We start from the raw sequence: 72,089 nt of genomic DNA, 5'->3' as shown, positions 1-72,089 counted from the left end.
TAGAGCCAAGTGACCAGGTGTCGACCCGCTCCCATGTGCATGATTGCGTGAAGGACCGGGTGTGTTGTTGGTTCTCCCTCTGCCAGATCATGTATTGAGCGGTAACTTTCTATGATTTGTCAGTGGAGTAGAAATTGGCCAGGGTGAAGGTCATAGCCTTCCACCAGCTGGTGGAACAGTCGCAGTTGTCCGTCCTCAAATAAGGATTCTATCTCAGTGAGGGAGTGCTCTGTCCATATGCGGAGCATATTGGTTGTGTAATACTCCTCTCATCTGGGTGAGCCCACTAACAGCAGTAAGGGAGAATACAGAGGCACCCCCTCGGATATTCTGTGTATCCTCTGCATGCATTTCCAAGCCACCGATAACTGTATTGGGTGCGTGCGTCACGGTTTAGTGCTGGGCAGCAGCAAGCGGCGTAGTTCTGTTGTGGGTGTGGGGCCTGTTACTGCATGGGTCTCCCCCATGTGCCTGCCGGCCATCCAATAGGATAGCCACTGCAGTTGTGCTGCCAGAAAGTATGACTCGAAGGAGGGTGCGCCCAGTCCTCCCTGAGTGGTAGGCAGTTGTAACTTGGCTAGTTCTATTCTATGTCTGCCCGATCCCCAAATTAGTGAGCTGAGTAATGAGTCTCTAAGTCCTTGAAAAAAGATCGGGCGGGATGACCGGTATGTTTGTAAAGTGATACAAGAGACGTAGGACTATGATCATCTTTGCTAGGGCCACACTTCCTATCGGGGCTAAGGGAAGGGTCTTCCAGAAAACTACTGTTGACCTGATCCCGGCCAGCACTTTACGGTGATTGCCTTCGAACAGGTCAGATGGGGAGTGATACAGGCAAACGCCAAGGTATCAGGGGGCGCTCACGCTCCATGTTATGCTCTGCTCCCCTATCTGAACATCCTAAGGGGGAAGGTCCGGGTGCAGCGGGTAGACTCTGCGAATTCTTCTAGTGTCATCCCTATGGATGTCAGATCTGCGGTGATGTCCCATACATATATTAAAAGATCATCCGTGTACATGGAGACACTATGTGTGGTGCCTGCAATGGGGAAGCCGCAATCCTCCCCCTCCCGGCGTAACCGTATTGCAAGAGACTCTACCGCTAGGGCAAACAGTAGGGGCGAGAGTGGGCAGCCTTGTCTTGTGCCTCTTCCACTTAAAACTCGGTCAATATGTATCGTCCCATGCGTACTCGCGGGGTAAGTTTAGTGTATAAGAGGCGTGCATATGCTAACAGTGTCGGGCCTATCCCTGTTTGTTGCAGGACCGTGAATATGTATGGCCACCTAAGGGTATCAAAGGCCTTCTCGAGATCTAAAATGAGACAGGCTGCTCTGAGGAACGTGGTCCTCGCCTGATCCGGCACATGGAATATTCGGCACAGGTTTTGGGAAGTGTTCCTCCTCAGGATAAATCCGCATTGGTCTGGGTGGACCAGTGGTCACAGGATTTGCATGTAGCGGGCTGCTAATATCTTCCCTTGTATCAGTGTATAGTAATGTGATGGGACGATATGAGGCCAGCTGTTGTGAGTCCCGGTTTGGTTTCGGGAATGTAACTAAGACTGACTCCCTAAGGGATACCGGAAGCTCGCCCTTTTCTAGCGCGTCTGCGAACACCTCCACGAGGCGGGGACCAGCTGGGGGGAGAAGGTTGCGTAATACTCCAGGGGGAGACCATCCTGCCCTGGTGCTTTGTTACAGGCCAGGGCATAGATTGCTTGGGTAATGTCTGTATATTGGATCTCCGTGTCTAGTGCAGTTTTCTCTGCAGCTTCTATTTGTGGCTATTTGTGGCTATGTCAATGGGTCTAGAAAGTTGTTTACTGCTTCCTGCCTGGCCCGTACTGGATTTCTGTATACTCTAGTATAGCACTGTTGGAATGTTTGAAGAATCTCTACCTGGGAGCGCACTAAGGTACCGGTGGGGTCAAGTATTTCCATAATGGGTGTGATTTCAGCATCCCGTCGGGCTAGCTATGCTAGTAGTGTTCCTGTTTGATCCCTCTCCTTGTGTACCCTGGTTGCGTATGCTCTGAAGTTGTATTTGCGTAAGTCCGAGGCAGCGGCTGCATTGGCTGTTTTTGCATCCGCTACCTGAGTTATGGTCGCCCTACTCGCATCCTCTTTTTTGTTGGGGTTGCTAGTGTCTGTTCAGCTTGTGTCATTGCGTGTTCCAGTGTCCTCTTTATCCCTGCTATTTGTTTTATGCATTCTCCCTGGGCTATTACCTTGAAGGCATCCCATTCGATTAATTTGGACGTCGCTGTTCCCGCATTTGTAGAGAAATATTCTCATATGCTGTGTTCCTGGACGTGTTTAAAAACCTGGTCCGTCAGGCAGTCATGTGGTAATCTCCGGTGGGCACTGGGGGGGTGGGGGGGTCTCCAGTGTAGTCTTATATATGGGCGTCGTGGTCAGATAGGACCCGGCCTAGGTAATCTACATACTGAATTTTGGGAATTAACGATGTTGTGCATAGGAATCTATCTAGTCTTACCCGTAGATTGTGTGGGATGGAGTGAAATGAGTATAGTCTGTTCCTGTGGGTGACGGTCTCTCCATGCGTCTGTGAGTGCCCAATGTGCTACAGATGTTTGATAATGTTTCGTTTGCCTGCAAGCAGGTGAGTGTGCAGGCGGAGGGTGGGAGCGATCTAGTGCAAGATTCAAAACGCAGTTATATTCGTCCCCCCAATATCCATGGTATAGATGCAAATTGGTCTAGAACTCCTGTCAGGTGGGCCCAAAAACGGTCTTGTTCAGTATTTGGGGCATATATGCTACCCAACAGTATTGGCTGCCCATCAAGGAGACCCTCTAAGAGTAGGTATCTCCCCTCTTTGTCCACCACTCGTCGGAGTTCTTGAAATGGGGTCCCTGGTCTGATCCAGATCAATGCCCCTTGTGCATAAGCGGAATATGATGTCCCCCGCCATCTAGCCCGTAGCTTGTCTGTCTCCCGTAGTGTGTCTCTTGCAAGAGAACGATCTGTGCGTTTTGACATTTGGTGTAGGAATAAACAGACTAGGTGTATGAAGACCTCTAACGTTCAACGTCAGGAGGCTAATATCTGTAGTTGTTACTCTGGGTGTCATGTCGTGGCTTCTGTGGGGTCTGGTGGAGCTGGTCCCGGCTGGTCCAGAGTGTCCGGTGTTTCCCAGTCGACATAGTGTTCCCCTAGGTAGTGCAGAGCTACCTGTCTGTGTGGTGTTGTGAACCAGTAATGTAGGGGATTGTGGGGAGGGGAGGTTGAACTCAACATGGGGATCACGTCCCAACTTTGGGGACCCACAGCACATGGCGGTACGTCCAAACTAGACATATTATGTTAGCGTTAATTTGTTGTAACCAAGGGGGGGGGATCGTGGCATCTGGCGCCGGTGAAATTTATTCTGGTCCGCCCTATGTGATCAGTGTGTCGTGTATATATGGTGCCAGCTATTCTCACCATCAATGTGTGTTGGAGCCCAACTGTAAAGCTAGGGTGGTCCATCCTGAGTCCACTCGGGGTGGTATTGGGGTGCATGCGCGTTCTCTATCTCTGCCCTGGACTGGATAGGGTGCACATGGTGCATTACAGATCTTACCACAAACCTAACATGCTACTTAAATGATAGTGTCCGCAGTTTGTGGGGTCACCTCTGGTGGGGTAACCGAGCCGTCCCTGGAGGTGGTGGTGTCGTCTACTTCGTATTCAGAGGTGAAGATATGTGGGCCCCTCTCTCCGTCAGAGCTTCCCCCTGCTAGCCCTATTTCGGCCGCCGCTTGCAAGGTTCTCCGACGTTCCTCACTGATTTGTTCAAGGTTTGGGGGGCCCTCCCTGACTTCTCCAAGCAGGTTGTGATCTGTCCTTGGCTCACTCTGTTCGACTGATGAAGTTAACCTTTGGGGCCTCAGTTGTCTTGATGATTGACTCGGGATTTCCCCGTTTGTTCCGCCCAGTCGTAGGCATCCTTGGGAGTCATAAATAAAAGCTGGTACGTCCATCATGCATTATTTTAAGCCATGCCGGGAGGAGTAGGGAGTATTGCATCCCTTTTTTTCTAAGCAACCGTTTGACTTCTAGGAATGTTGCTCGTTGCTGTTGCACCGTGCGGGAATAATCCAGGAACAGCATGACTGTATTGTCTTCAACCTATATGGGTCCTTTTTGTCGGGCGGCTCGGAGCACTGCTTCCCTATCACAGAAGTGCAGGAGTTTTAGTAGGAGTGGTCGAGGTGGATAACCAGGCGGTGGCTTCCAGGCTGGCACCCTGTGTGCCCTTTCCACCGAAAAGTATGGGGTCCGTTCTGTGACCGGGGTGAATGACGTGAGCCATGACTCCACATATTCAATAGGGTTAGGATCTTCCACTCCTTCCAGCAAGATGACCACCCGGATATTGCAGTGCCGGGAGCGGCCTTCTAAATCGTTCGTCTTTTCCTCTAGGGTCTTGACCATGCGTTGGAGATCAGTCAGGTTTCCTGGTGTGATTTTATTTGAGGTTCTATGCTCTTGAGAACCTGGTCTCCTCGCACCACTTTATCTGACAATTTCCGATGGTTGCCTCAAAGCAGATTGAAGTCTGTGGCTAGTGCTCCTAATCTATCCTCCATCATTATGCACGAATGTTCAGTTGCCGCCAAAACTTTGTCCAGTTTTTCGGACATGGATGCTCTTCTGTTCCAGAATGTTTTGTGGCTGGGGAGGATTGTCTTGTGTGGGCAGGTGTCTGCAGGTTCCCGACTGCCCGCTGTCTACCCATTCTGAAGGGGCTACAAAGATGTGCCTGTTGGCGATGCCCTGACTCGCTTGTTCGCTCTGTGGAGTCAATGCGCCTATCTTTGTGGTGCGTTATCCCCCCGGTGGTTGGAGGAATAATGGCTTCCCTCTGCTTTGTGATAGCTCCGCCGCCTCACCCCATGCTCTTTCTCTGTCATGCGACCCTATTCAGCTCACACACCGCTCCTCGGTTCCTGGCACAGAGTACCGTGTCCTTCTCAGCGAGACCCTTGGCCTAGAAGGACGGGAGGAGGGTGGTTGTAGCCCCTGCGTCTCTCTATTAGTCCACTTGTGGGGGCCCCTGTGTTGCAGGGATCACTGGGGCCACATCACGCCCTGTGCACCCCCCCAACCGCCTGATCATCAACAGGGACATGGTGCAATTTCCCCCCTCCCCCCACTCACTGCCTGCTCCCGCCCCCGAGGTCGGGGTTGTCTCATTCTAGTGTGGGTAACGGGTCTTTGCGCCACCGTGGTGGAGCTCTATTCGCTGGACACTGCCATTTTGTTGCAGTCTGCCCGCTAGTCGGTCTCGTCCCCGGGCCGGTTCGGTGGTAAGTGCAGGGGCTCCTCGTTGTTTCCCAGATCGTCCTGTCTCAGCAATCTGGGGTCGCCGGCACCTGGAACTGTCTCCTGCTCGGGCTGTCGGACGGAGCTTTATTCAGACGTGTCCGCCATCACGGCTGCCTAAGCCACACCCCTTAGGCCAGGGCAGAGTTTGTAGAGTTTTACTCAATGGAATTCTGAGGAGAAGGAGAAAAACACTGCCAAATTCCATGGTGTTCCGCAATTGGGCAGAATATTGCTTGGCCACCGAAAATCGATTTCTGAAGAGTTGACGGGTTCATGTAGAAGCAACGGAATTAATTTCAGTTGACATACGTAGAATGTAAACATGAATTAAGTGAAGAAGATGCCACTAGATGGAGCTGCTAGCTCAAGTTCATATTATGCTAATGGATCAGGATTCCTAGCGCAGACACATATAATGCACACGTCTGTTGGCACGGGTGCCGACTTTAGCTTACTGCACACACACTCAAAATGTATGCCATCTGCAATGTCACTAACATGCATGAAAGTTATTGACAAATGTACAAAAACAGTATGGGGAAAACACAATTGCGCATGTATTCTACTTGCAGAGAACCCAAAAATATGACCATTTATAGATCGCCATTCGATTCGACACCCACCGAAGGCAACGTACTTTTATTATTCAAACCCCGCTCTCAGAATGCTGAGGTCGCATTTCAACTGCAAGCCAGATGGAGGTATTTTGTATCGGGCAAAACTGCTAAGGTTACAAAAAAATTAAATATGATATATCTGGCTTTCAGTTGCAATGTGATCTCGCAGTATGGGCACAAAGGGTAAGCTTCAGACAGCATTGGTAGCTGGTTGGTAGCTGCTATTTTCAGTGTCATGGAGCTGAAGACATAAGTACTAGCCTAGTACACAAACCATGATAACTGTGCACAAACAACCGTAACATGCCTGCCCTCAAACAGCAGCGGTAACAATGCAGGCCCCCTGAACCCTGGTGGCACTGGCAACTCACCTCTACCACTTCATTGGTGACCAGTAAGGCACATATTCCGTCCCTTTCTTTAGTTTAGCTCCACTCTGCAGCTTTCAGCTGCCTTTCCTACATGGGTGGTTGTCTCTGTCTCAGGCAGAGTGTGCGGCTAGACCATCAGGACTCCTCCTCTCATGGCACATGATCCATGCCATGCCTTGTTATGTGCTCATTATGTGTAGGTGAATATTATTCCTAGTGTGCCTCTGCTGCCTTTACCAATTTTCCCCAACTGTCAGATGTAGTTGTGCAGCACTTTTAAATCCGACTGGGTCTGTCTAGTAAACTTTTGATTTAGGCTCATCTGGAGAGAGGGGTCATGTGCCTCATAGTCCTGTTGATTTAGGATGTGGGTAAATATTTTATCATGTCAGAGGGTGATTAAATCTGCATGAACAATATATTATTACAATACAAATGGGGTTTGAAGAAAGACCCCTTACAGTTTTCCCAGAACACACTATCAGTAAACTGAACCCTTAATAGTCAAATGGAAGTTGCAGAACAGGATGAGAACTGTGTTAGAACACGAATCAGGCAACACTCCAGCGAGTGACTAGCGCAATACCATGAATGGATGGTGTAAATGTGGGTTCTTATCTGCAAGTACTGGGACGTGCACTATATGAGTGTATTAATAAAGCCAAGAGCACTGAATGCCTGGGCTGGAATGCAGGCATGCAGTCTGCTATTTGCTCAACCCCTGAGGGTGAGCTTTTTGACATTAATGATAAGTATGACCAATTTTGAGACTTTTTTCTCTGCCTTTTGAGTAAAGACCAGTAACAGGCATGGCAAATGCGCAGGTTTTGTGTGGTTATGTCTAAAAGGTACAGACGTGGGCTTTGCGTGGGTTTCGCGAAAGTTGTGTGTTCAGGTCCCAACAAACACCTTGTGTACAGATCAGTAAACAGGCACAGATTGGAACATTCCCGCCAAGCTCAGGCACCCCTGTTGTTTACCTATCAGGTGCTGGGCATGGACTCTGCATAGTAGTGGTTTCTTCTGCTGAGCCATTCACACTGTAGCACAGCATGTCTTCCTGCCATCAGACTACCTTCAGGGCTGCAGCAATACCTTGGCCAATTGCAGCACTGTTCGCAGTAAGCAATTGGTGACCTCTTAATTGAAGAGTAAACGAGCATCCAATGAGAGAAGGGGGATTGTACATGTGTGTTCTAGAAAGGGTTACAGCTTGCACTCCATCGGCGAATGGTAGAATTTTGTTGAACTTCGCACTCCAAGCGGAGCGCGGAGGAGGAAAAACTCCCCCAATTCCACTGGCGAAGCAGAGTTTCTTGTCCATCCCTATCTGAAACCCCGACACAGGTCAGGGCCTTTCGTGGCCTAACTGGGTACTACAGGAGATTTGTGAGGAACTATGAGACTATTGTGGCTCCCCTGACAGAACTTACCTCAAAGAAGCAGCCCAAAAAGATCATTTGGATCCTGGAGTGTCATAAGGCCTTTCACACTCTGAAAGAGTTTATGTGTTCATCACCAGTCCTACTAGTCTCTGAATACATTAAGGAGTATATGGCACAGACAGATTCTTCAGAGCAAGGGATTGGGGCAGTACTGGCACAGGTAAATAAATAGGGCCAAGATCCTCCTGTGGCCTTCATTAGCAGATGGCTGCTCCCCAGAGAGCAAAGACATGCAATTGATAGGGAAGCCATAACTATTCAGAACCAGCTTTCATGTTCAAACTGACCACAGGCCTCTCAGATGGCTCATGCAGATGAGGGGGAGAAAGCAAAACTGTTGAGGTGGTCCATTTTCCTACAGGGAATGGGCTTCACAGTGAAACACAAATCTGGGACTGCCCATGTCAATGCAGATCGACATTCCAGTTTTTTTCACTTAGATGATGAGGACTACCAGGGTGTAGGTTAGTTGCCTATCACCTTTCTTCTGGGTGGGTCATGTAGGAAAGTGATTCTTTTTGCCCTGATCACCCCCATTTTTTGACTGATGCTGGTGGAAACTGACTCTGAAAGTGTCCTGGTCTCTGCCAACCAGGCCCAGAGCCAGTGTTCTGTCCTCTAAAGGTATATGGTAATTGGTATAATTCTAATTTGCCAAGACAGCCAACCTGCCCTAAACATGCCCCTTCTAAATACTGAATTACTGAATCGCATTTTGCATTTTATACATTTGAAAAAGCATTTTTCCGGTTGCAAACAACCCAATTCTGTAAATAAGGCCACTTACGAATGGAAAAATGTTTTGTACAATTGGCCATTGGTTACTATGTTTTAGTTTTCTGGCAGGCATAGAATGCTAAAACCTGTTCCTAAGTAGAAAAAGGTGAATTAATTCATGTATTTATGAATCGGCATCAGTCATTAAATATAACTCCTACTATGGAAAAGGCAAGTAACTAGCAGAGAATGCAATAAAAATAGGAACTCTTTTAGGAAGGTAGTATGAATACCACTGCCGCTTTTTATGCCTGGGCCGTTTTTTTGCTTTCTTTGGTAGGTATGACAATGCAATTAGGTTGGAAAATCACAAAAACAATATTCTTAAAGAAGTTATGTTTTTTTTACTCAGAGAAGAATATTTGTTAAACAAATATGTGTAATGATAATTTTACTATTCTTGCTATGATACCACTGATTTATTCAGTAATAAGAGACTGCGCAGGAGCAACATCTGGAGTCAGCCATGGCACCCATCTAACTGCTGTTCTTCATTCAGTTCTCTCACCACATTACATTCAAGAACTTAATGACATCTTAAACACATAAGACATTATGAATATTCAATGAGGTAATCATTGCAACAAGTTGGCACTGACTACTACATTATCCTCTCCCTCTAATATTTTAAACAAAACTAACATGACTAAGCAATACAAATAGAAAAGGAAACACCAAAACATTTTTCATAAGTGAAATGAGAATACACCCTAAAATGAATAAAAGTAATAAAACTATACACAATGAAAAATGGCAGAAGTTTACTAAACCCCTTCATATAATAACTTACAATCATAATGAAGTCGTACCTAAACAGATTCAATAAACACCAGCACAGACAACTATTGAGCCAAAAAATACATTGAAACAGCATCAGCAATATCTATGCGATAGAAAGAGAAAAATCTCATCAATTATTGTTTTTGTGCAATAAGGTGTCAATCATCCCTGCAACGCAGGCACCCTGGCAACATGATGCAAGGTTGCCTGTGCTGGTGCGTGGCAGCCAACTGTGTGCCTGCACTGGGGAAAGCACATGGATGCATTGTATTGTTGTTAATAGGACGCATCCATGTGCTTTGAAAATGACGCAGCAGAGCGCAACTAAATGGCTTCCAGCACCATGCTGCATCATTTTCTGGAAGATGAGGCCCCTAGTTCCATGTTTCACTTTCACAGCCTTTCACATGAACCAATAAAAATAGGTTTAAATCAATTTGTTTCATCAGTTTGCAACATCATTATCCTACTTTATTATTACAGAAGTCGCTAATGTGATGCACATAGATTTGCTCTTTTCTTGCACATTCTCATTGTTTGATTTATGTGGCCTCAAGCTTTGACAAGTAGTTTCGATGGTCAGTGTGAGCGGATTAAAAACATAGGGGCAGATTTACAACTTCTGGCACATCTCTGCAAATCAGCAGGGATGCGCCAGAACAGATGCGTCATGTAATCCCCCCTTGCGGCACCACGGATGCGTCGCATTTACAATGCGGCGCACCATGGTGCAAAGAGGGGAAGATGCGTAACGCATCTTGTGGCGTACGGGCGGCGCATTGCTGGAGTCGCGTCGCAAGCACGACTCAACTCCTGCAATGCACAGGGGCCACCCATACTTCACGGGGGGGTGCGTCTCTCCTTATGCCTGCTTCAAGCAGGCGTAAGGATTTGATGCAGCAGCATCGTAAAACTGACTCCGTGAAATTTTGTAGATTTCACTGCGTCAGTTTTACGGGGCTTTACTGTGAGGGAACGCCCACCCTGCGACTGCACGCCCACATGAAACCTAACGCAGGTTTCATGTGGCGCAGGGCTTTACAACGTGACGTATCTGCCTAGATGCGTCACGTTGTAAATAAGTCGCAATGTGGCGCATGGTTTACGCCGCCGCTGCGTCACAAAAGTGACGCAACGGCGTCGTAAAAGTGTTGCAAGGGGCTTGTAAATCTGCCCCATAGTTTCCGCGAAGAAGCTGCAGATAATAATCAAGGCCAGAAATCCATGCAATGCCATCAGTTCATAAGTGAAGCAATTATTTTCAACAGAATTTGCTGCAGTGCTGAGGTGAAAGCCCATGAGACCGATTACACTGGGGTGTATACATGTCACTGTAACCTTGTGCATCTTTGTTTGTTTTTCATCAGAGTAACCTCGTCCTTCCTTATATATGCCAGTTTGACATTTTACGAAAGCTAGTTTGCCACGCACCTCAATTTTCTGGGGAATTACTTTAAAAGAAAATGTCTGACCCTTTCATGAGTAGGTCACCTTAGCAGTCCCGCGCCACACTCTTATATCAGCTATGCTTTCCTTCTAATTTCCTTTACTCCATGACACTATAGTTAATTTCATCTTACAGTTGGCCCTAGATTCAGGTCTATACTATTTGTTATCTATTAAAAATGTATATTGTGAAAAGGCAATATAAGTGAACAAAGCGTTTCATAGAATGTTGGTCAGCAATATGGAAATAAAAATACAGGGGGCCTGATGCACCAGAAATAAATTTGTGAGAGCAGATTTACGCAGGTAGAAGTTTCCTACCTTGCACATGACTCTATGAATTAATTATATTCAACCTACATGTGTTTAAGGTAAATCGCGAAAGTGCATGCCAGCTAGCAGGCTCTGATTTACTGGGCGCAACCTTAAGAGAAAGTTATGTTATAGTTAGGACATAGGGGCTGATTACGTTGACTTGGTCCGCCCGCCACCGTAGGGATGATTGGTACCCCCCGCAAGACATGCGGGGGTCTCACCACGGGCGCATACTGGGCTTTTAACATTGCAGGCAGTGCTGCTGGCTGCAGCGCCATCCGCATTGCTTGAAATGCTTACACTTCATTTCCCTGCACGCGGTGCATGCCACTTGGTGCATGGAAATGCAGAGTGTACCATGGGTACCCCCAGTGCAGCGACACCCCCCCTGCAATGGGCCCCCAAACCCAATCCCTGCCAGCCTTTCCATGGCGGACGGGCCTGCTAGGCACTGCTATCATATTGGTGGCCCTGCTCCGCCTGCCAGGCAATCGATGCGATTGAAACTGGCAGAAAAGCGGCGGACGGACTTTGCATCCGCCGCAATACCCACTGCCTTCTTAATATGGCGGTGGGTAAAGCTCAATGTGATGGCGGAATGATCGTCACCGCCGGCCTGGCGGTGGCGATCGTTCCGCCATCGTAATGAGCTCCATAGTTTCCATAGGAAAAGTAACTTTTTGATTTGGCTATAACTTTGGCGTTATTGAACAATCTGCATCATGACATTTTCCTAAAAAAGTGTCAAAGTAGGTTCTGTGTCTCATGGAAAGTTTGGGGGTGATCTGTGCAGTGAGGACAAAGAAATAGGGGCACAAAATAAGGGTGCATTTGTAATGTGAATTCCCACACAAACGCATTGTCGAACCTATAGCCAGAACTGCTGGATAGAATTTTGCCAAATTTGCCAGAACCACAGATGTTGTTACACAGATTTTGCTTTTTGTTATTTCATGGAAACTGTTAAGTGGTTCTTGAGAAATTAAATCTGAACTGTATAGTGACATCTCTGGCCACGGATATTTTGTGATGGTTTTGTGGGGATCAGGGTTAACTAACGAGGTTTTCAAGGGAAATCACGAAAGTGCATGCCAGCTAGCAGGCTCTGATTTACTGGACGCAATATTAAGAGAAAGTTGCAGCGGTTTTGTGGTTCTCGTGGTTACATCACAGCGTGTTTGAGGTAAACCATAAAACGCGCCAGTGTGAATGCTGTGATTGGCGGGATGCAACCTGAACAGAAAGTTGCAGCCACAAGTTTATGTATCAGGGATGGTTCCCGGGGTGCTTTTTTTTAAGGAACATAAGGGGTCAGGGTAGAGGTACTCTGACCCCATGCTTGACAAATAGGGTATTAGTAATACGTTAAGTGTCCAAAATAAAAATAAAAAAATTGTGCATGATATTCACGACAACGACGTGACTACCAGCACGGATTTTCATGTACCATTGCGGGTATTGATGTATTCACAACACCGCAAAAACAGAAGATCAATTTAAAAGATTATTTTTTATATAAACTAGCTTGAAAAATATGATTTAAAATAGTGCACAAATAAACCCCTAGTGTCCAAAATACTGTAAAATGTGTGCATATATGTGTTTTGCGCTTTATAAAAAAAGGCGCGATCATCGCGGCGACCGGCATCTTCGTGATTCTCACGAAAATGGAAAATAGCTTTTTGTGCAAACTCCCCATATAAACATGGCTTTAAACAGTGCAATAATGAACTCCTAGGTGGTCATTAGGATGGCGGAAGGACCGCCTCTGCCTGGCCGGTGGTGGCGGTCCTTCTGCAATTCCCCAGGAAATTCCCACTGCCGAATTAGGATGGCGGTGGGAATCCCAATCTGTCCCCAGCGGACGGAAAGTCCTTCTGCCATGGTTACGCAAAGCGGTCCTTTTCCGCCCGCCTTGCGGAACCAAACACAGGCCAGCAGATCTCCCTTTCCGCCTGTCTTTTCGCGGCAGTCATCCCACTGCAAAAACACAGGCAGAGGCTAGATTCAGGGACCCATTGTGGGCCCCCTTTATGTTGGGGGAAGCACTGGAGAGGATGGGTACCCCCTGCATTTCCCTGCACTGTGTGGCAGGCACTGTGTGGTGTCTGCCACGTTGTGCAGGGAAATGCACAGCATGGCATTTTAGCATTGTGTATGGTGCTGCAGCCAGCAGCACCGTCTGCAATGTTAAGATCCCTGGATGCGCCCGCCATTTTGGCGGGCGCATCCTAATCACAGTGGTGGGACCGCCACATGTGGTGGGCGGTCCCAGACACCGCAACGATGGTGGATGGACTGAGTCCGCCTGCCATCGTGATGAGCCCCCTAGTGTCTAAAGTACTGTAAAATGTGTGCATATATGTGTTTTACATCTCTTAAAAAAGGCAAGTTGTCATCGTGACTCTCTGCGTAATCGTGAACAAGAAAAGTAGGGTTGAAACACAGTTTTTAATAAGTTACGCCAAATTTATGTGTTCAAACATCTGCTTAAATTAGTAATGTGTGCATTGTAATTGTTAGAATGAATTTTTGAAGTTATAATTTCTTTATGTGGTGGTGGTTGTTGAATGTTTGCATTTGTTTTGCGATTTAATGGCACCATCGCAATCATCGCGACATCGCCGTGAAGTTTACATTTTTTTAAAATGAACAACATGTGTGTAAGACAGCTACATATAAGACTGTATGCAAAGTTTCAGGTTGCTTTGAAACACCCTGTTCCCTTTGTCTGTAAAGTGAACTCAATCCACTCTATGTCAAAATGCAGATTGTTGTTTTAGATAAAGCCCATCTTATGGTCTCTGAATAAAGCAGAAACAGTTTTATTAACATGCTTCCTGGCTTTGACCACTTCCATTTCTGTATCGGGCATATACACCAAGACAGTGTGAGAAAAAAGTGACATCAGTTCTGCAAAGGTATCCTTAATTCAGATTTCCAGCCCTACCCCAGTCAATGTGCCTAGGTAATTGCCACCACAGTGCAGTATCATGAGGTGAGGAGCTTGGAAATCCACAATGGTTTTACCCAAAGCCAGCAGCTGATGAAACTTACCGCGTATCAAAGCACTGACAGTTGCAAAGGGAAGGTCGATGGTATGCAAGTTCTCCACGTAAAGGGACCAGTGCTCCAAGCACTGAGTGGTCAATTGCCTTGGTCAGCGGTATGCAAGATTGCCCCAGAAAGGGACCAGCACATCAAAGCACTGAGAGGTCACCTGCACAGGCCACCTTATGTAAGATCGCCCCATGAAGGGACCAGCACACCAAAGCACTGAGACGTCAGCTGTGCAGGGCAGGTCAGCGGTATGGAAGTTTGCCCCATGAAGGGACCAGCACATCAAAGCATTGAGGTCAGTTGTGCAGAGCAGGTAAGTGGTATGGAAGTTTGCCCATGAAGGGACCAGCACATCAAAACACTGAGAGATCGGTTGCACAGGCCAGAAGTATGCAAGATTATCCCATGAAGGGACCAGCGCATCAAAGCACTGGGAAGTCAATTGCGTTGGTCAGCAGCATGCAAGATTGCCCCATGAGGGGACCAGCTCATCAAAGCATTGAGGTCAGTTGTGCAGAGCAGGTAACTGGTATGGAATTTTGCCCAAGAAGGGACCAGCACATCAAAACACTGAGAGATTGGTTGCACAGGCCAGCGGTATGCAAGATTATCCCATGAAGGGACCAGCACATCAAAGCACTGAGAGGTCAATTACTTGGTCAGCGGTATGCAATATAGTCCCATGAAGGGACCAGCGCACCAAAGCACTGGGAAGTCAATTGCATTGGTCAGCAGCATGCAAGATTGTCCCATGAAGGGACATGCACATCAAAGCACTCAGAGGTCAGCGATGCAGGGCAGGTCAGTGGTGTGCCAGTTCACCCCATGAAGGGACCAGCACATTAACCCCTTCGCTGCTAGGCCTTTTCCCCCCTGTGCTAAGCCTTTTTTGGGCTATTTGGGGTAGTGCACGCTTAGGCCCCTGTAACATTTTGACCACATAAGGTATCAATGCCAAATTTGCGTCCTTTTCTTCCAACATCATGGGAATTCTAAAGGTACCCAGGGTTTGGGGATTCCCCTCGAGGGGTCCCCGAAATTAGCCAAAACACAGCAATTGTTTTTGAAAAATGTGAAAAACGGGCTGTAAATGAAAGTATCTGGGTTTTTCTCTACAAATGGTATCAAAAAAGAGTTTGTGGAGTTTAAATCACCATCTTCACAGCTTCTAGGGAATGACAGACTTTTGTCAGAAAACCAACAATTTTTTACACAATTTGGAGATTTTTCTGGGACATTTTTGCTATTTTTTGTGCTTTAAACCTCCTTCCAGTTAATGGTAGAAATAGGTGCAAAAGCAATAATGGATCCTGGAAAACTATACATTTTGGAAAAATAAACACAATTCTGAATTCAGCAAGGGGTCATTTGTGAAGATCCATCAAGACTTCTTTATAGAAACTAACAGTTAAATATAGGAAAAATTGAAAATTAGTTGAAAAAAACAGCCTTTTGTGTCAACGTTTTCAACTGTAACTTCTTCTAATTATGACCGTTACATCTGCTGGACCTTCCTGGTTGTGGGAATATAAAGGACTTGTAGGTTCACCAAGAACCTGACGAACCTAAAAACTGAGCAGCAATGGTTTTTTATTGTGTTCCGGGTATATAGCAATTATTGTGGGAAAATGTATACATGGAAAAATCGGTATGAAAGACACCTATGTATTGCTGAAATGGGAACCAATTATAGAGTTTAGAAACAGTACATATTTGCACATTTTCGAAATTGGGAATACTCATGCTAGCATGAGAATTATCGGTCATTTTTCAAAATGACTTATTTTTTACACAATGTCTTTCATTTGGAAGGCAGAAATGTATCAAAAATCAATAGGTAATAACAGTTGCTTTACAAATTTGAATTACCCTAAGTCTCCCGATAAAAATGGTACCTCACTTGTGTGGGTAGGCATAGTGCCCACGACAGAAACTGGCTCAAAACCCAACGTGAACACACCACATTTTCACAATTAAAATTTACCCTTTTTTTGCGAAGTGTCTAGCTGTACTTTTTGAACACTAGCTCTGCCGGCACCTAGGGAAACCTAGCAAACCTATACATTTCTGAAAACTAGACACCCAGGAGAATTCAGGATGGGTTAATTTGACTGCCTCCCACCAGGTTCTGTTACCCAGAATCCCTTGCAAACCTAAAACATTGACAAAAAAGCATATTTTCCCCACATTTCTGTGGTGGAAAGTTCTGGAATCTGCATGGAGCCACAAATTTCCACCCACCCTGCATTCCCCAAAGTCTTACAAGAAAAAGGGTACCTCACTTGTGTGGGTCAGCCTAGTGCCCGCGACAGGAAACGGTGCAAAACGCAATGTGGTTACACCTCAATGTCGCAGTGAAAAATGACCCTTTTTTGACAAATTGCCTAGCTGTAGATTTTTAACCATAGGTCTGCCAGCACCTAGGCAAACCTAGCAAACCTATACATTTTCGAAAAATAGACACCCAGGGGAATTCAGGATGGGGTGACTTAGCTGCCTCCCACCAGGTTCTGTTACCCAGAATCCCTTGCAAACCTAAAAAATTGTCAAAAAAACACATTTTCCCCACATTTCTGTGGTGGAAAGTTCTGGAATCTGCGTGGATCCACAAATTTTCACCTACCCCGTTTCTCCCAAAGTCTTAAGAGAAAAATGGTACCTCACTTGTGTGGGTCGACCTAGTGCCCGCGACAGGAAACGGTGCAAAACGCAACATGGTCACACCTCAATTTCGCAGTGAAAAATGACCCCTTTTTTGCCAAAGTGCCTAGCTGTAGTTTTTGAACCCTAGCTCTGCCGGCACCTATGGACACCTAGCAAAGCTATACATTTTTTAAAACTAGACACCCAGGGAAATTCAGGATTGGGTGTCTTGACTGACTCCCACCCGGTTCTGTTACCCAGAATCCTATGCAAACCTAACAAATTGTCAAAAAAAACACATTTTCCCCACATTTCTGTGGTGTAAAGTTCTGGAATCTGCGTGGATCCACAAATTTCCACCCACCCCGCATTTCCCAAAGTCTTACGAGAAAAATGGTACCTCACTTGTGTGGGTTGACCAAGTGCCCGCGACAGAAAACGGCGCAAAACGCAATGTGGTCACACCTCAATTTCGCAGTGAAAAATGACCCTTTTTTGGCAAAGTGCCTAACTGTAGTTTGTGAACCCTAGCTCTGCCGGCACATAGGGAAACCTACCAAACTCACACATTCCTGAAAACTAGACACCCGGGGGCTTCAAGGGAGGTATGACTAGAGTGGATCCCCCAACATTTCCTTACCCAGAATCCCCTGCAAACCTCAATTTGAGCTGAAAAAATCACTTTTTTCACACATTTTCTCACACAAATTTCCCACCACCCAGCGTTCCCCCAGATCTCCCTTTAAAAATGGTGCCTCACTTGTGTGGGAGGCACAAGTACCCAAAACGAAGTGAAGCTACATCAAAATTGCCTATCAAAAATTTTTTGGGGCCCTTGCCTGTCGCGGGTACTTAGGCCTCCCACACAAGTGAGGCACCATTTTTATCGGGAGACGTGGGGGAACGCTGGGTGGTGGGAAATTTGTGTGAGCCCGGTGATGCCACAACTTTCCCACACAAAAATGTGTGAAAAAAGTGATTTTCTTCAGCTAAAATTGAGGTTTGCAGGGGATTCTGGGTAAGGAAACATTGGGGGATCCACGTAAGCCATGCATCCCTGGAAGCCCCCAGGTGTCTAGTTTTCAGAAATGTGTGGGTTTGGTAGGTTTCCCTAGATGGCCGCCGAGCCCCGGGCCAAACACTCATGGGACCCCCATGCAAAACCAGGTTGGTTTGTGATAGGTAATTTTGATGTCGCATCAATAGATTTTGGGCCCTTCCCTGCCGCGGGTACTTGGCCCACCCATACAAGCGAGGTACCATTTCTATTGTGATACTTGTAGAAATGCTGGGGGGGGGTTGGAAATTAGTTGGTACTTTTCGCTGTGTGATAATTTGGGCACAATAATGCAAGAAAAATGTCACAGTCACATATTGAGGTTTGCAGGACATTGTGGCTAAGATAACTTTTTTGGGATCCACAAGAGAGACATCACCATGCACTCCCATGGCTGTTTAGTTTACGACAAAAATACAGTAGTTAGGTTATTCTTAAATGAAATGTACAGCTTGGCAGAGAGACAAAACAGACAAAGATTACTGCACTTGCCTGACCACACACAATGGGGCATTATTGGAGGGGCCCCAAGAAGAATGTATAGTCTTTAAAACTCTCGCCACCCTTTTCTCCTGCTAACCAAACATCCCATTACTAAACTTTTTTAACATACATGCTTAACTACACATTTTTCCATAACTACATTTTAAAACCAGATAAAATAAACATTACCATCACTTTTTTAAATGAATATACAAAACATCAGACTACTTCAAAATTGAATACATAAAATACATTTTAAATGTGACAGAACACTTTAACAAAATTATGGTAAAAATATGACATTATACTCAACAATATTTTTGTAAAAGATATAGATTATAATTATATTAAAAACAAGTCTAAAAACAACATACTTACCTTCGATATTATGTCCACAATATTTTTGACATCACTATATTCTGTAACAATATTTATGTAACCCAATATTATTTTTTTGATATTCTGTTCAACCACAAGCCTGCTCTTTATTTAACGGCATTTACCCTGATCATATGCGCACATCCACCTAAAATCAAGTGCCCTGTAGTGACAATCAAGTTGGTTGGGGCACATTGTTTGTTACATTTTTCATGCCCTTCTTTATCCGTTTTTAATTTTTTTTTTTTGTCTTACCTGTTTAATTTATGGGCCTGATTCTCAAAAAAGTATGAAAAGTTCATTCACTCTGCCTGAATTTCCCTACTTTTTGGAAATAACAAGCATTGCCAGGATTACTCCTGGAAAGCGGTGGAAGGAAAAGGTTTCCAGGTGTAATCCTGGGATGCTCATGTGATCTTTCCCGAGGATCCTATTCCCGCTTTATGAAGTTCTCCATATTGCAGAAGTCCCCCAGGGGGCCAGGCGGTATGATTCTCTGGACAAATGCACTTTTTTCCACGGACAAAATATTTTTCTCTGTTGACAAAGCCCTTAGCTTTATACCTCAGCAAATCTGGAAACCTGGGGTGAGCTATTCCCTTCCCACTCTGGTAGGTAATTTAAGCCAGCCTCATGCAGGAATATATTTATGACCCTTTCCAGTGTGGAAATGGGATGGATCGAAGATTGGGAATGCCTACAAACGGGAATTTTTGGAGTGTTCCTAAGCTTTGAATGCAAACTCCACCTTTGAATGTTCATTTCCCACCCTCTACATGGAATTTACAGCTGTGGAGATCTTGGCACTTGTCACAGAGATCTCCAGACCCTTACAAAGGTTTACTGTTGCTATAAATTCCTTTCTGAATTCCCGACAGGCTTGAGATAGGTAGAAGTGGTAACAAGTGTACATTTACCTCTGACTTTACAATTCTTACTATGCCCCATTGCATTTAGACTACAGTAATTTAAAGCGAGTAGTACATTTTCTTTGCACTAATAAGAATAATATTTTCATGTGATGTGCAATGAGAAGGTAAAAATGGTTTCCATATCTGTTCTATGCCCACATGCCTACTAGGAAGCACCCACTGAGTTCTATTAAAAATGTATCATTTAAAATAGTTACTGAAAGCTTTTACCTATCAGCTTTTGGGGTCATGATTTATGTTTTCCAATAATCAGTGCACCAGCCTACCTAGGCCAGATACATTGTATTTAATAATGCTTGTTTTGTATAGTGCTTGAAGTTGAAGATGAGGGTACTGCAATGGAGCACTCTGGACATGACAAAAGGATTGGAAAAAAACATAGCTTGTCTTCATAGGATGTTGAGCTGACGCCGAGACTCAAACCTTGCTCCCTGCGTCTAAAGGCAGAAGCTCTGGCCATTACACCACAACCTCTCCAATCACTCACAATCTTCCTTAATCTGCTTGAAAGAAGAATGTCTTGATTCTCAACTATATTTTCAGTACTAAAACCTTTCCAATCAACACATTCCAGTTTTATTGTTTTTGCAGCATTAATACCAAATAACAGATTACTACCCATGGAACAGTGAATATTCCTCTATTTTTACAAAACTGTAAAAACACTTCTTTTACAAATGTCACTGTCCCGATATAAAATGGTTAACAAGTTGCTTCTGCGACAAGAAGACCAATCTAACTCTCAAGTTAGGAGTATGTCTAAAGTGATATTCACAGACACATCACCTATTTCATTGTCAAAAATACCTGCCCTTGTGCACGGGAACAAAACTTGAAAGAAAGTTATGCAGGATAGGGACTAAGAACTTCCTTTTGGTAGCTGGTATCAATCCTGAAATCAGCAATGTGTTGAAAAAGGTAAACAGTACATGCTACCATTTGCTGTTGGATTGTTACATTGTTTGTGAGGAGTAAGAGGAAAATGCGGAAAAGATCAATGTAATCATTTAATTAACTATCCTACATTTGACTGCTCAATTCGTTTCTGACACTTCAGTTAAGGTAATTGTTTTGGTTGGGAAGAATGAAACTCTTACTTAATGAAAACCAGATTAGAAGTGTAAGCTGAAGGTGGATGTTGGAACGAAAGTCTTCGGCGCGGGGTGGTAAAGATGTGTGTCTCTGTTCTTTAGGCTTTATAAACTATCCTGTGATTTTCCTCCACTTTACTTTATATTCAGACAGGCACATTTCCATTGCCTCAGGTTGTCGTCGTTCTTTTTACATCAGGGCTGTGGTACCATGTCAAAGGGGTGACCAAAGTGTGCCTCCTTTTTGATGCAGGGTGTGAAGACCTGAGGCCTTGTAGTATAGAGCAGGCCAATATCCACGGGAGCGAAGACTGAGCCTTTCCTCTCCCCAGAGACAACTCACCCCTTGCCTATTAAACTAGCAAGAACAGGGAGATATATCTGAGGAGCGAAGAGACAGGAATGAGCCACCTGGAGGTTTCTAGATCGTTCTGTGGGGAATCAGGAGGAGACAAGACATGAACCTGCAGCAAAGGAAGACAAATAATAAGATACAGGTTAGGACACGTGTCTTCTATATCAAGTATGCTTAAACTCTTAAGTTAACAGGTACCCTTGTGTACTTTCTCACACTTACACAGGATATGTATGCCAGTAGTCCTAAATGGGCTCCGTAATCGTCTTGAACGGAATCCAGGAGCTTTAGCATACGTGGTTCATCAGGATAGTAAGTGCCCAGTTCATTAAGTGAAAGAAAAATGTATAAGTGATATCCGGCGTACTCTCAATGAGAAAAACAGGTTTGTGTCTCTGACTCAAATAGTAAGACGCCTTGTACAGTATAAAGTCCAGAATGCACTTACTTGGGATCAGTTTAGGCAAAAAGGCAATAAAGACCAGGACGTCTCTTCTCTCCGTATGTATAGAGCGTCACCGTTCGTTTCCCACAGTGCAGCGTCCAACAACAAAGGATCCAGTTTAGCGCGTCTTAGCGCTTTTTAATAACTTGTTGCTATTTTCATCATAGCGTGCCCCAGTATTGTGGCGATGAAATCCATAAAAATAAATGACATTGTTACCTCAATTCTCCGGTTTCCGTTGGGAGCAGTAGCACTGCGAACGCTTTCTCGCGCTTGTGAAGCAAAGCAAAACGCTGTCTCCGAGTAACGTGTGCTCAGTCTATTGCCGTGAATTCCATACAGCTGATTACATCAACGCTACGGCATGTTCCAGGCAGATGATTTCAGTAACGCTACGGCGCGTTCCAACATCCAGGGGAGAGTTATGCAAGCAAGAATACACAGCGCTTCCTCGCACTATAAACAGGAGTTCAAACAGGCAGCCTTCCCAGCGCTACCTCGCGCTACGGCAAAAAAGGATAGGGTTACCAGGAACAAACAATCAGCGTGTCCTCGCGCTTGAAGAGGAAAGTTCAAAACAAATTCTGCAGTCATTAATCTGCTCCAACAGCAGAGATTCCACACGGCGTCCTCTTCTTAGGAGAAAGTAAGAGAACGTTAACAGGGTAAGGCGTGGCCCAATTACCAGGAAGCAAAGCCAAGCACCTGGGAGCAGTTCCTGCTTGCTTATCTGCTGTTCAAGTCAGCTGATAGAGTCCCAGTGCAATGTGGGAAGGTACACAAGTCACTACCCTCATGGTGTATTGTGGGACATGTAGTTCAAGAGTTACAAGCGTAACCATACACGTAACAAGTCCACCTCCTAACAGTTCTCCCCCCTAACGGCCCTTCCTAGCTCTGGGTTTAGAGGGGTATCTAGCATGGAAACGTCTTATCAAGTGAGGGGCATGTATATTCTCTGCAGGTTCCCATGTTCTATCTTCGGGGTTGTACCCAACCCAATCAATGAGATATTGTAACTTGTCACCCCTTCTACGAGAATCTAGGATGTCTTTCACTTCGTATTCCAATTCTCCTTCTATAGAAATAGGAGGGGGTGGAGGCTCAGGAAAGGAGGGAGGGAGATAGGGTTTAAGCAGAGATGTATGAAAGACGGGATGGATCTGTAAATCAGTTGGGAGGTCTAATTTACAAGTAACAGGGTTGATCACCCATAAAATTGGGAAAGGTCCAATGTATCTAGGTTGCAATTTATGAGGACCAGGCAATCTAAGATTCCGTGTGGATAGCCAAACCTTTTCTCCTTCAATGTACTCAGGTGCAGGGTGTCTTTGTTTGTCAGCTTGTGTTTTCATGGCCTGTTTAGCTTCTAGCAAATGTTTTTTGGCCTGTTCCCAGATAGATTTGATGTGAGTAGAATGATCTGTTACAGCGGGTGTGTCTGTGAGAGGTAGGGAAAGAGGCAAGAACTTAGGATGGAATCCGGTGGTAAAAAAGAAGGGGGAAACCTTAAGACGCAGAGTGCGTGGCATTATTGTACGCAAACTCCGCCAAAGGGAGCGCTCTGAGCCAGTCATTGGAGGTAGTGCTTATTAGACACCGAAGATACTGTTCCAGTGTCTGATTGGTTCTCTCTGTTTGCCCATCTGTTTGTGGGTGGTATGCTGATGAGAGGCGATGATCTATCTGAAGAACCTTACATAATCCCTGCCAAAATTTAGACACAAACTGAGGGCCTCTGTCCGAAAAGATGACAGACGGTAAACCGTGTAACCTGACAACATTGGTGATGAAGACATCAGTGAGACATAAGGCTGTGGGTACTTTCTTAAGAGGAATGAAATGGGCCATTTTTGATAGCATATCCACTATTACTAATATAGTGGTGAACCCTTGCATGGGTGGAAGATCGGTGATGAAGTCCATACTGATGGAGGACCACGGTTTATCGGGGATGGGCAAAGGTTGTAACAAGCCAGCTGGAGCACAATGGGATGATTTTTGTCTTGCACAGGTAGGACAGGCCTTAACAAATTCCTCAATATCATGAGCCATGTCTTTCCACCAGAACCATCTCTTACATGTTAATAGAGTTTTTTCTCCCCCAGGATGACCTGCCATAGGCAATGCATGACACCACCTCATAATCCGATCACGAGTGTCTCTTGTAGGAATGAATAGACGGTTCTGATGATAAAACATACCTTTTACAATTGAGTTGTCTGGATCGGTTAACCAGTTTTCTTTATCAATGGTAGCGAAGGCGCCAGTTACCTGTGAAGCAAAAGAACCGGCCTTGTCGGTAACTGCCATAATTTTGTTTGCTGGGATGATGGGCATGGGGGTATCTTCTGTGTGTTTATGTTCTATCCCTAAGCGGGACAGAGCGTCTGCTTTGCCTTGTTGTGAACCTGGGCGAAAGGTAATAAAGAAATCGTATTCAGAAAAAAAGGAGACCCATCTCATCTGGCGTGGTGTAAGTGCTCGAGCCGACCTAAAGAATTGAAGGTTCCAATGGTCAGTATAGATGGTGATGGTATGAGGTGACCCTAAAAGATAATGACGCCATTTTTGGAAGGCCATTTTAATGGCCAGGAGTTCACGTTCCCCAACAGCATAATTTTGTTCTGCCTGTGAAAGGGTCTTTGAAAAATAGGCTACGGGATGAAGAACTCCCGAGTGAGGGTCACGTTGAGAAAGAACCCCCCAACTGTGAACTGAGAGGCGTCCGCCTCTACATAATAGGGTTGAGTTTCGTCTGCATGCTGTATGATGGGAGCTGAAGTGAAGCTGGTCTTCAATAATCGAAATTCTTTCTCAGCGGCCTCAGTCCACTCAAACACTACTCCCTTTTTTAACAACCGAGTTATCGGGGTGACAATTTCAGAGAAATGATAAATAAATCTCCGATAGAAAGTAGCAAAGCCCAAAAAGGACTGTACTTCCTTTACAGTCTTTGGGCTGTTCCAATTCGTTATAGCTGTGACTTTCTTTGGGTCCATATGTATGCCCTCTGGTGAGATAACAAACCCTAGGAATTCTACTCTTTCAACATGAAAAAAGCATTTATCCAATTTTGCAAACAGGTTGTTGTCCTGTAGGCGTTGCAAGATTAACTTCACATGCTTTACATGTTCTTGAGTATTCTGAGAATAAATCAAAATATCATCAATGTAGGCGATAACAAAAACATCTAAATACTCCCTTAAAATATCGTTAACAAAAAATTGAAATGCCGCAGGGGCATTGCATAGCCCGAAGGGCATCACGCAATATTCAAACAGCCCGAATTTGGTACAATAGGCCATCTTCCACTCATCTCCTTCTCTGACTTGGATCAAATGATAAGCCCCTCTTAGGTCTAAATTGGTAAAGATCTTAGCTTTTCTCACCTGATCCAAGAGTGAGGAGATGAGAGGAAGAGGGTATTTATTTTTGATGGTCACCTTGTTCAGAGCTCTATAGTCTTGGCAAGCTCTGAGACCCCCTTCAAGTTTGGGAATAAAAAAAATAGGAGAGGAGACAGGGGAAGTAGAATGACGGATGAACCCTTTTTGTAACATGTCCTGTAAGTATTCTGAAAGATATTTCGTTTCTGGTTCTGTAAGGGCATACACCCGACTGACAGGGAGTTGTGCCCCTGGTATCAAATCAATTCTACAATCACACGATCGATGAGGAGGTAAGGCTATCGCTTGTTCCTCATCGAATACTCCTGCAAACTCCATATAGTCAGGGGGTAGAATCGAGACTTCAGGCTGAGACATGGCACAACATAACGGGGCATTCCAATGGGCAATGTCTCTGTAACAATGTTGTAGACAATACGAGGAACGGAGCGTGACCTTCCTCGCAGTCCAGTCAATGAGCGGATTATGTACTTGTAGCCAAGGGACTCCCAATATTGCGCCAAAATTAGGGGCCTCAATTAAATCAAAGAAGAGGTCTTCTGTATGACCGTTATCACAAGTCATCATGGGACTAGGAGTCTGATCAGTGATCAACCCAGAGGATAGTTCTGTTCCATCCACGGCTCTTACCGTTTCAGGTTGATCCTTAGGAACGAAGTCTATGCCCAAAGATTTGGCCAAAGAGATGTCAAGGAAGTTACCGGTGGCTCCTGAATCAATCAAAATGGGCAAGGTTTTTCTCAGCTGCGAAGGTAATAACATTACCACTGAAATAGTGAAATGTTTGGGGACGAGTGCCACTGTATTGGCTAAAAATCGAGAGATCTGAACAGGTGCAGGACTTGAACAAGCGATCTCTAGACCGTTCAAGTCTGGTAGTTTTCCGCCTGTGCCACAGCTCCGGATCGAGAGGCCATTGTTTTAATTGGAATCTTTGATTTAACCACACAGTCTCGTGCAAAATGACCTCCTTTGCCACAATACAAGCAAAGATTTAATTTTCTACGCCTTTCTCGTTCTTCTGTAGAAAGTGGGCCCCTAATGCCCCCTATCTGCATGGGTTCCAATATATCTTTGGTTTCCTTCTTCTCACTTTTAGAGAGAAACAGACGGGTATATTCGCCCTTAGTCTTTTCTCCCTTTCTCTCCGCTAATCTATGGTCAAGCTTCACCACCAGATCTATGAAAGAAGAACAGTCCTCAGGGGGATCTACAATTTGTGATAAGATATCCTTTAACTCATCTTTGAGACCCCTGTAGAAAAAGGGGGTTCTTTTTTCCTCAGGTCATTGTGTTTCTGTCACTAGCCTGTTGAAGGTGGTGATATAGGTCAAAAGATCTGTAGACCCTTGTTTGAGATTTAACAACTCATTATCACTAGCTTGCATGTAAGAATGGCGATCAAAAAGACTTCTCATTCGTTCTTTAAATCTAGAGAGGTCGTATAATATGGGGTCATCGTTCTCTACAAGATGTACTGCCCACAACGCAGCGTTGCCACTAAGGTAGGAAATAATAAAGGCAATCTTTGCCGCATCGTCTGGAAAAGAAGCTGTTCTACACAAAAATTGTAAATGGCACTGGTTCATGAATACACCATATTTGCTACTATCCCCACTGAATCTTTCTGGCATGGCTAATGGAGTTTGGGGAGGGGCTACTACTGTTACATTGACTGGTGCAGAAGAGGAAGCCCCACTTGTGGATACAGAGGCCGAAGTAGGAACCTGGAAATGAGCGGGCTGGATGTAACTCCTCTTTTGTTTTAGTATAGTGTCAGGGTTGACTGTGTCTAACTGTCTATGAGTCTTCAACACCCCTAGCTCTGTAACTAGGCGCTGATTTTCTCCTCTTATTATACTGAGCTCTACTTGCAGATTAGCAACTAGGTCCACTAACTCGCTCATCGATGTTTGAGGGTTGGCATGAGACATAGCCTCATCCATCTTCGCTCAGGGGATAATATAAACGTGGGCTTGGCTTTACTGTGAAGACCTGAGGCCTTGTAGTATAGAGCAGGCCAATATCCCTGGGAGCGAAGAATGAGCCTTTCCTCTCCCCAGAGACAACTCACCCCTTGCCTATTAAACTAGCAAGAACAGGGAGATATATCTGAGGAGCGAAGAGACAGGAATGAGCCACCTGGAGGTTTCTAGATCGTTCTGTGGGGAATCAGGAGGAGACAAGACATGAACCTGCAGCAAAGGAAGACAAATAATAAGATACAAGTTAGGACACGTGTCTTCTATATCAAGTGTGCTTAAACTCTTAAGTTAACAGGTACCCTTGTGTACTTTCTCACACTTACACAGGATATGTATGCCAGTAGTCCTAAATGGGCTCCGTAATCGTCTTGAACGGAATCCAGGAGCTTTAGCATACGTGGTTCATCAGGATAGTAAGTGCCCAGTTCATTAAGTGAAAGAAAAATGTATAAGTGATATCCGGCGTACTCTCAATGAGAAAAACAGGTTTGTGTCTCTGACTCAAATAGTAAGACGCCTTGTACAGTATTAAGTCCAGAATGCACTTACTTGGGATCAGTTTAGGCAAAAAGGCAATAAAGACCAGGACGTCTCTTCTCTCCGTATGTATAGAGCGTCACCGTTTGTTTCCCACAGTGCAGCGTCCAACAACAAAGGATCCAGTTTAGAGCGTCTTAGCGCTTTTTAATAACTTGTTGCTATTTTCGTCATAGCGTGCCCCAGTATTGTGGTGATTAAATCCATAAAAATAAACGACATTCAGTTACCTCAATTCTCCGGTTTCCGTTGGGAGCAGTAGCACTGCGAACGCTTTCTCGCGCTCGTGAAGCAAAGCAAAACGCTGTCTGCGAGTAACGTGTGCTCAGTCTATTGCCGTGAATTCCATACAGCTGATAACATCAACGCTACGGCGTGTTCCAGGCAGATGATTTCAGTAACGCTACGGCACGTTCCAACATCCAGGGGAGAGTTATGCAAGCAAGAATACACAGCGCTTCCTCGCGCTATAAACAGGAGTTCAAACAGGCAGCCGTCACAGCGCTACCTCGCGCTACGGCAAAAAAGGATAGGGTTACCAGGAACAAACAATCAGCGCGTCCTCGCGCTTGAAGAGGAAAGTTCAAAACAAATTCTGCAGTCATTAATCTGCTCCAACAGCAGAGATTCCACACGGCGTCCTCTTGTTAGGAGAAAGTAAGAAAACGTTAACAGGGTAAGGCGTGGCCCAATTGCCAGGAAGCAAAGCCAAGCACCTGGGAGCAGTTCCTGCTTGCTTATATGCTGTTCAAGTCAGCTGATAGAGTCCCAGTGCAATGTGGGAAGGTACACAAGTCACTACCCTCATGGTGTATTGTGGGACATGTAGTTCAAGAGTTACAAGCGTAACCATACACGTAACAAGTCCACCTCCTAACACAGGGTGGCTCCTGCCCCTCAGGATAAATGGTGAATGGTAGTGGTGATAGAGTGACTATATTCCGGGGACTCAGGCATTTTTACATTTACCACTTTATAAAGACTGCCTACTGGCTCTTCCTAGAAGCACACATCCCCATAACTGGTATCCATTGCCTTTATCATGCCTAGGGTATGTATGAAGGACTAATGCATGTGTATGCTTGTAATGTGTGATTCACTGGTGTATTGGTGAAGGTAAGTGTCTGTGTGGTCCCCATGTTGGCTACCCAAGATGATGTTACAGCAAAAGCGGTGGGGGGATAGTCTATTAATCATATGTATTCCACACCAGCTTTATAGCATCAGTGGAAACGTAACTCTAATGATGTCCCATAAGTCATTATCATTCCTTATAACAATACCAAAGGTCCTCTGGTGGATCTTTCTTAGAGTTAAATGGGAATAACTAGAGAAAAGTAGAGAGCTTTTCCCTCATGAGGACCTGTAATGAAGAAACAGGTATATTTCATAAACAACAAATTTCAAAAGTCACTCAGAAATAATTCATGACTCATGAATAAAGACGGACACTATTCTGTTCTAAGTATCTTTTTGTTATTTCAGTGATATGAATGGTCAGACACAACTACAAATCATAGTTTCTCGAAGGTCTCATGTTACAGGTTAAAAATGCATCATAAATCTTCAGATCGAATGAGTCAAACTCATCAAACTAATCAAATAAAGTATAGAGGAGGGAGAGGGAGAGAAAGAATTATCATCAGATAACATAATTCTTTTACCTCTCAAAATGAGGGAAAACGAATGCACAGCGTGCGATTTGTGAGGAGAACTATCTCCACAGCCATAGGATAATAGCTTGGGCAGCATCACCAGCCGATGATGTGCAAAGTCTTTAGAAATAGGTTTTTCTTCATAAATCAGGATTGCTAGCCAGAGCGATCAGGAATCAGCACAGCATACAGCATAGCACAAATGCAGGACAGGTCACCAGAATGTGAACAAGCCGACAAACATTTTCCCACCAGCATCTTTATAGTAGAGTTGCTACTTTGTTTCACTAAAATGTTTCTCTTCTATCCTTCTGCAAGTCTTTCTAGTGGACAATTTCCACGGGGAGGCAAATCTCCTGATGACTTTACAAATTTCTCTAAACAGTCTTTGTCAAAGAGTTATATAACTTCCTAGAGTGGAAGAGAAATAATTACAGTTTTCATTAAACATAAACTTCACAACTGTTTCATTCTAACTTCCTTACAACCTCACCTCGACAGGAAAGAACTATACAATTGTCTACATTCTACGGAAGCATTTGTAATTTACAAGGACATAGGAAATGAGCACGTTAGCACATCCCCTGACAAGTATTTTTTGCTGAGGCCTAATAATTTTAGCAAAGGAGAGAAAGAGAGAAAATGTAGTTTTTCTAAAGGCCTACATAACTTTCATGAAGAATAAAAACAAAATTCTCGTGCTTGCAGTTGTTTAATCCTGCAGTTTGGGAAACATAAAAACTTATCAATTAGACACACAGGGAAGTAATTTCTCTTTTTCCTTTTAAGTCATCTGCTCTACCAATGTTATTATGCCTTTTGAAGTCATGCGTTTTCGCACATTTTTTGTTGTTCTTCCAGAATCTACACGTTTTAGTATTTTTGAATTTTCACACTTATTAGTATTTTATTAAAACACACACCTGGATATATTTTTTCTGAGCAGAATTTATTTGCTAAAATAATGCTCCATCAATGGCTATCGCCTTTGTGGGAGTTAGCTGTGTCCCTCTCGGTCATACTAGCCTGCACAAACCCTTTTCCTGTCTACCCTTCAAACATTGTGTTCTTCTTGGCTGGGAGAGGTCTCCAGCTCATTTCCATCATCCAAAGAAGGTTTCCCTTTCTTGGGCACACCTCACCAATTCCCAATTTCTAGTGTTGTGACTCTTTTTTTGCCAACAGCAGAAGCAGTTGCCTGGTTCGGTCTTAGCCAAAATAACTGGTATGACAGGGGACTCTGGACTCATAAGCTTACATCTGGACTATAAAAAGGACACAATGAACCTATAGGATTGATGGAACTCATACATATTTGAAAATTGCAGGCTTTATCGATAAAAATCCAAAATACCTTTAAGATGATTCTGACACCCTGCCTTCACCACCAGAGAGGTACAAGTATATGACCCCTTGACCAGTACTTGGCCTGTATTTGTCCAATCGGCACCAAGGAGATCTGCCCTACAGTGCTTCATTTGTGAAAGAAAGAGTGCTGGTGGACGAAGTTCTGCTCAGAAGCCAGCGGCCATATAATTAAACATCTGGGCAGCTAATACCAAGGCTGGTAGTCTTTAATTCACTATCAGACATCTCCTGTCCATTTTTGTCACTCTTCCTGGCTCATGCTTTCTTCCTTAGTGACGGTTTTGCTACCTTTCCCTTCCTCCGTTTTTCCGATCTGTGTGCTTTTTGCCCTCTTGGTCGCAGTCAATATCTGATGGTGAGAAATAAGTGCTGGTCCCAAAAAAAAAGTGTTGGTGGCTCACACCAGCAACTACAGGCTCAAATTAAGCACTGCCTGCACACCAGTGTAGGAGAAGAATACCCTTGATGAAGTGTGGAACCTGTGTGTGATTGTCAATCTTCAAACTGACTAGATCTAAGCCTGTAGAGTTCCTAGTTGCTATGACTTGTGGAGAGAAGAAGAGCTCACTTCCCTGCATGACGAGTGTTAGACCTGGCACCATTGGCGTGGGTCTCCCTTCCATTTTTCGCTATGTCTCCTCTGTTTTTGCTGGTTATAGATGCTCTGGGCGCTGTGCCACTGCCATTCAGTGCCACAGCACGAATGCTCCCTGTGTAAAGATGACATGTGAATTGGTATATCCATGATTGGCTTATTTGGTTTACCTGTTAGTCCCTAGTAGCGTGGCCTGTGTGTGCCCAGGGCTGGGAAACCAAATGCTGCTGGTGGGCCTGCAGCGCTGGTTTGCGCCCCCCACAGAAGCAGCTTGTAAAGTGTGTCTCAGACTTGCCACTGCAGTGTCTGTGTGCAGTCCAGAACTGCCATCTTGGCTGTGAAGTGCACCCACTTCCCAGCCCCTGAACCTTCCCTTGGCATCATGTAAGCCACCCCTATGGTAGGGTGCATTGTATGTGTAAGGTAAGACATGCTCTGATGTGTGTAGCATGCCCTGGTAGTGAATTACACCCAATTTCGTTTTTCACTACTGTAAGGCTACCTGTTCTCCATAGGCCAGAATGGGAGGTTTGGGTATTACATTCTATAGTCCTAACTGACCCACAGAACACGGTAGAAAAACGAATTTAGTATGCCTGAGCTCAGAATATTCAAATACATCTTTTAGTGAAGTTTATTTTTATATTCTGTGTTTGAAAATACCACTTTTAGGAAGTAGGTATTTTCTTGCCTAAGCCTTCCAATGTGCTCTGCTGGTATGTGTATTGGCTGTCTGGTCTTGCAGGGACAGTGCAGGCTGAGTCAGACCTGGGTTGAATAGAGAGATCTGCATTGGAGTATTGGGAGGGGTAGATCCTGGACCTGAATAGGGCTGTGCCTGGCAAGGTGAATGCTGGCTCCACCTCCCACTGTGCGTCTGATGGCAAACCCCCGATTTCTGAAAGGAAGGATGCAGCCCGATAAACAAAGTGCTCCAGGGCTGGGCAGAACTGGTTCTGGCTGGGTTCAGTGACTTGTGACTCTTTAGAACTAGGGGCCTGATTCACAGAACAAACTTAAGACAAAATCCTAAACTTAGTACCATTTTGGTATTCACAGAATGCACTTACTACTTCTGGTATTCACAGAATAAACTTACTACTTTTGCTATTCACAGAATGGATTTACGACTACTAACTTTACGTCCGCACTCGGGCCGGAAATTCCGGCCCGGAGGCAGAGCTTCCGGGCCGGAGGCGGAGCTTCCGGGCCGGAGGCGGGGCTTCCGGCCCGGAGGCGGAGTTTCCAGCCCAGAGGTGGAGATTTTGGCCATGGCTAAATCTCCGCCACTGGCCGGAATCCCCACCTCCGGGCCGGAAGCTCGGCCTCCGGGCCGTAATTTCCGGTCCGAGTGCGGACGTAAAGTTCGTAGTCGTAAATCCATTCTGTGAATAGCAAAAGTAGTACGTTTATTCGGTGAATCGCAAAAGTAGTAAGTTCATTCTGTGAATACCAGAAGTAGTAAGTGCATTCTGTGAATACCAAAATGGTACTAAGTTTAGGATTTTGTCTTAAGTTTGTTCTGTGAATCGGGCCCTTAGTTGTTAGTTAGAGGAGTAAGCAGCAACGGCGGCAATCAGGCGGCGATCAGGCTACTGAGAAAAGCCAGGTCTTAAGGCTCATTCTAAATTCCAATAAGCAATCTAGCTGTCTGATCCTCAGAGGGAGCTCATTCCACATCCGAACACCTACCACACTGAAAGCCCTCCCACCCATCCTGGCACGTTTGAATCTGGGTTGTGCCAGGAGATTAGCGTTGGAGGAGCGCAGCTGTCTCGGAGGAGAATAGCGTAAGAATCTTTTCTGCAGAGGGATCGGGCCCACCCCATGAGTTGCTTTATGGATCAGACAGAGGGATTTAAAAAGGATCCTTTCTCTGACTGGTAGCCAATGAAGCTCTCGCAACGCCTGAGTGGAGGAGGAGTCACGCCTGCGGTTTAGCGCCAGCTTTGCTGCGGCTGATTGAACTCTCTGTAGTCCCAGCAGGATGTATTGGGGGGCCCCTAAATACAGGGAGTTACAGTAGTCCATTCTGCTGAGAACTGTGCTCCTTACAATCAGGGCACGCATATCGCCTGGCAGAAACGGGAGAATCCGGAGGAGCACTCGTAGTAGCCCGAAGCACACACTGGCTGTCTTATTCGCTTGCAAATCCAGTTGGAGATTGCTATCGAATAAGAAGCCGAGGTTGCGGTTGGTGTATGCTGGAACCAGTGGAGCTTCATCCGGAGTAAGCCTAAACTCCACCGGCAGATGATGAATCTGCCTCAGCGGCGAGTAAAACAGCACCTCAGTTTTTTCTCCATTAAACTGCAGGGAATTACTCCGCAGCCAGTCTGTGGTCAGACTCATGCAGTTTTGAAACTGCTCTAGGGACACCGCCTGTTTTCCTTCTAGCGAAAATACTAATTGTGTGTCATCCGCATAGTTTACCAGCTCAACCCCAAACGCCTTAATAATCGCAAATAATGGTTGTAGATATATGTTAAAAGAATGGGGCTGATGCTGGAGCCCTGTGGTACCCCGCAGGCTACAGGGGATTTTCCTGAGGAAAACGGCCCCAGCGTTACCACCTGCTGTCTCCCTGCCAAATAAGAGCGGAGCCGCTGCAGTGCTCGGCCCTTTACCCCTATTTCCTCCAGTCGCTCTAAGAGGATAGGATGACTTACTGTGTCGAATGCGGCTGACATATCCAGGAGCACCAAAACAGCGGTGCTCCCGGTGTCAGCCCGCATTCGCATGTTGTCCAACATAGTGACCAGAGCCGACTCTGTCCCATGACCTGGACGGAAGCCGAACTGGTCCATGTCTAACAGGTGATGCTCTTCCAGGAATTCCAAGAGAGCTCTACTCACAACCTTTTCCATGATCTTAATAGGAAAAGGAAGGAGGGAGATAGGCCGAAAGTTAGCCGGGTTGGTGGGGTCCAGGGAAGGCTTTTTAATGAGGGGGGATACCACAGCCTGCTTCCATCTTTCCGGAACCAATCCTTCTTCAAGAGATTGGTTACAGATCTGGAACAGCCAGGGGAAGGTTAAGTGACCATATGACTTCCACACTTTCTGGGGCAGGGGGTCAAGGGGTGAGCCGGAGGAGATACTGCTGGCCATAGAATCGAAGGTGAGGGCCGACATGGTGGGGAAGGCGACCAGAGAATATTGCTGGTCCGGGGTCCCATTAATTGTCCCTTTACCAGGATTCTGGGCAGTTTCTTCGTTGTCCTTAAAAAGGTCAACAATTTTGGCCACTTTATCTGTAAAATGAGTGGCGATCTCGTCGCACAGCTTTTGTGAGGCTTCTACTTTATTCTCCAGGCAAGACGGAGCTGAGATAGTTCTTGCAATTCTAAAAAGCTCCGTAATCCTATTTGGGGCTTGCAAGATAGATTGAGCATAAAAGTGCGCCTTCCTTTCCAGAATAAGCGACTTGTACCTCCTTAATACTATCTTCAGAGTAGCCTTATCCCTGTCCAAATACCCCTTCCTCCATGTCCTTTCCGCCTTCTTGCATTGTGATCTTAATTGTCTCAGATCATCAGTGTACCAGGGCGCTGAGATTTTCTTTTTAATTTTCAGTTTTTTCATCGGGATCAAATTATCTAATGCAGCCGTAATATACTCCTGGTAGGTATTATAATTATCCTCCACTGTGCTGGAACTCTGGAAAAGGCTCACCGTAGTTGGTGTTAGAAGGGCGCCTGTCCTTGCTAATTTAGTCCAGTTTCTCCCTTTCCGATACAACACGACGTTGTTAACTTGGACAGGAGAGACAGCTAACCGTATTGTGAAATGTAGCAAGTAGTGATCCGTCCAAATTTGAGGGGAGATGTTTAAAAGTTCCACCTCTGACTCATTTGCGAATAGGAGATCAAGTATATGTCCTCCCTGGTGAGTCGGGAGGTGACTAGTTGTTGGAGACCAAGATTTTGACATGTATACTTCAGATCTCTCAGTGGGTTTTTCATGCTAACATTCTCCCACCAATTAAAGTCTCCCAGGATGACCATATTGGAGTGTGATAGGGATAGGTTAATAATAGTATTCAGAAGGGGTTGCTGTGAAATATTACTCCCCGGGGGGCGATAACACAGCAAGCCTGAAAGTAGATTACCTCTGGCTTCCTGAAGCGAGAAGCCCATCAGTTCAATTCCCTCTGGCTTATCCACGTGTAGCAGAGTGAAATTGAATTCCTCCCTAAAAATCAACCCTACCCCTCCTCCCATGCCCTCCACCCTAGGTTTGTGTATAATTTTAAATCCATCCGGGCAAGCAAGACCAATCTCCACAACTGAATCCGCTCTAATCCAGGTCTCTGTAGGAAACAGGGCGTCTAGCTTCAAATCTTCAATTAAAAGCGCTATTTCACAATAATGCTTCACTAGTGACCTGCTGTTGATCAGCCCACAGTTAAGGTAACCAGGCATGTTAGCGCGCACATTTCCTGCGCTTGACTCCAAGTCTGCAGCACTGCCATGGAGCTCGTTGACAGCATCGATACCACTGCCTGATCTCCTGCCGATCTCCATCAGCTGTTTTTTAGAGTAAACATGGCATACCTTGTTGGAGACGCACTCATCGTTCAGCGTCCGGGACTCGTCCGGGACGCGGACGGGCGCAGACGGGCTTGCTTCTGGCGCGCCTCCAGCGCGCCATCGGCGCGCCCGCTGCGCACGCGCTGTGCGTTTGCATCAGTCTGTTTTTTATTGTCCCCTGTCTAGGAATGCTAGCGCGCACACCAAAATGGCGCTCAGCTGTTAGACCCAGACTGATCCAAGATGGCGCTTGCAGCTTAAACAGTGGGGGATGAGGCCCCGCTCTAAACAGCAGCTGAGTAAATGTTTTTTAAAATGAGGGTATGCGGATAAAATGACAATATAAACACAGTAAAAAGACCAAAGATCTGGTCAGTGATATAAGCAGCAAAAAGAATTAAAAGAATTAGCAGCGAGTTACCAGCCCTAACAATCAGTGATAACCCCTGTGGCAGTCTGCTCCTTAGCTAGCGCGTAATGTCAGAGATCAGCTGCGCGCGATTCAGACCAGTAGCATTTTGGCGCCGATTGTGGTCCACCCCAGAGCTCACACATTATGCAATGGCAGTGAAGGATGTAGTAGAGGTAGATAAATCATGTAATGTTGTCTGGTTCCAAAAGGTTAAGACCATACTGGTAGATATGGGCATGGGTAATTTATGGGGACCTGGTTGGTAAACAGTTTCCATCCAAAAAATAATTTAAGGAGGCTTATTGATCGATGGTTAAGGCAGAGCATATACACTCCACAAAGGTAATCTCATTGACTGGTCTATTTCTGGAGCATAAGGTTGCTCCCAAATATGAAAACTTTTGGGATTTTATAACTATACCCAGTGATAGGAGACTATATTTCCAATTTAGGGTAGGCAGCCTTCCGGTTAATTTTTACACTAGAAAATGGTCTTCTTTGAGTAATAGTAAATGTTTGTGCTGTAAAGAGCAGGATGAAACGGTACTACATATCCTATTTGTTTGTCCAATACATAAAAACACCCGAAAGAAATGGTTAAAACCAGTTTGTTCCAATATGGGCATGTGGTCGAGCGCTATAGCTCTGCGCATCCTTATGACCAACACAAACGAGTTAAATGTAATAGCTATTGCTAAATTTTTAAGTTGGTCTTGGAGAATTTGTGCAAATTTTCCAAAAATCAGACGACCGGGCACATAGGTAATGCTGAGGTAGACTCATCCCCGGTTAGGGATTCTGCATAATTATGCCCGGGGGAGATACTCTAGAAACATCATTGAGTTTGAGAAGTGACAAAAAGGAACAGTTGATTTTACATATATATATATTTTTTTTTTCCGTTTTTTATCAGTGTTAATGGTCAATGTTTTTATTAATGAATTGTAAATTTTATTGTCCATTGTAAATTTGTATAGTTTTGTCATTTTATGGATTGTCAATTCATTCATTGGGATTGTTGTTGACAAAAAAAATTGTTTTGAACTTTTGGTATCACTGGACGATGTATTTTATGGCAGATGGCTTTTATGATTGATTTAATCGAAATAAAGCTTGAAATTGAAAAAAATTGAATTGCTAATTAAAGGTATAAGCGACTTCCAGTCAGGTAGAGCACCACGGCTGAATGGCCTACCAGTGGACCTTCGCAAGAGCATTGCTAATGAGCTTGCCCCCTGCGTGTTCAGGTCATTTACTAAGGCCAACAGACGCGTGATCCTCCCCCATAGCCACCATGATAACCATATTCAAAGAAGGCAAGCCTCCCACTATTAAATGCAGAAACTAAGATCCTATATAAATGCCTGGGCACAAGACTCAGAAGAGTGATAATAGATTTGGCCCACCTGAACCAGTCTGTATTCCTGCCCAACAGAGAGACTAGACTAAATATTAGACATTGTTTGGGTACATCAAAAATACTAAAAAGTTGTCTGAGTCCTAAGTGATAATGTCTTACATACCGCCAAAGTATTTGACACTCTGGAGTGGGTCTATTTATATTTGGGTTCTGAGTAAGGTAGGAAACAGCCAGAAGTATATAAAATGAGTCAGATTATTATACCAACAGCCATTAGCTCGAGTTACAGTTAATAGTGTATGGTTGGATCCTTCCAACTCCAGAGAGGATCCAGGCAGGATGTCCACTCTCCCCTATGATATTTTTCCTGGTGCTGGAGCACCTTACATTCTTAACCTGGGAGGACCCACTGGTGTGGGGCCTGGAGTGGGAAGCAGGTGTAGATTACCATATTGCCCTGTACTCCGTTGATAACCTTCCCTAAACTGCAAAAAAGAACACAATTATCCATAGACTTTTGCACGTATTCCAGCTATGTGGCAAATATTTGGGCTGTAGAAATAACTAAGGGACATCCCTTAGAAGTCCACTAACAAAATGGAGACGGTGGGTAATCCAGAAATTACAGTCTCACTGGGGTGGTTTAGATACCCTGGTATCTATATCACAAACAGCCCTGAAACATTTCTGTCTACAAACATATATACTATTTTGGAACAATTTTAAATGATGTACAACATTGGAGAACCCTTCCTCTATCACTGCTTGGCTGGTCGGCATTGTACAGAATGATCACTTTCCCATACATGCTAGAAAACATGCCCTTCAAAATACATCCAGAATTGTTGAGGAAGGAAGAACAAGAGATTAGACTTCTATTGTGGAATGGGGAGACAGCACGGATAGCCCTGACCAATTTCTTGAGAGGGAGTATTATTGGGCCTCACAACTCATTCTCATCCATGAATGTGCTTCACTCTCAAGGAGGAACCCTCAATAAGGGCAAATCGTATATACCATGGGAGTGGGTAGAATACCTGGTAGTCCTCTGCAAAAGGAAAGCCACCAGAAAACTCCCGCCCCAAATGAAAGTAATGGTAAGCACATGGCAGACAGTCACAAAATATATCAGGAGGCCAAAAAACCTATGACTGAGATGCTATTGTGGGATAGTGATGTCTTGGCAGAAGTGGTGGGACTCAAGAGTGTCACATCCTGGAAGAAAATTTGTAAATAAAAACTGGGAGATGCCTTATTGGACAATGCGTCAATCCCCAGGGAGTCACAGAGTATGACATGGCAACCACAGAGGCCTTCAAATACCTGCATCTTGGAGATGCACTTTTAGACCAGATAGATAGGGGGACAATGCTAGAAGGATCCTCGCTGGCAGAGGATAGAATGTTTTTGGAACCAATACTTAAAAGGGCCATATTGATGACCTGTTAGAAAATCATGAATAACGCACAGGACCCACTAGCCCACTTCAAAATAGACTGCGTATCAGACCTGGGTGAGATGGAAGAGGGAGAGTGGTAAGAGGGTTTGAGTTCCCCTTGGTAAATTGCAATCGGCTGCATATATTATCTACTGGCGGTCGCCAGTAGATAGTTATAGTTAGGACCGTGTTTCCATAGGAAATCTGCAACATTCTATTTGGAATAACTTTGGCGCCGGTTGACGAATCCTTGCAAAATTTTTAAAATAGGTGGGGCGCTCCGCTCCTACCCTGAAAGTCTCGGGGAGATTCGTACAGCGGGGGCTGAGAAAAAAGGGGGGTCCCAAAACGCGTTTTCCCCATGCAATTTTTCATAGGGACCTTTAGTCCAAGGTACAGCCCGAACGGCTGAACAGAATTACTTGAAATTTGGCAAAGAGATAGTCCTCAGGTCAGGCATGTGCCTTTTGCATATATGGTGTCAATCTGTTCAGTAGTTCCTGAGAAAATCAAAAGTAAAATCACATACATATCTGGGTGGAGCCTAACCACATATCTCATCGTGAGATCTGATTGGCTGTCAGTACTTCATCCAAGAAGTGTTGGAAGCCATCTTGGGACCAATATACATGATAGCACCTCATTAAAAAGCATTGCAGTTAATAGAAGGTTTTAAGACTTTAGTTACATTATAAATCATTTGTTGATGGTACCATACACATTTTAGGAATTGTGGTGTGTTCTAAGGTGATTTTACCATGTGAAAAAGCCTTCTGCTGTGATATCATGAATCATGTTTGAGAGAAAACTATTTTCTCATGCTTTTCCCACAGAGGTTTGGAAGGTGATCTATAAGGTGAACTGAGAGCATATTTTCTGTAAATTCACATTATCTTTCTCAGTCATGTGAGAATGAAGTCTGACATTCTCAGTAAAACATGTACATCCAACAAGGGCAGAGACTGTCAGTTAATTCCTTTGTGTTCTACTGCAGCTTCCCAGAGTGTTCTAAAGAACAACTAGAGTGCAAACAGTCCTACTTATGACAAACGTATAGCACACCTGAAGCCATCTTGGTTGGCATATAGTGGTAACTCTTAAAACATTTAATTTAAAAAGGAAGAACATGAGGGGGTTCATTTTGCCATAGAACGTATGATTAGTGCTGCAGAAAGAAAAATTAGGGCACATTTTGAGTGACTTCTCAAATCCTCTTCTATTTCATTAAAAAATTCTGACATGCAGACTGAAACATGCACTTTGAATACCAGCAGCAGACTTCCCTGGTGAGCAGTAGCTTTACTACAGTGATCTAATGAGCAACTAGAGTGCTAACATTCAGAATTTATAGCAAATGTGTGACACATCTGAATGCCTTCTTGATGGAACCAAAGTAAAAAACTGAAAGTATTTCCTACTGAGGAGACTGCAGGAAATTAGGAAACTTCATAACAAATAAATCTCCCAAGATGGCCACCAGAGACCCAATGTAGCCCAAATATCACCCAGATGTAGCCCAAGTATAGCCCAATGACAGAATGTCCCAGAGTGTTCTAACGAACAACTAGAGCGCTAACAGTCTTACTTATGACAAAAGTATGGCACACCTGAAGCCATCTTGATTGGAATAAAGTGGTAACACTTAAACCATTTAATTTACAAAGGAACAAAATGAGGGGGTTCATTTTGCCATATAAATTATGATTAGTGCTGAAGAAAGAAAAATTAGGGCACATTTTGACTTCTCAAATCCTCTTCCATTCATTAAAAACTTCTGATATGCAGACTGAAACATGCACTTTTAATACCAGCAGCAGACTTCCGTGGTGAGCAGTAGCTTTAATACAGTGATCTAACGAGCAACTAGAGTGCTATCATTCAGAATTTATGGCAAATGTGTGACATATCTGAATACCTGCTTGATGGAATCAAAGTAAAAAACTGAAAGCATTTCCTACTGAGGAGACTGCAGTAAATGAGGAAATTAGGAAACTTCATAACAAATAAATCTCCCAAGATGGCCACCAGAGACAAAAGAGCCCAAATGCAGCACAAATATCACCCAGATGTAGCCCACATGTAGCCCAATGACAGAAGTGTGCAAAACACTTATTTTTTGAGTATTTGCAGGTTTCTATTGTGCAGACTTGTCAGGTATTGGAGTGCTTTACATGAGCATTGGTTACATCACACAAGACCAAATTCATTTTGGTTGTTGACATGGGGAGATTAAGTGATTTGACCAGAATCACAGAATGTTGAGCTGAAGCAGAAACTCCAACCTGGTTCCCCAGTTGCAAAGTCTGCAGCTCTGGAAGTAACACCACATCCTCTTCCTAGGTGCAACATTTAATCAAGTGGTCAACTGGATAAAAAAACATAAAGAATACAAATAATGTAAAAGTTCTTTGTCGCTATTTGAAAACTCAGAAAATATGTCCTCATTTTAGTTTTTTAGAGCACTAACCATAATTTTGATGCAAATAAGACCCTCTCATATATGTAATTTCTAAAGTAAATACTCTAGGTATTACAGTTTTGATTACATCAAGATGACGTCTGGCGTTCCACACTTTTGTAAAAAATATAGAATGTTAGCAATCTAGTTGTTCATTGGGATACTGTTGAGAGGCAGAGGCCAGGGGCACGGACTCTGAAAATTGAAGGCTGGTAGGAGAGTGCAGATGCAACAATTTGACCACACTGGGCAGGCAGGAAGGGCAGTGGCAGCACAACAGACTATGGAGGGCAGTGGAAAGCGGGGCAGGGGCAACAAACTAACAATACAGGACTGGCAAGAGAGGCTGTGGCAATATAATACACCATTGTGGGCAGAAGGAAGAGGCACTGGTAGTACAACCATACATGCCAATAGACCCGTTTCAGCCAGGAAACGTCCAATGTTTTTAATCTCAAATGGTCTTTATTTGATCTCTCTCCTGTCTACAATCTCCTCTTTTTCAATGTAACTCATAGGGGAAATTCAATACCCCAGTTTTTTTTCAAAATCTCCCTCTTACCAAGTTCAAAATGTTCGCAAGTATGGTACATTGGATCATGGTAGGCAGGAGGAATTGGGGTAGGGACATGGACTCGGATAACAGAGGGCAGGAGGGACATGGAGAGGTGCACCAAACTGACCCTACAGGGCAGGCATCAGGGTTTGCAGCAGCACAATACACCACACAGGGCATGCGGGACGGGAGTGCAGCACAACAATCCATAGAAAGCAATAGGTAGGGGACAGGACCATGCACATGGACAACAGAGAACAGAGGGGAAAGAGGCAATAGTAGCTAGCTGACCATAATGGGCAGACAGGAGAGAAAGCTGCAGCATAACAGACCATAAAGGGCAGGAGGGACGGATCAGGGGCATTACAATGGAACAGACAAGCCAGGAGGGAGGGAATAGGGGTCTGGACATGGAAACAGAGGGCTGGGGGCAAGGGGGGCAAGGCAGGAGCAGCAAGATGACCATGGAGGTCAGGCAGGTTGGGCACTAGAAACAAAACACACCATGGAGAGCAACAATGAGACTATGATGGCATACATACAGACCATGGAGGGAAGGTTGGAGGGGGTCAGGGGCAGCTAGCTGACCACACAGGGAAGGTGGGAGGGGCCATGGCAGCACAGAAGACCATGCATGGCAAGCGGGAGGGTTAGTGGCAGCACAATAGCTATGATGGGCAAGAAGGAGGGTGCAGGGGCATGGTGGATAGAAGGGAGGGTCAGGACCTGGGCATAGACAAGAAAGTTCAGGGGGAGGGGCCTTACAACAGACCGCGTGGGCAGGCAGGAGGAGCAGTTGCAGCACCACAAACCAGGGAGGGCAGAAGGGTGTGGCAGTAAAATGGACCATGGAGGACAGGAGGAAGGGGATAGGGGCATGGCATGTGGACAGGCAGGGTGGAGGTGGCAGGGACAGGTTACAGTCATCTGACAATGCTAGGCAGGTGGGAGGGGAGTGGCAGCTAAACAGAACACTCAGAGTAGATAGGAGTGGCAGGACCATGGAACATGGTGGGCAAAAAGGATGGAGCAGGGGCATGCACAAAGACATCGGGGGCAGGGGGAAGGAGAATAGGGGCAGCAAGCTAAGCACAGAGGCTAATCAGGAGGTCAATGATGGGCCATAGAATTGGGCAATGGAGGGCAGGAGGAGTGGACTGGTACATCATGCTAAATGGAGGGCAGTGGCAGTGCTCCAGCGCGGAGTGCAAAATCCCTCCCTACCGTTGCGGACCAAAAGATCTCACACACGCACACTATCCATACATTTGCTGGTGGGGCCCATAACACCAACACACACTCACCATCAGTCCGTACGAGAGGCGATTATCATTTCAAGTGCTGGATAATGAGGGAGGAAGATACCACTTTACCCTAATGAGCAACGATCCTACAAACCCTTCTTATACTCATTAGGCCCTAGATTCTACATTTGGTATTCCCCTCATGACCGGGATGGATCTGTTAGTTGTAGATTCAAGTGAATTTCTAATACTCTAATTAACTTTTTATTAACACATTTCAATCAATAAACAAGCCAACTCATTTCTGTAGATGTTCAAATCCAAATTTATATTAATATTGCAGATTAAATCATTCATTTTATCAAGTTGCCATTCATATTTACCTATTCTGGCTAAAGTCGTCCTCAATGTCAAATCTGGCAATCTCGCAAATCTATGCCCATCAATTTAGCAGGTTAAGTTCATCAGGATTTTGGGCATTAATTCAGTCCATCATAGATTCAGGCTAACAGCTGTCCTGCAGTGTCACCATCCTCTTCGTCAGAATACCATCAGGAAATCGAAGGAGCGACCCTCCAACCTCTCTATTCTATGGGTTCTATAATAATTTCAATAGCAAAATGTAACAATATTGAGTTTTAAACTGTTCTGATTGGCTAATCAGGGGTCAACCTCTCCGTTCCCATAAGGTTTAGTCCATGTTGTCAGCATACTTGCTGGTTCCGGTTCTTTAATAAAGCCTTTTATCTGTAGCGCTGGCACCTTTCCCAGTGGCCTTGATAAGTACAGCTTGCCTGGGGTCAAGACAGGGCCATTGTTGCTCATCTTTTAGCGCAGACGCACTTCACCCAAGCCTGGTTCAGCGTCGGCAGTTGGGTTAGGCACCAAAAGCAGCCATCATTTGATAGGCCAGAATAGTCGACTTAAGCAAAGAAACACAAAAACGTAATTAATAGATAGAAATGACTAATTAAATGTTATTCCCTCGCTAATACCCATATGTGTGTGTATTTATCTAGCCAAAAGCAACACTCAATGCGGTTTATACTTACTAAATAAAGCACGAATCACAATTTCATCACCAAAGCGACATATATCATGCAATGTTCTAATTATCTGTCATTAATATGCGTACAAAATTTACTTCACGTCATTAATAAGGCCATGCAGATGCAAATCCCACGTGTATTTCGGTCATTCATGAGGTTGATTAGTTATTTCCACATCACTCCAAAACATTAGTACGATTATGATTAATTAATTATTCTAATTAATAAAACGATATGCAAAATGGCATGGGTATACAAAAATGTTGCATATCCAGCTCCAGCAGCAGCACATCGGACCATGCATGGAAGGAGGGAGGAGGCTAGTCCATGGATTCAGACAACAGAGGATAGGGAGGAGGTGGATGGGGCAGCAAGCTAACTGTTCAGAGAAGGTGGGTATTAGGAAGTTTATTGTTTTTAAAATGTGTGTCTGTGCAAACTACTTAAAATATGAACAAGTATGCAGCATAATCTCACTTTTATTTAGGAAGAAGAGGACGTTTGTGACTGTGACTCCGGGCTCACTTGGCAGATTCACACCCTGACCCTCCACCCCCCATCGCAAAATTAATGCCCGTGAAAAGGGTAGGTGGACGCAGTGTTATATAGAACATAGTCCTGAGAGCACGATTGAAAATGAAAACTAGATATGGTATAAACTATGCACCAAAAAGTGTGATATAAGATGAACCGGGGCGTCAAATATAATATGCAATACATTGTGCGCAATGACAGATTCATTGGAGAGCGCGAGATAGCACAGGCACTAGCGCGTGCTATGCGATATGCGCCTTGGAGTGTAATATGCACAGGGCAGTGTTGTGTAACCTAACTAGTCTCTAAAGTTGTAATATAAAATATGTGCTGGGGAGTGTAACGTTGCATATGCACTGTGACACAGATATGGATCCCAGATTGTAATATGTATGGCATAGCGCTGTGCGTTATAACATAGGCATCGAGGAAGGCACGTTAGATGGGGCAATATAACCCGTGCGAAGACAAGTGTGGCATGACATATTCACGGGGTGGTGTTACAGTGCACATGGGCTAGAGAGTGTCATAGCATACGCACTAGCTGGTGGAATACAACACAGAGGTGTGAGGCATTCGGCGGGCACTGGTGGGTGTAACATAGCATTGGGCTCAGCCAGGAGCACGCTGTGACTCTCAAGTGAGGTTCGTCTCCTTTCCAGAGAGTAAAATAAAAAGTATTACACATCCGGCGGTGGATGTGTGTTTTATTAACTGTGAGGGGGATTTCTTGCATAGTTTGGTAGAATTTTTGTCGATTCCCCTTTGAATGGCTTGGTGTGCGTGTATATTAAATGTGCCTGTCAATAGCTACCCATGTTTGTATAAATAAACGACAAGGGTGTCTACTTGGAGAGTACCCACCGGCGGGGGTGCCGAGATTAGGCACGGTAGGACGTCAGACACGTCAGAGCTTCACTAACGGTGTAAATACATTCCATGTGGATTCATTCTATGCATAGTCGCCTTGTAATGAATATCACGCAAATCGTCATGGTGATAGGTACATACGGTTTGTCCAGCATGTCCTAGGTGTTTCTATAAATATATATATTTTTTAAATAATAAAAAACAAAGGCCGGCCCCGGGGGATGGGGTCCCCAGGGCCATAAGTGGCCTGAGGAGGGGGGCAACGCAGCCCCCTCCTAAAGATTTTTTTTTTAAAAAAAGGTCATGACCCGGGGGTTGGAGTCCCCGGGGCCGATTAAGGCCTTGAGAGGGACAAATTTATTTTTTTCAACAAAAAAAACTTAGGGTGCAGGCCCTGGAGGATGGGGTCCCCAGGGCCAGTAAATTAGAAAAAGAAGGGGGGCCACACAGCCCTCCTTCTTAAAAAAATAAAATAAATAAAATACCGGCATCGTGCCGGAGGCCATGCCCCCTCCTTGCAGCACTCTGCAAACGCGCCCCCTGGTCAGGTGTAAGTTGGGGAATTAATTCCCCTTCAATACTGAGGGTCCCTGAGGGCCAACTAGCCCAACAGGTATCTCCAGTATGCGCCAGGGAGCTGCGTTGCAGACAGGTGTTCTGAGGCCACGCCCCTTTTTACACCTCTATGCAACGCAGCTCTGTGGCGCTTACTGGAGGTACCTAGTGGGCTAGTCTGACCCTAGGGACCCTTAGGATTCAAGTGGACTTAATCTCTCAACTTAGAACGGCCACAGGGCACATTTACACAGTGGTAAAGGGAGGAGATGGGGCCTGAGGTGATGTGTGCAAACACGCCCTGTGGCGCGTTTTAAGTTGGGGAAATAATTCCCTTTCAATCCTGAGGGACCCTGGGGGCCAACTAGCCCACCAGGTGCTTCCAGTAAGCACCACTGCTCTGCGTTGCAGAGAGGTGGTGCAGGCCGTGCCCCTTTTTACACCTCTCTGCAATGGCGCTTACTGGACGTACCTAGTGGGCTATTTTGCCCCTAGGGATCCTCAGGATTCAAGGGGACTTAATCTCCCAACTTAAAAAACGGCCACAGTGCGTGTTTACACAGTGGAGAAGGGAGGGGATGGGGCCTGAGGTGATGTGTGCAAACACGCCCTATGAAGCGTTTTAAGTTGGGGAAATAATTCCCCTTCAATCCTGAGGGCCCCTGGGGGCTAACTAGCCCACCAGGTGCTTCCAGTAAGCGCCACTGAGCTGCGTTGCAGAGAGGTGGTCCAGGCAATGCCACTTTTTACACCTCTCTTCAACGCAGCTCTGTGGCGCTTACTGGAGGTACCTGGTGGGCTAGTTGGACCCTAGGGACCCTCAGGATTCAAATGAACTTAATCTCCCAACTAAAAACGGCCACAGGGCGTGTTTACACAGTGTTGAAGGAAGGGGACGGGGCCTGAGTTAACATGTGCAAACAAGCCCTGTGGCGCGTTTTAAGTTGGGGAAATAATTCCCCTTCAATCCTGAGGGACCCTGGGGGCCAACTAGCCCACCAGGTGCTTCCAGTAAGCGCCACTGAGCTGCGTTACAGAGAGGTGGTCTAGGCCGTGCCCCTTTTTACATCTCTCTGCAACACAGCTCTGTGGCGCTTACTGGAGGTACCTAGTGGTCTAGTTGGACCCTAGGGACCCTCAGGATTCAAGGGGACTTAAGCTCCCAACTTAAAACGGCCACAGGGCGTGTTTACACAGTGGAGAAGTGAGGGGCGGGGCCTGAGGTGACTTGTGCAAACACGCCCTGTGGCGCGTTTTAAGAGGTAGTTTTAATCCACTGCCCTATTATATACTAGGGGCTTACAGAGGAGGTCATGCTGATCACATAGGGACCCCAACGCATAGTGTTCCCTAGTGTATGTAGGTGTTTTCACTGTATTCTGAGTGTCTTTTAACATAGCACTGGCTCTAGGACTGGTTAGTCAGACTCAGTTACCACCAGTATCCGTCTGAAAAAGTTGAGGGTACTGGATGATTTTGCAACAAGGCTTCTTTCTGCTCTTCTGTTTGTTCTTTCTGCACGTTATCCTTCTTCCTGCACTTTTCTTCGTCTTGGAGGACTTCTGTTGCTTCTTTCTGCATTTCTTTTTTTTCTTTCTGTGCGTTTTTTCTTCTTTCTTCACATGTCCTATCTTTGTAGGCATAGTTAGAAATTTGCATTTAAAAAACCTTTGAAATTCACTGAAAAAACCATAGGTTTCAGGCATGTTATAGTTAGGAATTAGCATTTAAAAAACCTTAGAAATTCACTGAAAAAACCATAGGTTTCAGGGGCGTTATAGTTAGCTGGACATTTCACTCGTACAAAACCATTGAAATTCCCCCGTTATAGTTAGTTCCGCTAACTATAACTCGTGCGCCCGCAATGCACTGCTGATGACGTCACATATTACATCACTCATGACATGATCAGTGACATCACTCATGACATCACTGATGACATCTCAAATGACATCACTGATGACATCTTCCTTGTGATAGAGTGGCAGACCTCCTGTCCCCCTAATATAACCTTTGATACACACATTCAAAAATAGAAACTACAATTTTCAAAACAATGGACATACCAATATCAGTTACAACAACCTATTCAGTAATTCTAAGATCCACATACACATCCACTCATTCCCCAACAGTCCTATACAGTCACTCATACATGTACTCACTCATCATATGTACTCATACACCTATACATCCTGTTACACAACGCCACTCATCCATAGAGTTACTCACACACATAGTCACTCATGTTAATTAAGAATCAAACATCCATTTACTTGCTTATACAGTTATACACACACCACCACACTTACTTCTACAGAAACTTACACATACTTAGTCTTTTAAACAATCACTTATAGAAACACATACTTATTCATACAGGAACTCTTTCAATCTCTCACTCTCACATATACTCACTTATATACACCAATAGTCACATATACTAGTTTAAAACATATGTAGTTACTCATAAAGACACTATTGAGACAGTCATTCACTCACTAACACACCCATGCACACACTCATCCACCCATACAGTCCTGCACACATGCTGTCTTCAACACATACAAACAGTGAGTCACTCATTCATGCACCTATGCACTACGTAATACCCCCACCGAACCATACAGACACTCAGACACTCATACTGATACTCAAAAAAACAACTAATAACCTATATAGACACTCATGTAGCTACTCACCAACCCATGCAGCCACTTATACACAAAGTGAGAGACTGATACAGATATTTACATATTTAAACATTACTCACTAAGCCATGTATTCACTAAGATACACTTAATCAGTCAGTTATACAATCAATTTTTAAAAAACAAATCATCCATTTAGACACTTATATACCCATTTATTCTTCCATCGACCTTGAGATATACATATATAAAACATATGTAATTTTCAGAAAAACACACATTCACAAGATGATGTCATCAGTGATGTCATCAGTGATGTAATTTGAGATGTCATCAGTGATGTCACTGATCATGTCATGAGTGATGCAATATGTGACATCATCAGCAGTGCATTGCGGGTGCGCGAGTTATAGTTAGCTGAACTAACTATAACGGGGGAATTTCAATGGTTTTGTACGAGTGAAAAGTCCAGCTAACTATAACGCCCCTGAAACCTATGGTTTTTTCAGTGAATTTCTAAGGTTTTTTAAATGCTAATTCCTAACTATAACATGCCTGAAACCTATGGTTTTTTCAGTGAATATACATATATATCCATATATTAAATATACTGCAGGATCATACTGTACTAGAGCGACAATGTTTAGCCTGGGGTAAGGGACCTCTGACACTTTTATAAGAGAATATGGTCAAAGGAGTAGCTGTTTGCAGATAATTTTGGATTGGACTAGGTTACCACCCTACTGGGGGGGGGGGGGTATATTCTACCGATTTGCTAAAAAGACTTTTTGTTAGAATTGACAAAACTCAGTTAAAAGTTTTTTTTCCAAAAATGTATGGCCATGATTACTAGTTGGGCCTGTATATCCAGGGTGGGCAACTGTTCCACTCAATTATCAGTGCCCTGGGATTCTTGCAGATTTTCTGGATGTTGGAACACCAGACCCAATTTTACTGACTGCGCAATCAAACCTATAAAAACATCTTTGGTTTTGGGATGCAGGTTCATTCTAGCCATGGCCCACAGCCCCTGCCTGACCCCCTTCTAAAGCATGTGGTGACTATGTAATGCTCTTGTCTGTCACATCCTCCCCTTCTCGCTGCCACCCTAGCCGCCTACTTATCTTTTTCTCTACCCACACTGGCCCATCTGCTCACATTTGCCACCTGCTCAGAGAATATGTGAGAGTGAATAACACTTCATGAGATAGCTATCCATGAATTTATGTTTACAACATATTGCGTATTTATATCACACTTACACACAGGAACCTTTTTTGAAATCTTGACAAAAAGTTGAGCTTTTCGTGTGTTTAGAACGTACAGCATTATCTTTGATTTTACAACAGACTTCCTTCACCTGGTAAAGTATTATCATTTTAACTAACAATGTTGATATAACTATTTCCTTTATCACATTATTCTCGTTGTTTATGGATTGCATCTTGTCTCGTACCGGAAAAGTTAGTTCCCTTTTCTTGTTGAGCAGTTGGTGCTTGAAGTATATTTCATTATGTTGCTCTTCATGATTTTATGACTTTTGATTTATAATTTGTTATTTATTTTTCATCTAATTATGTCCCAGAAGTTTCATTTTACATTTTTGAAATATGGACCTATTAACTTAAATCAAAGAACAGGCATTTTGCTTAGATCACCTTATTTACAAATCCTTACTCCAAGAATTGTGTTCACTGGGGAGTAGGGACAATGATAAAATATGCTACGTAATTTATTAATTCGTTGCACGAGGCGCCTTGTAGAAGAATAAGAGAACTTTCAGCTGTGTTTTTTATTTGCAAATTTTGATTTATCAATACAAAACCTCACAAAAATAAATACATTTGGTTGTAAATTTAACATAAATTCTAATACATCCGAGACTGTGTTAAATCAGATCTTGGTAGACAAATTTAAATGCAAATGTGAGAAAAACAGTACATTTGAATTAATGTTTATAAATGAATGCATTTGAAAATGCATGTTTAGTATTGCAATATCTAAAATTGAAAATCAAAGTTGGTATGTTTGTTTAATAATTTGTAATGAATTTCATGTTTTCAAAAGCAAAGCTCTAATAAGCAATATTTGTGAAGGGTTTTCCATTTTAAACAAATGTCAAAAGTTAGCCCTTAACTTTGGAAACTCTGACCTGCACAAATGTAATGCTCCTCCTCTATAAGGGCTGTAAGTATTTTAGTGGCATATTATCAAGGACCGGGTTAAAAATGATCGCCAGTTTAGCGGCAGAAAAGTGCCGCTAAAGTGGCGATAATGGGCTTGATAATATGCCTTTGAGAATTACAATGGAGGTCCATGGGGCATAATATCAAGACAGGCGACAAAATTATTGCCGCTTTAGCTAAAGCGGCGATAACTTTATCGCCTATCTTGAAAATATGCCCCCATGTTCTAGTGTGAACATGGGCTTCTATTGGAATTCTCCAGGGCATATTAACAAGCCCATTATCACCGCTTTAGCAGCAGTTTTCTGCCGCTAAACTGGCAATAATTTGAATGCCGTCCTTGATAATATGCCCCTTAGTATTGTACAGTTTTCAAACAGAACTTAATTCGAAAAGGAAGTAGTGTACAGGGTCGGACTGAGACAGAAAATAGGCTGGGCAAAATAAAAATCAAATAGCTAAAAAAACGGCTCACATTTCCAAAACTTAATACATTTGCGTTTGCTGCAGGCAATGTTGGTGGCAATATCATAGAAATCAACAGTAAAAGCAGGCTCACAAGACCATAGAACTGTCCCACAAACAGCCAAAAAGGGTCCACACACTAGCCTGTCCCACTAGCCCATCAGGAACTACCTGATTGGCTTACAGGCCAGTCCGACATAGGTAGGGTACACCCTTTACATGTCTACCTCACCTGAAGCTCCAAACAACTTTAAACTTTCACCTATCACCATTTCACTCCAAATATTTTTAGCTTTTGCATTTATCTATAATGCATGGGTAATCCACACATACACATTTGGATCCAAACCATACAGGACTGCTTCCCCCCCAAAGAAGGTAATCTTTTCAAAAATAATATTGATTGTCAATGAGTTAGCTTAATTAACCTTTTATTTATTCTAGAGACCGAAAAAAACTTTAAAAACTCTGAGGGGCATATTCTCAAGGACTTATCGCCGAGTTAGCGGAACTTTATCGCAGCCAAAGTGGTGATAAATTTATCGCACCATTCACAAGCTGGAGCTAACAGCCGCTAACACAAGTTTGCCTGCAATAGCCGCCGCAAAAATTATCGCCACGGATGATACCGGCAACAAAGGCTAATGAGATGCAGAGTAGGCGTTTCTGTGCAAAAAGCCACAACAACACCACTTCACAACATTCTCAATGACCAGGCAGATCGGCAATAAGATCACACAACATGCGATAAGGTGCGTTAGCAGCAGGGATTTAACACCTGCTCCGACCTGTTGTTAAGTTGGACGACACCCTGCACCATAAAGGGAGCTCAGCCCACAGCCACACCTGAAGAACAACAGATGCCATGGAGCCACTCATCATGCAGCCCGGAGCCCCAAGAGGGCCATACCACCCACCGCCACCAACCCCAGGCCCGCCACCCCCCCAGACCACCCCCGCCCCCCGGACCACCACAGAGGCAGCACAGACAAAGACAGCGGACCCTCAGAACACGCACCAGCCTCACAGACTTAACACCAGAGGATGTCATTGCCCACTACTATTTGGAAATCGCTTTTCATTATGTGTAAAACCTTTTGTTTCATAACTGCGAAGGTCAGCAGACCACCATGTCTGTGATTGCCTCTAAATAAAGGTTATTTTTTGTTGTTGAAAGGCAATACCGTTTTCCTTAAAGGAAAATGGGACGAGGTTCAACAATAAAATATGAAACGTTTTGTTTTAATTTTTTAACACTAAGCAGTGGTCTTTTGACCACTGCCTGCTGTTAAAAATGCTTTCCCAACATTCACAAAGGCCAAGGGGTCTGATAAAGATCCTACCAATTTGCAAATGCATTACCACCAACTTTGGGATGGTGGTAAAATAGCAAGGTTTTGAGACTGCATTTTTTTTTTCAAATGTATATCGCAAGAACTTGACCCAAAGGTTTTGGAATGCTTTACATGAGCACCGGTTACATTACACAAGGACACATTCATTCAATTTTTGGTAGGCACAGGGAGATTAAGGGATTTGGCCAGAATCACAGGATGTGGACATGACCCCGAGGCTTGAACCTCAGTATCCAGGACCAAAGTCAGCAGCTCTAGCCGTCAGACCACATCCTCTCCTCCCAAGTGCAAAACCTTAATACATAACACTGGAAATTGCTATTTGGAAGGGATGCCCTAAACACGGCCCTTCCACATAGCCATTTTTACATCCAAGCTGCAATTCTGGAGAATCACAGCTTAAATATTGGTACATTTGGAAAAGCATTTTTGCCATCGCAAATCGCAAGATTTTACAAATTGGCCCACTTGCGACCGCAAAAATGCTTCGTACATATGGCCCATAGAGCCTAAGTTAGGTCCTGGGGCAGTCATTTACTTAGTGAGTGAGAATGTATTTACCTTTCCAGAAAATATCTGTGTATGTGGATGGGTGGTGTGAGTGAAATGGTAGGCAGTTGGGTATGTTAACTTAATTAATGGGTATATACACACACAGGCAAACAAATGCACACTCACACAAATACACTTTTATTAAGTGCAGAGAGAGTAAGTGTGTGAGCGATTATATGGGTCAGCATGATTGCTCAACTATTAAGTGGTGACTACTGGCCTTTGGTGTCCTCAAAAGGGTATCAGAGGGAATTTTTTCAGAGTCAATTAAGTGTAGAGATTGATACATGTACCACCTCTACATGTACTAAACGTAACACCAATTAATACATAACTGAAAAATGGTAATAAGTGCAGTATTAATTTATGTACCTAAAATAAGGAAATATTCTTGTACCAAATAGACATATTGGATCCATGCATCTGTCTAAGGATGTGTTCTGTAAATTAATGGTTGATAGGTCGTGGGGGCAGAAATATTAACAAGTCATGCAGCACAACACAGCAAGTCATCTTACCCCACTGCGTTGCGTGACAGGGAGAGGGTAGGTATGCATCATATACACTAAGATATCGCACATTCATGCTCTCTCCCTGCCTTGGACACACACAGTGCAGCCTAGCACAAACGCAGACACCCTTGCACCATGGTGCAAAGGTGTGAGAATCTGGGGGTACTGTGTGATATGTCTGTGGGGCATTATTGTGCAGTACACTCACAGATACCATCTTGGGTGCAATCAGCATCATTTACTAAAGCTTAGCTCAAACCTAGGTAGTTGTGGATGTGAGCAGTAAGGCTTTGCAAAGAAAACAAAGGAAACACACACCAATACATAGACTACAGCAATTTATAAAATAGAGCATATTTTTATGAATATTTAGAGACCTTGATCAGCAAAACCCACTGGAGGGTCCAGAGATACAGATTTTAGAAGGTTTTCTCACTTTAAATGCAACTGCAAACAAGCATTGATCAACAAAATGTTCATAAACTTTTCAAAACTTTTAGAGAGTTAGTGTGGGGGCTCCGCCCCTGGTTGGATGACCAGATCCGGCATGGAAAAGGTTTAGGGGGCCAGAAATAATACTTTGAACTGCTACTTGGCCATCATAGAATTTTTGAAGCTAGGTCCAAACTTTATAGGATGACCACCATAGACTTCACTGGAGTTGTCCCGAAGCTGAGTATACAGGAATTATCCGGTTGTCGTGCGATCGGCGGGGGTGTTTCTGTGGTGGTTCATCGGTCCACTGGTGAGGTGGGGCAGTTTTAGCCATGGAGATTAGGGTCACTTTAAGTCCTCTACATTGTAGTAGTTGAAAAGCTGATGCTGCACTACTGGTCTTGCTGCACTTTGGTTGGATGCAAACCTTTTGGTGGGGGACGGTTTCTCTTGGGTGTGACAAATCCAGACTCTGACAGGACTTCAAAACTTCCCTGGGCATCAGGTAAAATGTAATGCCATGATTAGTTTGATAACTTAATCAACCTTGTTAGGTAGTGCCATTCAGAAGTTAGCCAGAGTGGGATGCCAGCCGGTAACCCTGTCTTAGCCACAGGGGCTACTAACCTTTCCAGAGCAAAATGACAATATGACGGTGTTGCTGCTAAGACATATTGAAAATCATAAGTCCTACTTAATAATATATAGTCATAGGGCTCCATAGGCCTCCATCAGAGGAGAATCACATATAACCTTAAAGTAAGTAGTGGCTTTTTCAATTTGGTGTAATAGCAAAGTCGAACTAGCAATGCATGTGCTGTCCACTCAGTCTGCAGTTCCACGCTGGGGTTCATTTTGTCTCTGTCATATGCAAGGTGGCACAAAAAGTGCTGCAGCCCTGAGTGAACACTCTACTTTAAATGCCCTGGGTACCTGTGGTACCATATACTAGGGCCGTATAAGTAAGACAGTACTTGCCAATTGGCTGTATCCAATTTAACATACTTTGTTAAAGGGTCAGAACACTGGCACTGAGGTCTAGACAGCATGCCTCTGTGCACTCTCAGAGTCAAAAAACCAGCAGCATTGATCCAAAAAAATAGGGGGGGGCGTGGGTTGACACACAAAAAGAGGCATTGCCTTACAGAGGGTACCTGCATTACATGCCGGATTGGTTTTGTAAAGAAATTGACTCCTTTCTTCAGAAAAACAATCCTTACAGGCTTTTACCCCTTCTATGTGTACTGCAGAATGCAGCCCACATATAAAGAGGAAACTATTGGCAAGAAATAAATCCATTTCTCCTTGTTGCACCTCCCCTAGGAGAGCATATCTGGGAATGCATCAAAATACATAAGTGTACATTTGGGAACACCCATGTTCCACCCATGGAAGGGCTCCACAGGGAAGAGTATGCAAGGCAGCAACTTACACTGTGTTGTGTTTCTCCAAATCTACTATGCCATGCAGAGTCATGCAAGGTGGCTCTGTGTGACATAGTAAATCTCACTTAAGGCTTGCGTTCCCTTGCTTGATGGAAGGGCAACACAATCCTTTCATAAATCCACCTAAGCTTGTGAGTGACTGAATGAGTGAGTAGGAATAACCGAATGAGTGGACAAGAAAGGGAAGGCAGGAGAGACTAGGGCACCAAACTGAGAAACCCCTTCTCTTTCTCCCACAGGGCGATTCCACATAACTTATTTGGAAAAAGCTTGCTCCAAACTCATTTCTCAAGAATTGGATGAGAAGGTATTTACTTTACACACTTTTCTCCTCATTCTGAATATTTCCTCTAATATTTATTAATCTCAGCCATATTGTGAAACAAAATGAATAAGTAGCATAGCAAGACACACCACTCTCTTAAGTCTTCATTGAAGATCTCCCAGTTGTGTCAGAAGTGGGATCTTTTAGACATCCGACCATGAAAAACCTTATCTAGAAGTTGGTGGACAGACAACAGCAACTTAATCAAGTTTTATGCTAGAATTACAAGAAGCACAAATGGATCACCAACATCTACAAGAAGCCTTTCAGGGGCAGGGCACAAGACAAGTCTCTAGCCATGTAAAACATCAGGAGGCCCTGATCCAACTCACTGGTATCATCACTGACTCAATAGTGCACCCAAATATAATATCCTCTGTTGTACAAAAATGTATGCCTAGCCATGACCGAAACTATAGTATGAGAGGATTACCCAGTGCTGCATGGCCTCGAGAGAACTGGGGTCATTACATAGCTCCTTTCTTGGTGGGAAATATGCAGCTCTTATATCAAGCAACAGATGACAGCTTGGTTCCTCTGAATCTCTGAGAGAAGTCAGCTATTGTAATAAAGATGACAACAACAAATACCTCAGCCACAGGACAAGTTGGTATTGGAACATTATCCAGAAGCTCTACCCCTTCTAGTGCATGCTACAACATACCACCAAGATTTGGGAGGTTGCAGAACCGTGGTAATTCCAGGACTCAGAAATGTCCCCGTTTTTACACGAGTCCACAACAGGTCTTTAGCAGAGTGAAACTAAGAGGACTGATTCCTCTCCTATGCGCTCAATGGCAAGAGACATTTGCCTGATCAGTTTGGTATGCTATAAATGTGGTGAATGGGGACAATTTGCCCTCATGTGCCTTAACAAACAGAAAACCAGCGTCCATGACGATGAGCCTGGCTGTAGTAAACTATGGAGACCAACCAGCAGGAGTCCAGAATTATATTTCCAGGATCCTGCAGGCTCAACAGTAGTAACACTTTCTTGTGGATACCAAATCATACCCTACTACTTAGGTGATGTTGCAAATCGAAAGACAGAAAATCCTTCAAGGATTAGGGTACTACCCATTTTCCAGAGTCTGTGTTCCCAGGGACTGATATCCGTGATTATATGCAGGTATTAGCAGAAACATAAATGCCAGTCCTCATGGAAAAAGTCAACATTTTGAAACAGTGATATCTGCCTCTGTGGAGAGAGGAACAAGAACATATGTCTACAAGTACACAAAGTCAAGAGGGAAGGACATCATCCATTAGCTCATCTTTCAAACAACTATCTTTGACCTGTAGTTTTGGGAACCAAGTCATATTCAGAAAAATACATGATGATACAGCACACTTTGCTATGAGCCAGAAAAGAGGACAAAGCCACTTCCATTCTTGCAGGTCCATATTTTCAACAAGAGATAATTTAAATAAGTGTTTCTAATTTAGATACAAGTAGTCAAAAAACTATAACCATGGAAAAATCAAAGCATGTTTTTAGAACTCATCATGGGTCAGGGAAAAGCTAATAGGTCTTCACCCAATCCTTCTTCTAGCTGATGATCTATATGGAAGTCAATGTCTGTAGTAAATGTTGCATATACCAACTCTAAACAAACACAATGGATTGTCAAGAGCTCCTCTACAACCTATGCCCATCATAAAAATATATTTCCGGAAAATAGGTATGGACTAGAGAGGTCGTATAGCACAATCCATAAGGGGCCATAAGCACATCTTGGTGGTCAAAGATCATGCCACTCAATATCTGAAGGTCTTTAATATACAAGGTACAACACTCATACATCATCATCATAATCTTTATTTCGGTTGTAAAACCATAAAAGATACACACATATTCTTCCTTGGCAGTGGAGCCCATGATACAGTTATCCCATGATACAGTTAACACGAGTAAAAGTAAATATTTAATACACCATACATATCTGTGAACATTTGGTTTCATTCTTTTCCAAAATTGGTTTATCCCAGAAATCATGACATTAAAGCAATATTTATTGTTTACAGTAAGGGAGAGAATAAGCGACCAGCTCTCTGATTGACTGTATTCTGAGTCTGAGGGATGGTCCACAAGTTGTTCGCAAAGTTGCCATCAAACATTGTCAGGACACTAAACAACAAAAGGAAAAACAGCAGAACCAATGGAAAAGACTTTACACCCCTCAATCTCACAGAGATAAATTGTTCATCTTATCACCAACATATGAACTTAAATTATTAGTACAATGGCATTGTCCTACAACGTAATTGAAGTAGGTGGTCTAGTAACCTACTGTGTACTACAATCAGATAGAAAGCTGAACGTTCAGAATTATTGAATCAATCTAAAAAGAAGAATATCAGGAAGCAGTTTGTATGGTTGAGATATCACACATTCCATCTACTTGCAAAGATGATGTGTTCCAGTAAGTCCACAGGGCTTGTGGCAATACATCTTGAGCCAATCGCCAGGGGAAAGAGAGAACTAAAAACCACATTCATAGGTCATTACAATATGTGGGTACCATATTTTCTTGTTTCTCTGGACTATAAACATAATTGAACATAACATCAAAACCTAGGAGGAAGATTGTGTTGAGATGATACCCTACACATACCAGAGGCTCGCAGGAATCAGTTGAACAAGAAATCACAATCATGCTTGAAATCAGAATCTTTCATCTGTTTGTAGAAGTTGGTCCTCCTAAATCACTTTGGATTCCTAAACAAAATTCTCAAGTAGGATTTTTCTACAGGGTTCACAGCGTTTCTGATTTAATGCTTAGCCAATGCCTTAAGATCGGAACTGGGGAATGAATAGGTGAAGCAATTTAGTACCCTGGATCTCACATAGGGTCATTAGCAAGTACAATAGATATTACTAGACTAGAGTAAAATAGCTTTTTCCACATATGCATGTCTATTCCAAATTCAGGTTTTGCTCTTTGGATTACAAAACTCTCCAATTACCTTCCAAAGACAAGGTGGCAATGGTTTGTCCAAGTAAGGATCCTTTCTTCTAGCCAGGGTAAGGGAGTTATGCCCTTAGACAACCCCTGCTCAACCCCTTGGTAACTTGGCATGAGCAGTCAGGCTTCTCTCAGAGGCAATGTTCAAAGCATTTGTGCACATATATACAAATATAAAGAAAACTCTACAAATAGACACCATGCCAGGTTAGAAAAATCTTTATCTCAACCAACCATGACCAAAAGGACAAATATCCACCGTACATATGTCAAGATATCATCAAAAATAGGTTATTCACAAAAATAAAACTTGTTGTGACAAATTGTCCCCCTGGGGCTATTACGACTTCGTGACAGATGAAAACCCAAAGTACGGCGCCGAGCACCCTGGCACAGTGCGCAGTGCGTGGTGTGGTGCCCGGAGTCACACAGACCCCAAAGAGCAGTACCCTGGAAAACAATGAAAACAAAGACGGTGAATGGCGTCAGGGAAGTTATGCTTCATCGGCGCAAGGCTGAGTCAGTTTCTTAATACGCCAAGAGAGGTGAAGCATCACTTCCTTACTGTGATGTATGGGAGGTGAGGCGTTGGTTCCTTACTGTTGTCGGGGAGGTAACGTTGCTGCGGTGGTGAGGAGTTGGTTCCTTACAACGGTACTGTGTCAATGGGTTTGGAAGGTCACCCACAGCAGGTATCAGCTCTTCGATGATGAAGTGGGGGCTGCGGTGCGAGTCAGGGCAGTGCCTCATGAGTGTCATGAGCAGTGCCTTCAGCTCCTGTGCAGTCAGTTGTCTCGGTGGCGGCATCAGAGTCCATACGGTGCGGCATTGGTAGGCTTTGAAGCTGCGGTGCAAGTCAGGTCGTTGCATCGTGCACTTCACAAGCAGTGCCCATGGATTCCTTGCAGTTTGCGGTGTTGCTCGCCAGCATTTGCGTTGCTTTTTCCCTCTGTGGCAGATGAAACAGCAATTCCAGATGGAGGAGAACAGAGGGAGTGAAGTCTTTGGGTCCCTGATACTTCAGAACAGGAGGCAAGTTCTACACCAGGGACTTGGATATCTTCTCCGAGCAGGATAAACAGCACAGTTTAGTTTTTGTCCTCCCCTTGGCAAAAGCAGCCACTGCAGGCCAGCCCAGCAAAACATCCATACAGCAATGAGGCAGTATTACTCCTTACAGCTTCTCCAGCTCTTCTCCTTAGCAGAGGTTCTTCTTGAATCCAGAAGTATTCTAAAGTTCTGGGGTCAAGGCCCTAATATTTATCCCATATTTGCCTTTGTTCTCTTGTGGCCAAAAGTCTATCAGCTCAGTCCAAACCAGTTCTGTCCTCTCTGGTCCAGCTTATTGGCAGGAAGTGGAGACAGCATTGTGCAAAGGAGACAGAGACTATTTAGGCGCATGGAAATCTCCTCCCACTACTCAAATGCAGCTCATGTCTATTCAGCTCAGCTTTGAGTCAGCCAGAAAGGGCAAGACACACCTCAACCTCCCCAGTGGCTTTTTATAGTGAATGCACATACCCAGCTCCTGTCACTCCAAAACAAGACAGTCAACACACAACCTACCAGAGACACATAGGATGGCTAATCAAGAAAATGCCCAATGTCCAAAAGGGGCATTTTCAAACACACAATTTAAAAACCATCTTTACTAATTGATGTGTTGTTAAATTGTGTGTGGAAAGTTATACTTGTAAGATGTTCCAATAAACTCCCATGTTTCTCCATGAGACAGATTGCCTTTCAATAGTGAAAAACAGAGTGCTCAGTATTTCACTATTAGGACATGTCTCACAGATCAGTGCATGTCCTACCCTTTACATCCACTGCACCCTGCCCGTGGGGGTACCTTGGGCCTACCTTAGAGGTGTCTTACATATAGGAAAAGGGAAGGTTAGGGCCTAGCAAGTGAGTGCACTTGCCAGGTCGAAATGGCAGTAAAAACTGCATGCAGACTGCAGTGGTAGGTATGAGAACCCTTTGCAAGGCTGCTTGTGTGGTTGGCACAATCAGTGCTGCAGGCCAACTAGCAGCATTCGATTTACAGGCCCTGGGCACATACTGTGCACTATACTCTAGACTTACTAGTAAATCAAATAAGCCAATCATGGAAACACTAATCCATAAACACAATTTACATCAGGAGCACTTATACTTTGGCAGTTATCAACAGTGGGAAAGTAGCTAACGCATCTAGACCAGCAAAAATAAAATTCAGCTCACAGACAGAATACAGGAGGCAGAGGCAAAAAGACAAGGGAAACAACACCCAGGATGCTAGGTCTAACAATGTTATTATTGTTTTATTATTCCGTGCTGAATCCAGTTTTGGTGCAGGGCTTGGTTGTCATCACAGCCAGCAGGGGAGGGGTGGTTGGTCTCCTTAAGTGCGCATGACGGTTTGGCCGGCTGTCTTGGGCCGGCCAAACAGTCATGCGTACTTAGCATGAGAATACACACAGGCTCTCATTCATTGTCTGAGCGCCGAACCAGGTCTTTCAGACCAATCACAACGCTGCTATCAGGCGGATGACAGAGGCGTCGTGATTGCCTTAGGGGAGCCACTTTGTTCCTGCTTCTAGGAAGAGAGACGAATGAGGAGAGACGGCGGCAGTGCGAAGGTGAGTGTTTTTTTTCTTATTTACCCCCGCCCTGTCACCCCTGTTCCAGGTGCCACTGCCCTACCCCACAATACAAAGAGAGGGCGTGCAAACTTTTTGAAGGTTCACTCAATATTTATTCAAGGCTTTTTATCCCTGGATTCCCCTTGGGCTGCCATTTTGGCCATTTTGGAGAACAACATATGTAACAAGGTTCTCTGGGGGTTCCATTGAGAAAAAAGTATTTGAAATCCTGAAATCACTTCTCTTCTCAAATCCAGTTTTTCACTGTCTGGACAAAAAAGTCCAATTGATTTTTCAAACCATTGCATCTGGTGCTGGACATGATTCTGTTCTGTCTCAACAATTTGAAGGCAGCCTCCACTCTAATTCGTTCATTAGTAGAAATCTTCTGTTCCATGAAGTTCCCTGTGCCATCATTGACAAAGAATGCATGGTCATTAAGTGGCATTTGTTTTTTTTTGGGGGTCTACAACTTTATGAACTATACCGATCATGCCCAAATGACCTAGCTAGCCATACAGAAGAACGGAAATGCCCATTCGATATTTAGCTGTGCCTCCCACTCTATCTTAGTGTCATCATTACCTCCTACACTGCCCCCAGAAACCTACATTCCTCACAAAAGAAATCTGCCCTGATAAGGAGTCTGGCGGTCCAAGGACCACCAGACTCGCTGGTGCACAGCGGTGAGGGTCCCGCCACTACTGCACAGGTATTCTGACCACCCCATTACAAGTTGGGTGGTCGGACCATCCTGGGCTCGCTGCCAAGGAACCTCCATCAGAGGCTGCAATATGATTGGAAGGACGGCACCGGTCCTGCTAATCATATAATTATTTTTCCCTCTTCCGGTGGTGTCATGGAGGTTCTTCCGCCATGTACACCATGGTGGAGAAGAAACAAAGGTGTCTGCATGTGGATGCACACAGGGGGGCATGATGTGCCCCCCTGCTTGCATGCACATCAGTTCCTGCACAGAATTTTCCTGGTGCAGCAACCAGACCCATTGTAGTGTCTTTTCTAAAGGCACTGCCATCTTTGAAAGAGGCATCGCAGCTGGACCACCATGCCGCCTGCCTGCCAGACCACTTTAAAGTTGCAATCTGGTGGGCGGGAGGCGGTGAGTCTAGGTGGTGTGGGGAAGCGGCATTGGCGTACCACCCACTCCTGCACCGCTGAAACTCGTAATCAGACCCTTAGTGGTCACACCCACTCCCCAGGTGCTGGCTCTAGATTCTGGACTCGTTATCTTCTTTTACTGTGTTCCCATTGTTAGAAATCCCAGCCTCCTGACATTCATGCAAAAAAACAGATGATGGACAGATGGTGAATTAATTAAACATTCACCCCCAGTCACAGATCTGGGTTAAATCTATCGTTTTTTTGCATGCCATGCTATTGCAGTTTAGACTCACCATATGCAAATCAGTCTTGAGCCTGTTCCCCATGGGAACAGTCCAGCCCAATCTGCAGGCCACGTCATCCCTGGACCAGAAGCAAGCATAGTGGGACCGGTTTTGAGGTAACACTCCTCATCAGCAAGGCTAGCTTAAATCTGGTGGCGTAGTCAGAACGGGACCCACTTCCAGGCATACCCTTCCCACTTAGGGCATCAAATGCAAAAAGAACAGTTGAGGGACAGAATGCTCAATTAATCAAACATTCACCCCTAGTCACAGATCTGGGTTAAATTCCTTGTTTATTTGCACACCGTGTCATTCCATTGTAAACCCAACCATATGCAAATTAGACTTGACCCAGTTCCCCATGGGAACAGTCCAGCCTGAACTGCCAGGCCAGGTCTTCCCTCATCAGCCAGGCTAGCTTGAATCTTTTGTTTTACTGCAAGAGTGTCACCACTGTTCACCTGTAATGGGGACACAAGGTCACTTTCTCATTTATCTCCAGCCTCTAGTGCACTATATGTATTCTTCTACTGTATGGAGTTGTATATTCTTGTGAATAGGTGCCTCTGATCTGAGCAATCTATTTATTGTGAAAGAGGGAGAAGATGGGCGGGATCTGTGGTGAATGATAGAGAAAGAGCCTCACCTTGTATGACCGAATAATAGAGGCACATGTCCAATGCAGTGCCACTCTCTAAACGATTACACCTTTAAGGTAAACTCACTACCAGCTTTTGTGAATGGTGCTTTGAGAACAGAAATTTTACCTTGGAATCAAGCATTTTTGGAAGTGAAGATGTATCTGACAGTAGCAGGCTTGGGCATTTAAGGATGAACTTATCCACCCTTTTAGCCAGTTGTGGGACACTTGTGGGACACCCCCGCGCCGCACGGCCACCAGCTGCTGCATGTGCCCCTTGCCTGCCTTGCTGCCTCGCCGCCGGCCTCGCTGCCGCCTGGTCGCTCCCCATTAGTTTTCGCCATTGTTTTGCCCTCCATTTGTGCTTGCATTTTTCTGTGCCGTGTGATCGTTTCTCTCACTGTTTTTGCCATTGTTTTGCCCTCCATTTGTGCTTGTGGTTATTTGTGCCACTGTTTTTGCCATTGTTTTGCCCTCCATTTGTGCTTGTGGTTATTTGTGCCGTGACATCGTTTCTCTCACTGTTTCTGCCATTTGTTTTGCCCTCCATTTGTGCCTGTTTCATTTGGTGTAGTCCCTGTGCCGTGTCTCAGTTTCCTTCCTGCTTGCCCGCCTACCTCGCCGCCCTCCGCTCTCCCTCCCCGCTTCCCGCTTCCCGCCACCGCCATTTGCCCCGCCCCTTTTTTCTTCTGTTCCCTCCCCGCTCCCGCCTCCCAGCTGCTCCGCCCACCCGCGCACTTCGCCTTAAATGGCGACCGTGCGAACGCGCCGATTGTGCGCCGAAGGCGCGCCAAAGGTAAGCCCGTCTGCGCCCGTCCGCGACCGGATCGCGACCAGCGCCAGGACCCCTGGCCCACGAAGACCCCGACCTACCCGCCTGACATACTCCGCCGCCACCCTCATCGCACTCAACACCGGCCGACTTCCAGACTGCCACCAAGCCACACCACGACGCACCCACGGACCTTTCAGCTGCCACGCCTGTAAATTCTCCTGCATCCGGACCTGCCTCGCTCCAGCACCCGCCAAGTCAAACACCAGCAGCACCCACCTCAAGTGCATCCTGCTCAACACCCGCTCCGTCCACAGACACGCCATCGAACTCTGGAACCTCCTAGACGCCACAGCCCCTGACGTTGCCTTCCTCACGGAGACCTGGATGAACGCCTCTTCAGCTCCCGACATCGCCATCGCCATCCCAGAGGGCTACAAGATCGTCCGGAGGGACCGCAACGCCAACCAGATGGGAGGAGGCATCGCCATCATCCACAGGAACACCATCCGTCTCACGACCAGCACCGACAACACCCTGACCAGCGCAGAACACCTGCACTTCCAGATCCACACCAACCCGAACACCACCCTCAGAGGCACCCTGATCTACCGACCCCCGGGACCACGCACCCCATTCAGCGAGGACATCGCCGACTTCGTCAGCCCGCATGCCCTCCCCTCCGCTGACTACATCCTCCTGGGAGACCTCAACTTCCATCTGGAGAACAACAACGACCGCAACACCAGCACCCTGCTCGACAACCTCGCCAATCTTGGACTCAAGCAGCTGGTGTCCACCCCCACCCACCGCGCCGGACACACACTCGACGCAGTCTTCTCCTCCAGCACAGACATCAACTTCAGCCACGCCACAGAGCTTCAATGGACGGACCACAGCTGCATCCACTTCACCTTCAAGAGAACGACGACCCACCACCACCAGCAACAGGCCGCCCGCAGAAGCTGGAACAAGATCTCAGCAGACCAGCTCACCACATCCCTGAGCCAGCACCCTCCTGCCAGCTCAGCGAACCCCAGCCAGGCCGCCGACAACCTCACGAAGTGGATCAGCAACTGCACAGACGAGCTCGCCCCGCTGAGGACCCCGCCCAGCAGACCCGGCAGGAAGAAAGCCCCGTGGTTCACCGACGAACTCAAGAGCTCCAAGAAGAACTGCCGAGCCCTCGAGAAAGTCTGGAGAAGGGAACCTACACCGGACAACAGGACCACCCTCAAGCAGGCCACTCGGAAGCACCACCAGCTGATCCGCGCCGCCAAGAAAACTGCATTCAAGGACCGGCTGGACAACAACGCACACAACAGCAAGGAACTCTTCAACATCGTGAAAGAGCTATCCAACCCCAGCGCAGGAAACAACGACATCACCCCATCGCAAGACCTCTGCAACTCCCTCGCTTCATACTTCCACAACAAGATCGCGGACATACACAACGGCTTCAACAACCAACCAACGCACACCATGACCGAACAACCACCCCCCACCACCACCCTCCACGCCTGGACCCCGATCAGCACCGAAGACACCATCCGCACGATGAACTCCATCCACTCCGGATCACCAACCGACCCCTGCCCTCACCACGTCTTCAACAAGGCCGACGCTGTCATCGCACCCCACCTGCGAGACATGATCAACACATCCTTCAACACCGCCACCTTCCCTGAGAGCTGGAAGCACGCCGAACTCAGCGCTCTACTCAAAAAACCAACAGCGGACCCCACCGAACTCAAGAACTACCGCCCCATCTCGCTCCTCCCGTTTCCAGCCAAAGTCATCGAGAAGACCGTCAACAAGCAGATGGCCGCCTTCCTCGAGACGAATGGATCCCTCGACCCTTCACAGTCCGGCTTCCGAGCCAATCACAGCACCGAGACCGCCCTCATCGCCGCCACCGATGACATCCGAGCCCTGATGGACAACGGAGAAACAGCGGCCCTCATCCTCCTAGACCTCTCCGCGGCATTTGACACTGTCTGCCACCGCACCCTAGTACAGCGCCTCAGCAACGTCGGAATCCAGGACAAGGCGCTGGAATGGATCATCTCCTTCCTCGACGGAAGAACTCAGAGAGTCCGCCTACCACCGTACAAGTCAGAGGCCTCCGAAGTCATCTGCGGCGTCCCTCAAGGATCCTCTCTGAGCCCCACCCTCTTCAACGTCTACATGAGCCCCCTCGCGGCCATCGCACGCCAACACAACCTCAGCATAATCTCCTACGCCGACGACACCCAGCTGATCCTCTCCCTGACCAACGACCCCGCCACCGCCAGAGCCAACCTACACGAAGGGATGAAAGAGGTAGCCGAGTGGATGACGACCAGCCGCCTGAAACTGAACTCTGACAAGACGGAGGTCCTCATCCTGGGCTCTTCACCCTCCGCCTGGGACGACTCCTGGGGGCCTCCCGCCCTGGGCACCGCACCCAAACCGACAGACCATGCACGCAACCTGGGCTTCATCCTGGACTCCTCCCTCTCCATGACCAGGCAAGTCAACAACGTCTCCTCGGCGTGCTTCAACATCCTACGCATGCTACGGAAGATCTTCTGGTGGATCCCCACCGAGACCAGGAAGACCGTCACCCAGGCCCTCGTCACCAGCCAACTGGACTACGGCAACGCCCTCTACACCGGTACCACCGCCAGGCTCCAGAAGAGACTCCAGCGGATCCAGAACGCCTCAGCCAGACTCATCCTCGCAATCCCACGAACCAGCCACATCTCCGGACATCTGAGAGACCTTCACTGGCTCCCCGTCAACAAAAGAATCACCTTCCGCCTCCTCACCCACGCACACAAAGCCCTACACGACCAAGGCCCGAGCTACCTCAACAGCCGCATCAACTTCTACGCTCCCAAACGCCACCTCCGATCAGCCAACCACGCCCTCGCCGCCGTCCCCCGCATCCGAAGAGCGACTACAGGAGGAAGGTCCTTCTCCTACCTGGCCGCCAAGACCTGGAACTCCCTCCCGGCCGACCTGCGCCTGACCCAAGACCACCTCTCCTTCAGGAAGAAGCTGAAGACCTGGCTGTTCGAGCAGTAGCGGCACCCCCCCTCCCCCAGCGCCTTGAGACTCTACGGGTATGTAGCGCGCTCTATAAGTGTCTTTGATTGATTGATTGATTGATTACCTACCAGGTCCATCTAGTGGAAGACACTATAATAAAGGAGTGTAATCCCCTATCCACTGTATACTTGCTTATACATTTTACGTCTCATTTCGCTTCCTCCCAATACATCTAAAGTGCTGTGGCAAGTGTTCCAAAAGTCTCACCACCCTCAGAGGGCATACTACATGCCTCTAATGCGCAGAGATTATCTTTCAACTTGAGGAGGTGGGAATAAATTGTACTTCAGAATTACTGGCAGTTTAATCAAGCAGATCCCCATAATCACTACTTCAAATTCATCCCCACAGTGTACACAAGCTCACGGCTGAGCCTGCATTCAATTCACAGTATTGAGCAATGATGTCATTGACCCTGCCTGAACACAAAGTCATGCGGAGTCTTAACAAGGAAGTACCACATTTGCATGCATAATATAGAACCTGAGAGAGTGAAACTACTTCACTGAGAGTAGTCTGAGAGGCTTCTGGACAGGTGCTCAAACATACCTAACCATGTGAAAATGTGGAAATGTGTTTCCTGTCAATCCAGTAGTCAACTCCATATTATATGTTATGTGCAGATGACCGAAACATGTGTTTGTTTACCAGCCTCTATGGGTACATATTCCTGTATATGTCAACTAAGTCACACCCTAATATGCACACCTGTACTCTGAGAGAGAGTTCTGAAATGGCACAAAAGCCCCTACCCATACCTTACTACGCACTGTTATCCATTACATAAAGAGGTCTGAGCAGGGAGGCCAGTTCCTCCACACACCTTACTATGCACAACCATCATCTGAGTAAGAGGATTGAAAGGAGAGCCCAGTCCCTCCGCACACCCTACTACACACCCGTCATCTGAGAGAGAAATCTAAAAAGAGTTTACAGTTCCTCCCCACAACCTACTACGCACACCCCTCATCTGAAATTGAGGTATAAAAGGAGAGGCTAGTCCCTCTCCAAACCCTACTACGCACATCCATCATTATAGAGAGAGGTGTCAGCAGCTTAGGCAGTCCCTCCCCACACCCTACTACACTCACCTGTCATCCAAAAAAGGGGTCTCAGTGGAAAAGCCAATCCTTTTATACACCCCACTATGGTGACCCAACATCTGAGAGAGACGTGTCAGGAAACAGGCCAGTCCCTACTACACACTCTTGTGTATACTGGTCAGTTGCGGCCCATGCAGGTAAGAACGGTGTTGTGGAGGGGCAGGGTGAGGGATTTCAACAGATGATGATGAGGGAAAATTAATTATTTATTTATTTTTCTCTCTTGAACGTCTGTTGAATCCCCCCAACCCAGCCCAACTGCTACACTTACCTTTCCTGCACGGGTCGCAGCTGATATTGGTCACCCTGAGGAGAGGTGTGAGTCGAGAGGCCAGTCTCTCCTTACACCCTACTACACACTCCTGATATAGTCTGGAAAGCTCTGAGTGGAGATGCCACTTTCTCCTTATAGACTAGTGGTGGGAAATGTAAAGTATTAGTACTGTAATGAAAAAAAGTGTCAAATCTATTCCCCCAAAAATATTATGATCCTGCAAGACTCTTGTGGGATGGTAAAAAAGTAGGGTGGGGTAGAGAAATTCTGTCTGAAGACTGAGGTCTCAGTAGAGAGGCTTATGTGTTTGCATATTCTACTACCTACACCAAAGAACATAGGGCTGTTATCCATGAGACATAGGCGCCTGTGTAAATGATTGGATAAGGGGGGGCAGTTATTAGCACCACTGCAGGCAGGATTCAGAGGTAAGACAAGCACATTAGATCAATTGCTTCGCTTCCTTCAGATTTTATGGAAATATGTAACAATTGGGAAGGTCACCTTATACGTGGTATTCGTATAACTTTGCGCTGCCTTCAACTTAGTACCCAGGGAAAACCTCTGGTCAGTAATGAATGAACTAGGAATTCCAATGAATCTCCAACAAATTATTTTAAGATTACACACAAACAACCACGCTCAAAACGGATGGGGAAGGAAGGCGTTCTAACAAATCAGATTAGCGGTGTGAGGCAAGGGTGTGTTCTCGCACAAACCCTCTTCACGCTTTACATAAACTGATTGACCTCCCCCCCAAGTTTGTAGGACAGGAGGTGCCTGCATTACTTTTTGCAGATGATACTCTGCTCATCTCACATTCACCGATGGAGCTCCAAAATATAGTGTACAAGTTTGAGAGAGCCTGTATAGACAACAGACTAGAAATTAATACTCAAACTAAGGAAGTCTGTTTACAGACCACTCACCCCTGCAATCTAAATATACCAAGCAAACGGATTAGGATCCTCACTGTATGGTGCAGAACTCTGGGGGCCCACCAACGCAGCCACTATTGAAAAAACAGAAAATAAAGTCATTAGATCTGTGCGGGAGCTTCCTCGAAACACCCCATTAACACCAATGGATTTAGATTTGGGCATGAGGAGTGTTGCCCATGCAATTGCCCTAGGGCCTTTAATTTTCTGGATACACATATGAATTAATGAGTTGGACACTAAAGGTAGTGTACATTGGCTCAACCATATTAAGCAGTGGCTGTTCAAACTTGGCATGAGTGACCTATGGCTATCCCCTGGGAATATCCCAGAAAATTCGGTAAATCTCCTCAAAAAGACATATTGGAGCCAGGTAGAGGACAACTGGTTAAATAGGAATAACATAGGGGCGTTAACAACCTTACTCCTAAACTTCAAGGATGAAATGTGGAAAGAGGATTACTTGACCCAAATAGAGCCACCTCTCGCAAGGTCACTTTGCTTGAAATTTAAGTATGGTATCCTTCAAGTTAACAGTTTTGTTGGTAACTGGAAGGGTGTCGTTATCTCCCCCCGTTGCCCATGGTGTAATGATGCTCTTAAATCAGAAGTTCATTTCTTGTTATTTTGTACTATGCACAAATAAACAAAAAGGACCTGGCTGATCACAATTTGCCAAATTCTAGCTGCCAATCGACTAAATGAGATTGACAGAATTAGGAAAAGCAACAGCACAGAATACCTTGTCTTTAGCCTGTCCAGGTATTTGCTCCACTCGTGGATAACACGTTGTAGAGCAATAAAGAGCATCAAACAAGCACAGAAAGGTTAATTTCAGGGGCTCATAATGGAAAGGATCTGCGAAATATAGCAGGTTCACATTATTCCTTTTTTATTCAATATTATGGGTACTTTTTATGCCTTTTTAATTAATCTACGTGTAAAAGTTCACAAAATGATTTTAGTAAGCCATGGCCTAACAAATCATGTGCTATTTTAAGGTTAGTTTGATATCTTATATACTTGTGGTGCTAAGATTAACTTTGTTATTATTGTGTATTATAACTTATTATGACTTGTCCAAAGTTGTTCAAAAGTATAAGCACTAGGCACTTTATTAAATAATAGCGTAATTACACTAGTAAATAGAAACACCATTATAATGCCTATAGTATTTACAAAAAGAAACAGCTAGTGGGGAATGTTTTCATAATTAACAGACAAGGGCAGGTCAAGGGCAGGACAACTTGCCCCTCTCTCTCCTTTTCCCCACTACCTGACTGAAATGTATCAACTAAATGTACTGTAAACGATGTACTTTTATTATTTTATAATGAAATCAAATAAATATATTTATCCTAGCTAGCTATCGTATGCTCCTGTGTTTGAGGGAGGACAGCAATGATTTCATTTGAGATGGCATCATTGATGTCTTTAATTATGTCAAAGAACATGTCATGAGTGATGTCATATGTGAGGTCATAAGCAGTTATTGGCGGGTGCACAAGTTATAGAGTTGTGTAATTCCTACAAATCTATATAGGATCTACGCGTTTAGACAACACAAACTAATGGATCAGTGTACAGACTGAATCCAGACACCCCCACAGGATATGTTTGCCTGTATACCAGCTAGCTCACAGTGCCACTATAAACTCCTCTTACCATGGAGCGAATAGTTACTGGCAACTATTGAACATGACAACTCTGACCCCTCAAGGATTGTGGAAACAGTGCAGTATCAAGAATTGTGGAAACTGTACAGTACTTTTTGTTCAGTCACTCTTGCTCACTTGTCTCATAAAGATACACAGAATAAACGGTGGAGACGTTTTCAAAAAGCATTTATTGAACCAGCGCCATTCTAGTGAAAAATATGTGTGCTGTAACAACCATAAGACAGAAACAGATGTATGCTTTTTTAAGCACCAACAGAGTAAATAGATGGTGGAATTCTACCATAGTGCTAGAACAATGAATATATGCTTGTATTAAAATACAGGGTAGTAATAATGCGTACTCCTATGATGCTAATCCTAACTAGATGTACCTAAATATACCTACCCTGTATGTGTCCCCTTAGGATAGAGCCAACCCTATGACCTGATGTGGGAAAGCAAAGGACCCCGCCTCGAGATGGACATCCTGCAAGGGATGTCAAACCACTGTGTGCTGTAGTGTCTGCGTGCAGGAACCTCAGCGTCTCACGTCAGTGTGTCAGCATGGAAGTCTTTCTCCTCTGCCTGACTCAGAAAA

This window comes from Triturus cristatus, chromosome 5_2 (genome assembly GCF_964204655.1).
Source record: "Triturus cristatus chromosome 5_2, aTriCri1.1, whole genome shotgun sequence".
In the NCBI taxonomy this organism is placed as follows: Eukaryota; Metazoa; Chordata; class Amphibia; order Caudata; family Salamandridae; genus Triturus; species Triturus cristatus.
Note: the sequence above shows the minus strand (reverse complement) of the source record.